General features: G+C 41.8%; 2 protein-coding genes and 1 long non-coding RNA gene across 6 annotated transcripts; all 3 read left to right on the top strand.

Moving 5' to 3' along the window:
- The first annotated feature begins 3,603 nt into the window (after positions 1-3,603).
- Positions 3,604-7,864, top strand: ABRACL (ABRA C-terminal like). Its single transcript, XM_064649324.1, has 3 exons — positions 3,604-3,740; positions 6,003-6,069; positions 7,306-7,864. Exons 2-3 carry the CDS (start codon positions 6,009-6,011, stop codon positions 7,488-7,490), a joined length of 246 nt encoding a protein of 81 aa, XP_064505394.1. The 5' UTR covers positions 3,604-3,740; positions 6,003-6,008; the 3' UTR covers positions 7,491-7,864.
- Positions 7,865-15,022: 7,158 nt separating this feature from the next.
- LOC135411580 (uncharacterized) lies at positions 15,023-20,990 on the top strand. The gene is made up of 3 exons (XR_010429217.1): positions 15,023-16,539; positions 17,993-18,172; positions 19,669-20,990. It is a non-coding gene; the product is annotated as an uncharacterized LOC135411580 (long non-coding RNA).
- A 10,577-nt stretch (positions 20,991-31,567) lies between these two features.
- HECA (hdc homolog, cell cycle regulator) lies at positions 31,568-57,488 on the top strand. 4 transcript variants are annotated; one of them, XM_064649322.1, is made up of 5 exons: positions 31,570-31,976; positions 46,306-47,346; positions 50,390-50,544; positions 53,141-53,153; positions 57,246-57,488. In XM_064649322.1, the coding sequence occupies exons 1-5, from the start codon at positions 31,748-31,750 to the stop codon at positions 57,377-57,379; spliced, it is 1,572 nt and encodes a 523-aa protein (XP_064505392.1). In that variant the 5' UTR covers positions 31,570-31,747; the 3' UTR covers positions 57,380-57,488. The 4 variants fall into 4 exon arrangements, with proteins under 4 accessions (XP_064505393.1, XP_064505392.1, XP_064505391.1 ...); XM_064649321.1 differs by having other exon boundaries at positions 31,646-31,976; positions 53,141-53,339; positions 57,246-57,419; XM_064649323.1 differs by lacking the exons at positions 53,141-53,153; positions 57,246-57,488 and adding an exon at positions 50,651-50,816 and having other exon boundaries at positions 31,568-31,976.
- Positions 57,489-71,217: the final 13,729 nt, after the last annotated feature.

Raw genomic sequence — 71,217 nt, 5'->3', positions numbered from 1 at the left:
GCCCATTCACAAGCACATATAATGTAACAAAAATTCAAGAGAACAGTATACAAAACAAGAACAGCATAGGTTACCAACATATGCTAGTAAAATGAGAATATTTAGTTAATATGTGCTAGAAAACATTAAAAATGGCCATTACCTAGCAAATGACCTTGTGACTTTCTCCTACTTTTTTCGGTCTTGGCCATGTGCTGTTACACACCTGTCTCTGGAGAAACCTGTTACAATAAGATGTTTACAGCATGTTTACTGTAAACATTAAATATTTTTACAAAACTAATTTCTCATGGGGTAAGAAGACAGGCTCCATTCAGAATCAATAAACATCTGAAAGGTAGGAGGAGTCAAAAAGGTAGAGCTGATGGTCAACTGAGGGTCATGAGGGAGAAAAGTTACTAGTGCACTCTTAGTACCATTTCTGTTTGGACCTGTGCTGTTCAAAGCTGTCATTGAAGACATGGGAAAAGAGGTGACAAAGTTTGGGTGATCCTACTTTAAATCACACAGTGAAACAGCTGATGATACTGAAAAATGCGAAGTAGTATACTGTGGGGAAATAATTCCACTTATCTGTAAAAGAAAAATTAATTACTACCACTTTGGAAATAGTTTTTGACATCACTGTGAGTAGTGCTTAGCACTTTTCAAAAACGCAAGTAAAATGTTGGGAATTATTAGGAGTGAGAACAAAACAGAAAACACCCTTATGTCTTTGTATATACTATACATGTGCTGAGTAATGCTACTGAGTTCTACTAATGCAATCCCAGAGAATAACACAGAATTATTTGAAAAATTATAAAGAGAAACAAGAGGGATCAGCAACACGGAAAGGCATTGAATGTGATGGAGAAAGTAGAAGATGTAATAACTACTTGCTCCAATAAAAGCCAGGAAAGAAGAGATTTCATTGATTTTACTGTTTTCCATATGCCTGCTTGGTCACTGCTGGAGGCAAAGTGTCCAGTTAATTGATGTTTTGATCAGATGTCTACTGTGGTGTTCTCAAGATACATCTTGTCTAATTCCTCTGTTTGTCTGCCTTCACGTAAAACTGTGCATCTGGGGGGACAGCAGCGATGAAGTGAGCTGTCACATTAGAATAGTCTGTTTTAAGGCTGAATCTCTTTTAGTAAATGCAGAGCACTTTTAGTAAATGCAGCTAAAATGCATAATGAATTATGAGTCTGATGATGACCTTCACCAATGATATGAAATATATATGAGCAATATTTCCATGTCTGTCCTGAGAGCTTGTAAAAGACAATTTTGTATTTCTTTCTTTTATAAAAAAGTATAATTTTTTGTAAGTAGAATGACTGAAAATCACCCTCTCCATAATTTTCACATTTCCTGCTCACTGCTGCTGCCCCTGGAATGACATAATCAGTCACTTAGTTCTGATGCTGGGTAGCTAATTTTCATACTTTGGCAGCATCACTTTTCCCTTAATTTTCATGGTAACAGATGTTTTTTATTTCTTATTTACTTAAAAGTACTTTAACATTAAATTACTAGGAAGGGCCATGAAACAAACAGTAAGGAAAACATCCTGTGTTTTGATAATCTCCTCTGTACCTGGGGACCAATACTTGTGTATAACACTTTCTTTCAAAAGACAGAATTAAAAAAAATTATTGCACTTCCTAAAAAAAAAGAGTTAAAAGAATAAGATAAGGAATTGAAGATGTTTGTTCATCTTTCTCAGATGTGTAGTTGATCTGCTTCTTATACATTAGCAGCTATGATTCAAAACTGAAAAGAATTTTTAACATAGATTTCATCAACAGCATAATGATAATACTTTTGGTCTGAAAAGTCCCAAACTATTACCCATAAGAACAACCACATTACGCAAAGCAAAGGCCTACATTATTTGTGCAAATATAATGGTGTTTTGAGGATTAAGAAATCTAGAGTATGTACAACTGAAAGCATGTTGTTAACAATAAAACCAGAAGATAAGCACTTTTATTCTATACTGCTAAATAACCGAAATCTTCACCATATTTGCTAACATACTAATTAGATTACCTTTTAAAAGGTTTATCTGAGATTTATCTTTAAAACCACCCTTTTTTTACTGTAGTATTTAGCATTGTGTTGGCCAACGAAATGAAGACCTTCAGAAAAACAATATGCGTATATGGCATCACATCCACAGAGCATCTGGGCTCTTTAGATACTACATTTTCCTGGGAATTTTTACTGTCTTTTGATTCAATTCAGATCTAAATGTCATTTACTTCATTATCAACTTAGGAATGTAGCCCTTTTAATCTTAACCTGTTTTCTGAACCATCAGGGTTTGTTTTTTGAAAAGAGCACTCCTTACTCATGTAAAATACAGCTAATCTGTTCCAGAAAATGTTTTGATATGCTATCACTTGCCGAATATATAGCTCCTTGAGCAGAAAGCAGCATGGGGTTTCTTTTGACTAACCAAATATTCTGTTACTAATAAATAGTGATTATTCTAAGGAAAAGCTAATCTTTTCCTGAAAACACCATCAAAAAATCCCGGGAAAAAGCAATGGGCTTGGACTACAGTGGAGTGATTTTATCCTGGAGTGATAAAAATGTGATCTTCTTAGCATCATTTCCACTGTGCAAATCAATTTATCTAGTTGCAGCTTCAAGCCCTAGCAGAGATAGCTTCAGTGGTTTAAGGTGCTGTTAGGTATTTATTCATGCCTACACCGTGGATGAGAGAATATAATAAGGGACCAGCCCTAACTGGAGCAGCTCACAGTCTGAGAAAGTATCTCAGCCTCACCTTTAGAATCTAGTGCAGATAAATGTGAAGTGCAAGGGCTGGAAATAGTTTCTCATATAAACTCTGCTTTTAGGGCAGTCGTGCCTGATAAGGAGGTGGGAGAAACAGCTGGGAACAGCAACGCTTTCGGCAGTGCCAGTGTGAATTTTCTGGAGAGGTTTGGTGCGAACCTTGACTATGACTAGGGAGTTGGCAGCAGCTTCGTTGCTTTGTAGAAGTTAATGCAACTCAGCTTTAATGCCCGAGTCCTTGAGGGAAGATGTAAATATTTCTGTCAAGAGGAAGCAAGAGAGACGAAAGCAGTTGTGAATGCCGTGATACAAGACAGAAAAAAGTAAACTGCATTCTTTCTGCAGTGCAGAGTGCAAAGGTATGGGTGCTGAATGAAAAAAACAGATAAACTGCAACATAACTTTATCGAAGTTAAATAGTATTAACCCAGCTCCTTCATTTTCTTTGGAAAAAGAACTGTTTTTCTAGAAGAAAATAAATGTGGGGGGCATAGGAAGAGAACGGGGCACAATGTCACCCGGGGAAGCCAGCAGAGATGGTGAGCATGGGACATGATACGGTGACAGAAAAGTGACTGAAGGAATACAGTGCATTATTGAAACCTGACTCTCTGGAAGAGAGGGAGCTTCTGGCCTTGGAAGGCGTTTTTCCTAAAAAAACTTACTAACGCCGTTGTCACGGGAAGAATTTAGCCCTGGCATAACCCGTGGAGAGAGAGGAGAGCACGGACACTCCTACTGCCTCCGCCGCCGGCAGAGCCCAGGATGCCCAGGAGCGCCGCCCCGGGGCGGTGGGAGCCCAGCCCGGGAGGCGGCCCGGCCCCGGCGGAGGCAGGGCTACGGCCGCCCGCCCCCTCGCCCTGCCCCCGCCCCCCGCCCGACACCCCCGCGCTGCCTGACACGGCTCCGCCGGCGGCGGCCCCGAGCGGCGACAGCGGCACCGGCACCGGGTGAGTGGCGGCGGGCGGGAGCGGGTCGGGGGCGCCGCCCCGGCGGCTGCCGTGCTCCCACCCCTCCACGCCGGGGGCAGGGAGGTGTTGCCCGGGCAGTGGGTGCGGCTGCCGCTGGCCCGGGCGAGGCCCCTTCCCGGTGCTTCCTGCGCGGGCGGCGGCGGGAGTCGGATCCCGGTGGGGTGTGGGAAGGGGACCGCGCTCTGCTCCCGGCGCGGCCCCGCCGAGGAGCCATCGGTGTCTGCGAGGGGAGAGTCGGCGCGGTGGGTGACAGATGTGTGAGCGTTCGCAGCGGTTCGGCGCCCTCCTACCAAATAAGGAGAAGTTTAGTTTTCATACCACGTAGTGAAAAACCGCGCTGGCTTCCGGCGGTGTATTGGCGTCAGAAATATTACAGTCTAATAGTTGTCATGCACTTTTGATAGGTGGTGTGTTGAGTCGTTGACAGTATAAAATAAAGATTTAAGTATTGCGATACTTCTCTACTTCCTTACTCCTTGCGTAGCCACACTTCTCTCAGAAGTTTTGCCCAAATAATATAGAATTATTTTTTTTTCATTCTAAATACTGCTATTTAAATTGATGGTATACGTGCATGAGGGAAAATAATATTAAATTAATGTGAACTTAAAACAGCTAAAAGTAAAAAAGAGCCTTTAAAATGAAAAGGACATCTTTAAAGAGAAGCTAATTATGCTACTGTGATGACCAATACTAAAATTGGCAGTCTGACAAATTAATAATGAGTGTAAGCTTTTTAATACATGGGTCGTATTTCCTTGGTGATGTGCCACAATCTCTTTAGGGCTGAATTAAACAAAATCTAGGAGTTCACCTAAGGCAATTGGAGCTCTGGATAGTTGCTGTTACCACGTGTTAGGGATGAAACAGTAGTTTGAAAGGGGCTTTGCCCAAAACCCGTGCTGATAGTTAAGCTTGCTCAGTTTCGCACGTTAAAAAGACAGATTTTTTGCAAGTGAATTTGAGATCTAAAAATCAGGCTCTGTTGCAAAGGGGTTTTTTGCTCTTTGGATAAATTGTAAGGGGTTATTGTAAGAGGTGGAAATATGTCACTTTTACCTATTTTAACTCAATAAAAAAAGAAAGGAGGGGAAGCTCTTATGAAGAGTTTGTGATGCATCCAGTTGTCAATTTTTTAACTCCACTTACGTACCAGTGCAGAACACTGGCTTCTTGAACAATAGAGTGGGTCTCCGTGCACAATGAGCACCTTTTAGACAGGGCTCAGCTCCAGAAGCTCTCAATGGTTTTTGTTCCAGGCTGCATTGTTGGCATTTGATGCTTTGCTTTGTCTGTGAGGCCCAGTTTCTTGTGCTAACCTCAATGGCAAAGCTTTTGCTTAAGGAGTTCAACATCTAAAGGTTTCATTGTGTTGGTGCTGCTTTGCACAGCTTAGATCACAAAACACCTTTCAGGTGTCTGCAGTTTTTAACCTTGGACACTTTGTAGCCAAATAGCGTTTTGTATGACTGTGGTGTTGCTGGGTGCTGAGCTGTGTATGGCTAAACTGTTGCAAGGCATCAGTGTACACTGGTGAAAATTGCTGTGTTTCACAGCCAAGAGGTGTCCAGGAAATATTTGGCAGTTCCTTGGGATCACTATGAATGAAAATAAATGTTTGATTAATCTAAATGTTAGATTACTTGCATAGTTTGGATCAGTTCTGCTCTTAGTAGCACATATGCAGGAACTGCTGTCCTTTCAGACGCTGTGTGTGTAGACCTGCTGTAACTGGCTGGATGTCTGCAGTATCTTGCCAGCATATGTGGAAAGCTGTGGTATGATTTAAAAAACCAAATCTACCACATATCCCAGAGAGGAATTTAAAGGCAAATGTTCCATTTTAATTGAGGCTGTTGGTGGAAAGTTGCAAACCCCTGAAGACCTGTGGCGTTAAAGAGTTGCTCTGATTCTGTGGCAGTTTAAGCTCATTCTTCATAACAAGCAAGGCTCCTCTTCCTTGACCTTCCCACATCTTTCATGTTTTGAGATACATTCTAAACACAAATGTAAGGAGCGCACCAAGATTGTAGTTTCTGTTCACTTTCCCTCAAATGTGGAGGTGCAGAGGTTCTTTATCTGTTCAAGACTAAAATCTTATATTGTCCTGTAGTCATGTGTTTCCAGGCTACTCAGATTTATGAAGTGTGACATTCCTAAAGAACAGAGAACAGGCCAGAACAGTGCAAAGGATATTTACAGGATTCCTAATAACTTCCTAAAAATTTATTTTACTTGTAGGCCACAATGAACGTGGAACATGAAATTAGCCTCTTAGTGGAGGAGATTCGGCGGCTGGGAACCAAAAGTAAGTATTGTAACATCTCTGACTGTACAGATGTAGTCATGTCATAGATGCATGTATGTATATGACATATTTCATACAGATGTAGTCATGTTATATCAACCTATGAACCTGGCAAATTTAATTAAGGAGGCTCAGGTAAACTGAAAACTTGCATATGCACTTAATGTTGGACTGTCTGGTACTGCCTGTGTCCCATCCTTTAAAGTAGTTCTGTTATGAAGTTAAACATTTAAGCCTCTGCAGCAGGGAGGATGTAGGCCTGAAATCCTGCTCCCACTAAAATCACCAGGAGTATTGGTTTTCAATACTCACTATAGCGATCACAGAAGAAAGTTGCACCTTTTCCTTCCACCTCCTTCCTTGGTAACTTCTGTACTTCAAAATTCATACACTTCAATTCTGTTCATGATTGTATTATTTGGAAGAAATTGATCTGTATGCCTAAAACTAATCCAGGAGTTATAGGTGTAGTCTTAACCTTCCTTAATCTTGCTTAGAAGGTAGCCTTTTCTCTTAAGATTGTTTTTTATTGCTAAAACTCCTCCTTCCTTACAATTATTTATGCAGTTTGTGGATGCGTTATCTGCTCATATATGGCAGTTCTAATGTCATTTGTTCAGTTCCAGTTGTTTTTCAAAACCTAAAGGGATATATATGTCATGTTTTGTATGACTGCATCTGCTTTTTAGGAGTAACCTCACTAACCTTAACATATATTTTAAAATTCTTGCTTTGCGTGAGAAATGAGTTCACACTGCAGCCTTTTCAATGTGAACCTCAAATACTAATGAGTGAAATAAAAATGTGAAAAAATATTTAATGTTTGGTTTAGATTTAGGTAGAAGCAGCAGGGAATTGGACTTGATACTTATGGGTCTCTTTCAAATTGAGATAATCTAGGATTCTAGGGTTTTAATTATTTAAAACTAATTTCCTCCTTGTGCTTTGAAGAGGTTCAGTAGCCTGTGCTTGTCATACATTTCAGAAAGCCATCAGTAAAAGTAAACATAGCAGATATGTGGTCCTTGATATGAGTCTTTGGAAGAAAATGGAAAGTTATACCAGGCAAGAGTTCTGCCTACCGTTTATCATCAGCATTTATAATATGTTCCCCAATAAATTGGGAGACACAATGGGATTTACTTTCAAAGTTCTGACTGTGTCACCTTGTTTCCCCAGCAATCTCCTAACTAAAAGGAAATCTGCATGTGTTTTCACATTACATCTTTGATTTAGATGCTGATGGACAAGTGAGTGTGAAATTTGGTGTGCTGTTTGCTGATGAAAAGTGTGCCAACCTCTTTGAAGCCCTGGTGGGAACTCTTAAGGCTGCAAAACGACGGAAGATTGTCACTTATCAAGGAGAGCTACTTTTACAAGGTGTTCATGACAACGTGGATATCATGCTGCTGCAGGACTGATGCAGTGTTTCAGCTATGCATTAATGGAATTGTTTGAAATGGTGACTTTCCATATCCTCTGAATAAGGCTGATCATTCTATGGTGTTTTGATGTATTTTATATATCTTTATAGCCAAAAGAAAACTGTCCTATTTTGGAAAACATTCCCTTTTGTAAGTCTTCCTAAAATGGTACTGTATGCGAGTAAGGTAAAAGGTGCCAGATCTTTTTCTCTCTTTTTTTTTTTTTTTTTTATTTTTATTTTTTTTAAATCTCAGGTAATTCTCTCAAATGTCTAGTGGTTATTTTCAACATAAGAAGAATGGAACTGGTAATTTAATGTTTACAGATCAAAATGTGCCATGAAAGTATAAAATAAAAGCACATACTTAAATTTGTGTAATTCTTATTGCTTTGGTTTCTCTTCTTATTTGTAATCTGAAATGAAAGCAAACTGAATTCCTGCAAGGAACATATTTAGGCAACTGTACAGAAAGCATGGCATTGAGATAGAAATAATTTTGCATCATGATTCAATAGAAGAATGACCATCCTTTAGAGTGACCAGATTGTGCACAAAAAGGCATAAATGTTAGATGTACCTCATTCATCTCTGGCAGCGTCATATGCTTTCATTTTCTTATCCTCTAGACTTTTCAAGGAAGTGGGTGAGGAGCTCCCTGAATGCTTTCATGTGGTATTAACCAGAAGTTAGTACAGCAGCTTCAGATTGTGATTACTTTCCTCAAAGAAATCATACTTTCTCTAAATCACTGCAGGCAGAAAGTGAGAGGGGAAAGGAAAAAGCTCTTTCAATTGTTTTCTAGCTTACTGCTAATTCTTCTTAGCAGGTAAAAATGCTCTCTCCAATAGGGAGAAAGAGTTGTTGCATGAGGAAAGCAGCAGTGGGTGAGTAAACTGCTTACTGCTCTTTGCTTACACTCTACAGCTGCAGCATTATGCAAGCGCAAAATGCTTGAAAAGTGTGTCCTTTTTTCCAGATACAGGAAAAGCATGCACAGTTATGGAATTCCTACAAAGCTGTGTCATTCCAGCTGCCATCCCTTTCATCTTTGTTTGTTCTGCTTCACACAACAGGAAGACAACTTAGATCCTGTATGCAAACAGATCTGGTCTGCCTCTGCCTGTGCTGGCCCTGGGATCTGGAGAGCAGGGAAGTGATACACAGAGAAACTTGAGCTGTCTGGATCTAAGCCAGCTGAAGTGGAGAAGTAGAGCAGGAGCTCAGCACAGCTTACTGGCTCTAGTGCTCTGTCACTCCGATGCAGCAATGCTGCTTCCAGATCTGAGCTGGCAAGTGCCTGCACCCCTGCACTCCAAAGGCAGAAAGAAAGGGGACAGACACCCAGGCCTTCAGCTGGAGGGGTGAGACCAGACAGCTCTGCATTACCAGATAACCACAGTCTTCTGCTTCTGTTTTGTCGAAAGCCTGAGTCATTGTCTGGGTTCATAGGGTAGCCTGAGAATGCTGACTGATTTTTTTGTGATTGTCTGACATGCCAGTTTTGGTACAGAGGGCACCAACCTGCCCCAATCAGGATGTAGCTCTCTGTACAGGCTCGTGACAGTTCTTAAAACACTGAAGGTGGCTCAGCCTTGAAAATTTAGTGAAAACAAAACAACCAAATGAGTAAGTGTAAGGCTCAGTGCTGAGTTGGAGTTGAGATGGGACTATGAAGAGACCTTTATGTATCTCATTTAAGATTTATCTTAGCAATACTAATAAAAGTGCTCAGGGCTTCTGGGAGCATAGAAAGAGACAGAGTAACTTGGCATTAAAACAAATCTGTAACAATCAGAGAAGAATGTGACTTGTGTACTGCCTGAGGGAGTTCAGATTCATTTTTCCTCTGCTTCTGAAAGCAGAAGAAGAACAAAATTAACAAGGATGTATATCCAAGAATTGTCCTCAGCACAAAGTTTAATGTATCTTCTGGCTCCAGAATTGTGTAGGGTTCTTCACTTCAGGTTAATATACAGGCACTGTTGATTTATTTTCTAAGTTTTTTTTCCGAGAAAATCAAATACTAACGTTTCTTCACGTGGATGGGATCACACATCTTTTAAGGAAATAATTACCACAGCAAATGGCCTGGACATGAGATGCAGTTCCTGGAGCACTTGACACAATAGTAGAAGGGCTGACTATAGGGAAAGCATTACCTATTTCTGTAAACAGTAGTACAATCAGCAGTCCCCTGTGATGGGTTCATGACCTTGCCAGCCATGGGTCTGAAGGAGATTTGTAGGTCAGTCAGGAGCACCAGTGATTCCAAAATAGAAGGTAATTCTCCTGACTGTGAGGAAGTAGGAGGAATCAGAGATCTTTTGTAACAGCGTAAGAGGTGTCAGTAGAGCTGTTACCTGCATGTGATAATGCTGGGAAATTAGCAAAAGTATAGCTTAGTTTATTCAGACTCTATAAGATCCGAGAGCATGGTGGAACCTTGAAGAGAGGTTAGATGAGCTCCAGGCAAATCTAGCTGGTACAATGTAAGATGCTATCAGTGCGTATCTTCAGCTGGGACTGTTAAAAGTAACTGATTGAGTGGAGTGTGTGCACTTACCTCAACTGTTTCCGTGCAAAATGCAGTGACTGGAGATAAACATGCTTTTCAAAGCAGTTTTGACTAAGCTGTGAAGGTGCTGAGGTGCAGGTCATCATAACCGCTTGTGAGAGGTGGTGACATCTTAAACTTTGCAGCTATTTCTCCTGTGAGCATAGTTCTTTTGCTGGGAGCATGAGCAAAGCAAGGGTTGAAACGTATACGACACTATCTTTTACATGCGTCTCTCATGTTGGAATGAAGTTTGAAAATGAATATTGTGTTTTGCTTGTTTCTCATCTCTCGTCCAAAGATTTGCTGGAGGTATTCTTTCTGCTTCAAGGGATTTCTCTTGGTGACCGCAATGTCACTTTTGCCATTCATAGCTGTGTAAAGCTGATTATCTTTGCCACAAAAAAACACTTGAAGGAAAGAACAAGAGTAAGAGGAGCAGGAAATTCTTACATGCTGAAAACTTATTATATTGCCACTGATATTAGAGGTTTTATTTAAAGTTAGTTGGATGTTTTAGGAACAAGCTGAGATTCTCCTCTACTCCAGCAGCACAAAATGCTAAGTATGTTTAAACAGTTGCAGAGCATTTGCCAAGGAGACACAACATGAACCAATAATTGTCACAGTACTGGCCTTAGGGCTCCATATTAAAACGTTAACCCTTAATGTTATCTTTGTATCACCTCCACCTAATATAAAAACAAGTCCTAAACATTTGTTCCATACTCTGCAGCATAATTGATGTTCAGCATTACTTGAAAATTCTGTCTGATAACTGTATTATGGGAATCATGCTTTCAAGGACTTAAAAAAAAACCAAGGTGTTTTTTTTGGAAGCTGGCAAAGTCAGTAATTTTGCAAAATTCATGTTCTTGTTCATGTCCTTCTTGAGAAAGTATGGGATGTTTGGTCTGTTACGGATCTTTTTGTCTGATGTGTAAGAAAATGATTCATTCCAAAGTCAGCCACAAAAGGTAGAACTAAATATGAACAAAGCAACTTGAAGGAAAATGAGCTCCTAGACCAAAAAAAGGTGTTTGAGTTCTCTGACAGTTGTTTGGAGCAGGTGATATGACTAGATTGAAGAATAGGAGTTTGGTGGCCCAGAGTCATATTTAAGCCTGGATATCTTTAAGGACCAAAGTCAGTGTGACATACTTTGTTTTGAAACCCAAGAGATGATGATATATGCCAGAATACTGGGGGGTGGGGAGGGGGGCATTCTGCTTTCCTACAGATCAGTTAATTTTTTACTTTGTAAACTGTCTATTAAGCTTATGCAAAAGGCCCAAACTGTTCCCTTCAGTGCATTTATTATGTACTGGAGTAAAAGACAAGGACAAAAGTACCGATTAGTACTCTCCAATACACGCAGGCAGGATCCTAGTCAAGGCTGTTGATGTTACAGGTGATGTTAAGAAACAGTGATCTACCTTTGCTCTAAGAGCCAGCACCTGTATCAATTTAGATCTCCTAAGGATTTGATTTTCAAGGAAAGATCTCTTCAGCATTTTGATCTGAAATGGCATTCTCAAAAAAATCAAGAGCAGGTTAAAGAACTGCTCCAGTCCAATGATTTCCAGGAATTTCTATGGGCAAAATTTCCAGGTACTTCTGTTTTAAAAATAAGTTGAATGGGTTAGTTGAGGATAAGTGCTTGATAGTGTTTCTAGAAAGCAGTGTTTTTAGGATCTAGTTACATAAACTGCTCTAATGAGAAATTATTCCAATAAAGTTTTCCTGAGGGTAGCAGTTCAGTTTAGTTCTGCCATTCTGTGTACAGCTTTAGCCAGAAATGCACTGTAGATGCACATTTAAGCAGCTGAAGCTAGTCTGCTGGCAGGTATTTTGAATAATGCACCAGAAGCAGCATTATCTTGTGGTGTAGCCTAGATGTCATTGCAGATTATGCTTATCTCTGCCAGACCACCTGGGCGACTTGGTGAGGTTAAATAGCAGTGTGGTAACCTAGAGAGGGAGTAGTGCAACCTACAAACACTCTCCGAAGTCTTGTCAAATCAAATCCAGATGAAATGCCCTTTCAGAGAAATGCTTAGAGTTATACATGAGCATTTTCTAGTACAGCATTTTCACAAATACAGCAGCATTATGTCCATCATCTTGCTCCTTTTTGGAGCTTATTCCTGCACAACCACCGTAAGCTGAGTGACACTAAGAGTTTTGCTGCCACCTTGTCATGCTTAAAGCTGTTCTCCAGAGAGAAAAATTGTATGTACCATGTAATTGTATATGCATAATATGTGTATGTATTGGTATAACAGGTACTTAAAACCTATTTTTTTCTGAGTGGGGAAACACTCAGTAAAATGACAATTATGTTTGCATGGGAATATAGTGATCTGCATTTTCTGGTCTTTGCTAAGTCTGCTAAGTGCCACAGAATATCATGTTAGAATAATTAATATCTGTATCTTGCAGAATTAGGTCTTTTGTGAAGCTTTGGTAATAGAAGATATATTACTGCCAGGTCTTTATGAATGAAAAGGCCTTGCTCTGTCTCTGCAGCTAATGTTCAAAAATGCTTCCTTTATAAACTTGTGTTTTGGAGCACAGTATGATTTTCTTGGATATCTGTTTTCAGTTTTCTTAGAGAAAAAAAAAGATAGTCAACAGCAATTGAAGACACCACCATTCATCAGGACTTCAGCACTATGTAGCAGTTCACACAGAAGTCAAGATACAACCATGGAAATAATTGCATTGCAGGTACCTTCTGTGGCACTGGAATACTTAAATTCAAGTATGTGATGTTTGCAAGGTACTCTGGTAGATCCAAGTCCACCTAAGTCAAACCTAAGGTTTGACTGGAAAAATTTACTGGAAACCTAAAATCAGGTGGGCCTCTGTCATGGTTTGAGAACCCCAAAATCCAATTCCCTAGTCCAAGCCCCCTCCCACATCTCAACCCAGTGTGAGATGGTTTTCCAGACACCACACAAGACTCAAAATGGGGGAAAGGGAATATATATTACAATGACTGTACAAAATAAATACTACAATACATTATATACAATCTTAGCTATCTCTACCATGACATAAAAGTATTTACAATGGATCAAATCTCTTCTCCCCTCCAAATAAAGGTCCAAGAGGGAAGTAGGAAAAGATCCTTTTCCACTCTCAGAGCAGCAATGTCTCATAGGGAGCAGGTTGTCCTATGGAGCAGCTGTAGCTGGATCTCTGCCAGTACACACGAGGGGGGTATCCAAGCCCCTTGGCAACTTGTCTTCAAGCAAGGATCTTATCTTCCATGGGCTGCGTTCACCCAGACAATGGTTGCGTCACCACGTCATACCACAAAGCACGGGGTCTTTGTGACGGTCTGTATCTTCAGGGGATTCAAGTCCCCTCTGCAGAGCTCTGTGCTCTGTCTCAAGCAGTGGGGGGGGGGGGGGGGCAATGTCACCCTCTCCGCATTCCTTCTCTGAGCTTTTCAGCTCCTTCTTACAGTGCATGTTGTACTTCACCCCTCCCTTCTAGGAAGTGAGGGGTCTCCAAGGAGTTTGGGGTCCTTTGGTTCAGTTCTTACTCTCAAAAACTCTGTCTGTAGAGCTTAGGTCTGCTCTCTCTGCTGCTGGCTCTCTTTCTCTTGGACAGCTCTGTGTCTTCCTTGGCTGCATGTTTGTTGCTGCTTCTTCAGTTATCTCTTGACTCTTAGCCACAATCTCTGGACGCTGCTGCTGCTCTGTCTCTGCTCACTCACGGTGGAGAAAACTTCTTTAGCTTTCAGCTACAGGTACTTAGCCCAGCCTTACACTGTTCCAAGTCCCTACAGCCCCCCCCAGCCAGGGGCTGGGGGGCCAGAGCCCCCCAGGGGGCTCCTGCCCTCACTCCTCGTGGCCTTACACCATGGCTACTCCTTCAACAACAACTACAACTACCTTCTCTTCCGTTCTGCTTGTGATATGTTTATATTTTGCAGAAGCACTCGTTGGGTAAAACCTCAAGGGTCACCACCCCCTGGGGTTTTACCATTTTATAACTTCAGGGGGAAAACTGTTTCCCCCCACCGCAGCCTCCATGCACCCAGAGGCACTGTCACCTTCTCTGTGCTGAACACCAAAGTGCCTGTCTCAGACATATGTCCATAGGGGATCAGCACACATGTCTTAAGTCCACCAGGATCTTGTGCTGGGAAGCAGGGACACTGAGTAGTGCTCAGCTTTATACAAAAATATCTGATTTTCTCCTTAAGCATCCACTAAGAGACTTTTTATGATCTTGGTGAATGGTTCTGGCTTGAAGAGAGTGGGAGCATCAGCAGCAGGTGGGTGCAGGTTGCTGCCAGACCCCTGCATGGCACATGGTGTGCCAAAAAACATGTCAGCAGGTGAGGAGAGATCACTACATAAAAAACTGTGCCTCAGACTCCTTGGGAAGCTGGTTTGCACTTTTGTGTCAAGCAACATCAAGGCTGAATGGTTTGCTCAGAGCTAAGAGTGGGATTCCCTAACCTGCATCTTTGTGGTGTGGAATACAATGCCGCTCTGTGTGCTTACATTTATATTGTGTTACATTTAAGCAAGCCCAGCCAGCTGGCCTGATAGTGGGGAAGTGTCATAATGGGACTTCTCAGAATTGTTCTCTTCTCTATAAACACTTCTGGCAGTTTATAGAATCACAGAATATTTCTAGTTGGAAGGCACCTGTAAGTTTGAAGCACACATCAGCTTGGTTTCCTCTCAAACACCTTGTATAGTGAGAAAAATAGCTCCCAATCATGCTTGGGACCCCATTCAGAGGTGTGCACCCTAGTAAGGGTCTTGACAGCTTTGTTGACATTACTGAACACATCTTGTCTTAGAAGTATAACAATATGTGGCCCAGAAACCGAAGGGTTAAAAAATGGCAATACTGCAGTCCCACTGCCATTACTAAGTTTAGGCCTGTATGCAACGTGCTTCCCTTACATTTTTAAAGCAGCCAAAGACAGCAGGGTTTGCACCTTCCCCTCTGCAATCTGCAGCCTGCGCACCAGCAGGATGTTGTGGTGGGTGACAGCCAGGGGTGAAACGCTTCTGCAGAAAAGGAAACAAAACCAATTCGTGTCAGCAGAAGCAAGAGGGAGTAAACGGTATAAACAGTGCAAACTAAATGATACTGGAAATTTTTGCTTTATGGCAATCCAGACTGCTAGTGATCATGCAAGACATATTTTAAATTGCTATGTTGATAATCTCTATTTTAAACAAAAAAAGAAACATCACTGAAACAGTCTAGAAAACTCCTAATTTGAGCCGTACCTTGCAAGCTGTGTTACTGTCAAGTCTCATGTAAATCTCATTTACTCTCCTGTAAATGTAAGAAACAAAACTAATAATCTTTGCATTATTAGTTAAAGATGATGGCAATGATCTTGGCCAGCTAGTGATGTCTTGAGAGTATGCAGACAGTTGGCACTTTATCTATTTATAATTTTTAAAATGGCAGTGCCATCCCTTCACTCCCACTCCACTTCTCCCACATACACTCAGCATTTTATGAGTCAGGCTGCAAAAATATCAAGAGGCCGATGCAAAAATTAGATTTTGGAAAGTTCTTTTTTAAAGAAGGCTTGAGGTGCTTTTTCTTTGCTTTCCTTATTTTCTGGCTGTGAATGGGTCATATTTCCAAGCCTTGTACTGTCTGCAGTACAAGGACAATGTTTTCATTAAATCTAAAATCTGAGAGTATTGTATGGTTAAGGCGAGGCCACAAAAGAAATAAATATTTTTACACCAGATTTCTAAGAATGCTTTTGTATTTCGTAGAATCTTTATTTTTGCAAACATCTATAAATCAATGGGATGGTTCACATGAGATCAAGCCATGTATTAGGCTGTGGCTATAGAAGCAAGAGGGCAGTCATGAAAATCATGAGTCTTATCACTGCGTTCAGTACTTATGCATGTTTCCATCCTCAGCACAGGTAGTACACATCAGGCCATTCAGGCATAACATCATGATCCTGTGGCTTCCTAACTACAGTAGTTAGGGATACCATACCATTAACTAGACGATACCAAGGCCACAGCTTGGACATACAATCATACTCTAGACACATATGTCTCACGAGAGAGGTTTATATTACTGTCTTCACCCATTAGCATTATGTTTTGAAAGAATATGGCATGAAATGTGTTTCAGGTTTAAAGGTTCACTGGGGTGGTAGAGATGTGAAGGCTGCTGAGTGACCTGGTCTCCTGGTTGCTGGAAGGCAGCAATCCTGGGGGACAAGTCCAGAATAAAACTCCTGAGTAAACCTGACGTTCCGCTGGGTGCTCAGCCCAGTCCTGCCCATGACTGTGAGAAGGGGCTCTGCTCTGGGGACACTGTTGTCTCTACTGTGGGTACAGCCACGTAGCTCCTCCTCACTTAGAGGCCCATAGGGTGAGGGGTGGGCATGAGGCCTCCACCTTCTGCCTCTGAGATGTGCCTTTTGGGGTGACTATCCAACAGAGTGATATCTCTGAGCTTGTTGGAGAAGGTAAAGTGTGAGTTTGTGTCTCTGTAACACCAGTAGTCCATTTTACAGGTATCTATATTTTTTGTTTTACTTTGTGGCTCTAGGGTATGCCCAAGCAGCATAACCCTACTTGTTGTACTGCAAAACATCTCCATCTTTGCATAATGGGCAGACAAAATAGCCTTTTGAATTCTTAGCCCATAAATCCCAGAAAAATCTCTCATAAAGGCATCTGATCACAGAGCCCATCCCTGTGGCTTTCCAGGTAGCACCAGGGTTTTTTGGTGGAAACTCTCCAGTGTAAGTATTGTACTTTGAATTTGTGCAGTTACGTGTGGGGCACAGCACAGGCTGAAGGCCATGCTGGATGGGCAGCATGGCACAGCACAGGCCCAAGACTGCTCAGGTTAGCTGTGGAGTGGATGACTGAATCCTTGATGCACAGCAGTCACAACACAGGTGAACTTTAGTTGATTCCTTAACGCTACTCCTTGGCTCACTTCTGAAATGAAGTCATTTAATGTACCAGAGAAAATGGGAAGAAAAATTGGGGAAGTACTTTCTGTTGTTTTCAAATAGAGTAACTTGTCTTTGTGGGAACTTGGGTATGTCATGTATTGGAGTGGATTTTACCTTAAAAACTGTCCCAAGGGGAATTTTGCCAAATACACATTTTCTATTAAGTAAGAACTGTATTGTATCACATAGGATATTAACAGGTACTTAATCCTACTGGGTGTCATGTTCTGTTTCTGTGCCTTCCTCTTCTTACAAAGTGTTGGTCTTTTCTGATTTCCAGAGCTGCCAGACACTCTAATGTTGACCCATGTTATACTGACCCACGCATTTTCTTTTCTGCCCTGTTGTGTCTGAACTGCCGATTCACTGTCCAGGGAGCAGACTGTGGGAGCTGTGGTTACAATCAGGGAGGAAGTGTGTAGCAGTGGCAGAGACATGACTGAGTTTCGTTTTGTAATGTTCACTTGCTTTATTCCAAAAGACATGCTCTCTCCTGTAGTCTCTTGCCTTTCCTTTTTGCAGAAGTTTCATTTCCTACATGGTGGAGCAAATGAAGCAAGGAGCCTCATTAATTCCCAATCTTGCTTCTTTTTCTTATTGCTGTTCTCACTATATGACAAGATCCCTGTGAGAAAATAAAAGGAATAACATTTAATTAAAGGTTATCTTTCATTGTACATACACTAGGATCCAAATTAAGGTGCCATGGAAGGTATAATTTATAATTCTAGAATGTTTAAACTCAGTCTAGAACATATTATATAAATGCTGTACGATGAACATATATACTTATTGATAAGCATTATCTCCATGTTGATAAGCATTTTTACATACGAGTCTTCCATGAGGAAGATGGATAAGCAGGGTCTCACTCTGGATCCCTGTAGGAGTTGTTCTTGGTAGCATACTCTATCCTCCCTCTTCACAAAGGGCTCATGCTCTGTTATTCTGGCAGGATATTGGTGGGGCAAATGCAGACGGCAGAAGGACTGAAGCAACCTGAAAAATACTGTTTGTCATCCAAGCTTGAATGGAACTCCACGGAAGGCAGGCAGCAAACTTATCACCACTCTTCCCTCCAGACTTGCAAGGGCTTGCTATGAGGCAGAGGTAGCACTGAGCTCCTCCAGAAAAGGTCAGATATCTTTTGCAATAGCAAAGACTAATCAAGGTAAATATGTAACTCCTCACAACCTGCACATAGAAGTTCAGTTTGTTCTCTCCTATCATTCTTACTGCTAATCTAAGTCATGGCAAAAGGCAGGGAAACTTTTTCAGAAGAATGATTTTGGCATGCTTAGAAATTTGGTAAACTTAGAAATGTGTTTAATTCTTTTTTTGTGGGTACACAATGGCTTTTAGAAGCAAGTGTAATGTTTAAACACATGCCATTCGATCCCATGTCACTAATTACATCTTACCGAGCATCACCAATTGACAGCTGTTTGTTCCTAAATCCCTTTTTTTAGAGATTTCCTTTCTTAACATTTCCTATTAGCACAGTACTAGGTCTCAGTGGAAGTCTTGCATAAATAATATAGAAACTGAATGAAAGCTGTGTTTTCCCTTTGGTCCTCAAGAATGCCTATGAGCAAGGTTAGAGGATGATAGTATTTTCCTACTCTCCAGCTGATGTTGCCCGTAGGAATGAAGCTGGTGTTCTTCCAGTCTTTTTTCACTTTCATTTTATGTAACTTCCACAATTTTGTGCGTGTCCTTCATCTTTTTATCTTTTTTCCTGCTTATTATAGCAAGGCAATCTCATGGAAGCAAGAAAATTTTATCTCCAGCTTCTTTCTCCTTGCAGAAGAGAGCATTTGTTCATTGTGCCTTTTCATAATGATGGCAAAATGACGTACAATTATTACTAGATTAGAAAAGGTGTTTGTGCTCAGTTTGCACAACAGCAGGTGATTACATCAAGTGTAAACTGCTGTATGATTAGGCCCAGTGTTTCTAAATATATGCAGAGCTACAAAGGGTAAGTTATATTGGAAGTTTTCCAGCAGAAAGTATTTGATCTTACAGCTGGTACTTTGATGTTTGTTGAATATGTTTCAATCAGAGCTGTAAGATTGGGCTTAACATATTCAAAGCAGTTTGAATCTTTCAAGATCATGTCTTTTTTCCATTTCCAAACCCAATGGCTTCAAATCATCACATTCCACCACAGCTGAAGTGATTTATAAGTCTTAGTGCTGCAAACTGCAGTCTTCCAATCTGGAACTCTCTCCACAAAATATTAATGTTCCCCAATGATTTCAAATCACTTTGCACACTGTAAAAAGAGCTAGGCAATTTAACACCCTTAAAAACTCCCTATGTTTGGCAGAGATTTGTATTTGAATCCTAGGCATGTAGAAAACCAGGCTGATACAAACCACAAGATGTATTATTTTGTACCTTTGAACGTGAAAGGTATTTCCCAAGTTTTTTTGCTCTGTTAGTCAGCTAAACGTGTCAGAGTCTGTAAAATTACTCTCTGCCTCTTAAACTTCAGCAAGTTCTTGTAAAACAAGCCAAGAAAACTGGTGGGATTTTTTTGGCATAAAATGCAAACTTATATTATGCTTTCCTAAACTACATACTGTTTCTCACTACTGTTTCTTCTGTCCTTTATCTTCTCCATAGACTATACAGAACCTCCTGTTCAGCGTGGGGCATTGTTTATATAGACAAGAGGGTGGCTCTGAGACCATACAAAGAAGATCCAAAGCTGCATTCAAGGATTAGAGTAAATCTGTTGGATTTCTTCCTCCTCTTCCCTTTCTATGATCTGGTAAAATGAGGGGACTTAGAGTAACAGCATGTGAGGTGGGATCAGTGGGTGCTTATGTGTTGGTTGGAAGCAGATGGGCCTTCCAGATTAGTTGCCAGTGGATACAAAAGTATTTGCACAGGTAGAGTAAGAACAGTCCAGTGTGGGAATTCTTTTTTTTTTAATGCAGAACAGTCTATCCTTCTACTTTCTGGAAAGAAAAGGCCAGGGCTTACTGCCTTCCCTAACAAGTTGCAAGCACAAAATCTGTCCCCTCTACCCTTATGCACATAAATACTACCTTCACTCATGCTGGTTTTGTCTGGAGATGAACTGCTTCACCTGGTTCAAATTCTTTTCTCTTCCTCATGTTCCTTTTGCTCTGCACTTTTGTTTCCCCATACAGCTGGAGTCCCTGCTGGTATTTTGGATAACTAGAATTTTGTCACTGACCCGGTAATGTCCACAGAGACCTAACCTTTGTTATTAGCCCTCCTGAATGTAAGTGCCAAAATCTATGTGTTTGCCTTATCAAACTGGAACCAAATTCTGGTGTCAGCACATTGCTGCCACATCACTCAGTCAGTCCCCTTCAAGGCTATAATGAAGGGCAATAGCAGCCATGGACAATACTTGTGGTGCAAAGTGCAAAGGTTCTTTGATAAAAGGATTCCTTCCTGAGTATGTGACTAGGGGATTTCAGCAAAAACCCTGAGAGCAAACAAGCTGAACCACATAGTTCTTTTATAGCACAGAGAATTACTGATGTGTTAGTAGGATAAATCAGATGTCAGCTCTCCCAGAGCACCAGGTTTGGCCAAGCATCTTATTTTCTCTGCTAAGTTTGATTTTGTGTTTTTAAAATTTATTTACTTATTTATTACATTTTCTTTCTATGTCCTGTAGTGAGAGGAAAGGTCTGCAAACTGAACCATACCTGCATGCTTATATCAATCTCATGGTCCTACAAGCAGAGAGTCTGTAAGATGAACTGAGCCTTAACTACAGGAGCAAGAAATTTGTATTGGTTTGCCTTCGAAAGGAACAGTCAGCTATGGGACCTGTGAAGCACTTACTGTTATGCCTCTGAGTTTAAGGAAAGTCCAGGCTGTTGGTTTTATCTTTTAGGGAGAATCTTTCTGTATTTGTATGCACACATAAGAAATGTTGAAAATTAAATGAAAATGAAACATTAGCTGTTCTTCAAAGTTTGTCAGTGTTATTCGTTGTGCCTGCTATTTTGCTACTATAGCGGCAACCAGAATCCTCTAGAAATACTGTATAGGGCTCCTTGAGACCTCAATTCATCTCAACAAAGAAAGAACAAGTTACAAGAAGCCAAAAGTTAAGAAGTCCAATGTCCTCCTCATAAAGAGGGAGCACACTGGATACCATGACAGGTTGACTACCACCTTCCTCTGTTCCAGAGGAGCTAACTTGAGTCTGACTCTGGAAGAGAGCAGTTGTGTTGCCTGAGGGGGGCAGGATGAAAGCTAGCATACTAGAAAGTTTGGATAGCTGTTTCCCAGTCCTGGCACTGGCCCCAGCTCTTTCCGTGACTTGTTTTTCCTGTATATAAGGTAAGGGTTTCAGTATTTACTTACTTGGCAAGGTGAAATGATGATTAATTTGTCTTGGTTTTTGCAGTCTGATGTACAGAGTGCAATTAGTTGCAATGTGTGCACATATCATCCCCCCGGGCAGGCCGCCTTCAGGCTGTTCTGGCCAGCACGAGCATGAACCCCAGCAGGAGCAGCTGCTTTCAACTCCTCCTGAACCAGGGAGGGAGGTGCCTGGATTTTCCCTTCCTCAGTCCCACACGAAGATCATTGTTTGTCTTTCACCTGAAGGTTTAGTGCAGGTGTGGGCGTTAACCATTCCCCAGCTTCTGGGCTGGCCCTGTGTGTGGTGATGAAGATCCAGTGTATGTGAGCTGGCAGTCATAGGTGGCCAATTGCATTATAGATTGCCCAGAAATATCGCCCTTATCCTTCAGTCAGGACAATGCCTCCCATGAAGACAAATTTCAATCTAATTGTAACAATATTCTTTGAGTATTATGAGACATAATACAAAAAGATTGTGATGACAACAATATAAATCAGCACAGCAGTTAATGGGAACACCCCACAGGCCATTCACGCATACGCTTCCATTAACTGGTCTTAATTCTGTGACTTCATTTTTTTTCCTGTTTCACTCTAAAGGATTTGCAGGTCTGGATATTAAATCTATCTGAGTTTTGTAACAGAGAAGTGAACAACACTGCAATCTAAATTTAAACTCAATAACTGACAGCCTACTCTTTCTGATTAGAGAAAAAAAAAGGTCATCTCTTCCAAGAAACTTCATCTCTTCTCAGTGTTTCCAAAGACTGAATATCACCTTCACTCTCTCTGCCCTTTTCATCATGTGCCTGGGGCTGTACTCTATAAATTCTCTATGGATTCACTAGCATTGCTAGAGCTTGTGGCATTGCTACAGGTTCCAATGCCAGCTTCTCTTTTCTGTAATGCAGAGGTCTATAGTACAGAAAAGAGGGAAAGAGCTTTAATGATCTACCCCAGAGCCCCCAGTCCTACTTGGAGATATCAAGGAATGGTGGTAAATTAGATAATGAAAAAGACCTCAATTTTTTTTCTTCTTCCTGGCTCATAGAAGATTTTTTTCTGCTAGAAATTACATATATACTACAATTTCGTTATTATAATTTACACTGAGTTCATGCATTTTTCCTGGTGTGAAGCTCTGTGATACTCAACCCACTTTTATTTTGAGAGTTGAAAAAGACTTCTTACAGCAAGAAGAGACCTTTCAATCTGTGACAGGAATGGCACTGAGGTTAAGTCTGGTAGCAACGGCTGTGACAAGTAGAGATGCTGTTGGCATTTCTGTACCACTTTTGTGTACTTTATCACCTTTACCTATCCCCATTCTGCCCACATCATCCCAACTATTACTTGTGGCAGAAGTGTACTGAGTTGTTACCTAATGGAGTCTGCTCCTGAAAATCACAGATCTCAGACGTTCATAGCAGCAGCCAGACCCAGAGTAACAAGTGCCCTCACATTAAGGGTATTTTTCTGTGGTGAAGCAAGTACATTGGGTGTTCTCTTATCTTCTCCTTTCTGAGTTTTCAGATTGCCCTGAAAGCTTTTTTTCAACTTTTCACTGAAATTATCTGAGGCCCATGTTAATTTGATGCTGTAGCCAGCAGTGGGGACTTTGAGAGACCTCAGGTTGCAATACCCACTGCCTGGATTGTGTCTCCATACAAGCAGCCCAGGAGGACCCAAGAGGGAGTAGGTAAAGCCAAGCATACATTAGGGTGTGAATAAGCACAGGGAAGATGGTGCTGGGAATATCTCCTGGGATCTTGCTGTTCGGAGCGCTGGCAGTTGGCCATGCCAGACCCCCTTCTGAGCAGCTGTCTCCAGCTTGCTGGTTTCTGCCTTGTTCAAGGAAGCAAAGTCTTGTACATTGTAAACAACTGGAGCTGTGTCAAAGACACCCGCCTCTCTTATCATTACTCTTCCTAACAGAAAATTACTACAGAACCTTGAATTTTGGCTAAGCATTAAGGTTAAAACACAAAAAGAAGAGAAACGCTAAAATACACAAAGTATGCCTGGTTCTCTTCAGGCATCCTGCAAGATTAATTTTCTATTCCTCTTTACCCCCCGCCTGAGGCACCACATTGTCTATAATGCAGGATTCGCTTGGGAATGTACTTTGTCTTGGAAGTGATCCTTCGTATTTCTGATTATTTTTTTTTCCCCTGGGAACTTGTCATTTGCGGGAAATATTAATGATTTCTGAGCTTGACATGATATGGGCCAAAGCTGAAAATGAAAATAGAAAACAAAGATATTGTCCTTGAGCTGGGATTATGGCCTTTTCAGACAGCTTCATCTAACTAGAACACTCCTGAAAAACTGTATGCATTTTTGTATCATTTCAAGATAGCACTATGAGGTTCTTAGAAGTTGCTTTGTAAATGCATAATGCCAATAATTTTTCAGTGTAAGGCTTGCTTTTATACATGGATTTCAAGGCATTTTACAAGGGACAGCCATATCATGATCCCATCATTCTAATGAACATGAGATTTTAAACTAGAGAGAATGATTTGCTCAATATCATACCATAAGTGTGTGGAATTGCTAGGAAGAGAAGAAAGATCTCCTGGAAGAAAAGTCAATATTCACAAAAAATAGGCAGCAGTCCCTATCCCTGTATCTCAGCATGAACTGAAGGTTTCATTGGCTATGTACACAATTTTGAGTCACTAATACAGTCTATTGGAATTGAAGCTATTTCTGAGTGACCTCTCTCAAAGCTTGCAGTTTCATTTATTCATGGGGTTTAGTACTGTATTTACAGCATCCCATTTGTCTTGTTTTGTTGGCCTGTAGAACAAAATGGACTATTCTGCAGACCTGAGTCTGTGCAAAGAATGATACACTATTGGCAGATAAAACTGGGAAAATATGAAAAAACTAAGCTCCCTTTGGCATCTACTGACTCAAGTTGGATTAGTACAGAGCGAAAGGTCAAAGTACTGGCAAATTCCTTCTCTCAGCTGGGGGGAAGTGAGCAGAAATCTCAGAGGCAGAAAGTACATTCCTCAATGGGGAATTTTGATGGATAATATAAATGAGCTGAGAAAGAGAGGGAGGAAGATCCCATTGATTTAAGTTAAATGTAACAGCCATAGCTATGAGGAGGTTTTGTCTCCATTTCTTAATAACGAAAAAGTATTGAAAGTAAAACAATTAGTAGAAAATTATTAATTTAAAAACAATTAGTTGAAATAGATCTGTGAATGACATCATCAAGGCTCAGAAAATATTTTCTGAGTTTCTCTTTTTTTTGCATTGTTTTCATACAGCTGCAAATTACATCTCTTCCTTTCTTACAACATGTCTTGTTCAAAGCAATTTTTAAAAACCTCACAATTAATGTTTTGGTGAACAGTCAAACTTGAAACCAGATCCAGAATTTCCCTGAAAACCCAGATATTCTTATTTGCTTTTTAAATGGGAAATGATGGATTTCATGCTTCTGAGAGCAAATGACTGGGACCTGGATCCTCAGTCCAGACTCCTGAGGCCTTGTGACATTTAACAACTTTTCTCTTCTTTCCTATGCCATCAGTTCATTATGAACTCTTTGTCAGCAGCATCCCCTTCCCTCCCCTTTCCTTACATTTGGGAGTCCATGTAGTAAAAAAGAAGCAGTGTTGTCCTAAGACCTCTAAGCTGCATAATGCAGACCAAGTCCTTTGGTCACAAGCAGACCCAAGGGAATGGACTCTCTGCTGGCTCTGGGATCTTCATGGGGCTGAAATATACTTCAGGCTCTTCTTTGTCATCCACACATGTTTTTTGTCAGGCACTGGACTTGTGACTGCTATCTCTGGTGACTTAGGTCACGATTTGACCCATATGCTGGAACACAGAGTTCAGTGGACATCAATAGCAGGTGAGCAATTCCCTACCTGACATTATCTAACTGTACTAATCAACATCTCCCATGAATCTGGGGGAAAAATCTAAAAGCTCACACAGACCTATAAGCTATTCTACAACAGATTTAAAGCCTGGAATATGTCTTTCTGTAAAATGTACTTACCCCTCGCTATACTTAGGCATGTTCTCAGAACGATCAGTCTGGATTAGCTCTTAAAATAAAATTAAAGTTGCAGCAGCAGCCATAACAGGGTTGTCACCAGCAGGACCCAGACTTGGTGCATGCTGAGGGGAACAGCTGGTTCATTTCAGAGAAATGAATAGCCAGCTATTGTCCTTGCACCTGGCCGGTACCGGCTCCCACAGCTGGAGATGATAAACAGGGCGACCACGAAATGACTGGTGTATTTTTCTGGAGAGGAATGAATTAAGTAATAAATGTGGCAGAAGTGTATGATGTGTAGGAATTACATACAAAGCAGGTGTCATGAACATGATCTTCCACTTTCCCCCATCAACAAAAGCTTTTTAGCTCTCTTGTCTTAGGGACAGAAAAACACTGGGGAGAGGGTCTTTTCACAACATGGAAAAAAGGGGAATCACCAGACCAGGGAATGCAAATGAGCCTTCCAGACCACTGGACAAGACTCTAATCCTCATTATTCTTTGCAGATGCAGTGGAGATTTTGATTGTTGCTTTTGTTAGCTAAATGCAACTGAGATATGATTTGTACAGGAAGCCCATCTGTTTGTAAGAACGAGGATGATTGGAGAACAGCAAGGTTGAGCTCAGCCTCCCCTGCTGCTTACAGCAGAGGGTGTACGCAATTGTTCCAAACATCGGCAATGTCTTCAGGGATGGAATATGGAATAACTGACTATTATCACCACAAAGGGCTTAACCTGGTGACTGGGAAGGGGCAGGTAGGCCTGCTGTACTGGCTGTGCTCAGGAGGCTGAATAAACAAACCTTGTCCCTGTGCCTGCAGCAGCCACAGCTGCCCTGGTTCCATAACAAGGCAATAAGGTCTGGGGCAGTGGGCCTGGGTTTCAGCACAAGGTGAACATCATGCTCATGCTTTGCTCTGGAGTCAGGGCCTTAACCTTTGATCATTAGTGCTCAAACTTCCTTGAGCACAAGGGACTTCATACAGCACCACTTTCCTTAATTTCACATACAGCTCTGCAGTGCTTTGCAGCTTCCCTACCACAGATGTCTAAACCAATCTTCCCATTCATTTGAGTAATAGCAATTAGTAATAGCGGAACCCATCTCCTGAGATCTCATTATAAATCCCCAAACCCAGGCGTTTACACATAATTAGTGATAACAGAAGAGACCAATCCCCTGCCTGTCACTCATCCCAGGGATGGCAAGCATATCCCCCCTTACATTTTTGGAAGCTCAATCTAGTTTTTCAAAAGTAAACACTGCAACAGTGAAATAAAGATCGCTCCATCCCTTCTCCTTCAACAACTGTTGCTATACCACCTTTCTACAGATGCAGAGAAAACTTGCCTGTGTGTGGCTTGGAGCCTTTGCAGAAAATAGCATCCATTATTCAAAGGATGAGTAACAGCTCACACATTACATGTTGTGTTTCCTTTTTTTTTTGTTAAGAAATGCCTGAAAGAAAGGCTAGCAACTTCTTTGCAGTGAACACCCATGGAGAACTAGAAAAATTCCCAGGTTATGGATAATTTTGTGTTTTGCAGCTTTCCAAAACTCAGGTATTTTTCACAGACACATGATATTCTCTTGGAAAATCTGTGCCCTGCCTGTCATCTCAGCAATAACTATGTGAAATTGATATAATTTTCTTTAACTTCATCATCTACCAACTTCTGAATAGCAGCAGTGAAGGTAAAAAGTGCCACCAATTTTCCCTCAGTAGTTGCAAAAGCTGTGAATGTGCTGCTCTGACACCAAAGGTCCCAAGACTTGAAAAATACTTGGCGCTTTGCAAGAGTCTGCATTCAGCCAGTTGTCGCAAATAATTTCTGAGAAGCTCACATTTTCTGATTAAACCACTTTTCCTTGGCAAACTTCACTGGCCAACTGCAACGGTAACAGCCTGTCTGCCGTTATTTCATATTAGGGACAGAGAAAGATGCTTCAGGAAACGCAGCTTTTATTGTCTTAAAAGCTGGAAGGATTCACATAACACTACTCAGGAAAAATTATAAGCGACTTCTAGGACAAAGACTCCTTACAGACAGTGGGTTGAAGAACAGAAGTCACTTCATCTTTTGCTTTCAGAGTTTCAGCCGAAGCCATTGAAGAGAGGGAAGCTGCAATACAGATGTTCCCAGGCACTCAGCTGGGGGCTTTACTAACAGAGGATAGGAGGTGAAAGACCACTGTGGCATCAGCGGAAAGTGCAGATGGGAGCCACAGAGAGAGAGGATGAGAGACTCATCTCTCTTCAGAGCGGGTATTTTTGAAAGACAACTAACCGGAGCCCAGATGTGAGTTTTCAGTTGTCTTAAGAAGCTGGGTGAGGCATAACCTGTTATCTGAAGAGGTGATGGTAATAGCTAGCAATAAAATAAACCAGTCAAAGTACTCCATTTTGTCTCCCACAAAGGATGTTTTATTTTTATTTCTTGGTTATGGGTAGTTCTGTTTGATCAGCTTGAATCTGGACTTGAATGAAGGTTTTACAGCTGTGGAGAACTGCAGAGGTTTGAGTTTGAGTTTTCACTATTTTAATCTAATTCTTTCTTTTTAACCTTAGGCTTACATAAAAGCACCTACATAGAAAGTTCATAATACAGGTTATTTGTATTAAATATTTCTGACAGGAACATCCCAAAATGATTCACAACATCTTCCCACTAGCTTTCTCTCACACTTTTTGACAGCCATGGAGTGAAATATGTCTCTCTCTGTCAGTAATTTAAGTAAAATGGCACTATTTTATCTACTCCCATCTCTAGTCAATTGAGTCTCTTTTCAGAGTATGTCCCTGATTTCAAGTGTCTAGTCTGTACCTACTAAGAAAGTCTTGTTGGTTCCTATACCATTGTGCTGATCAGGTGCAGTAATTTTTTTCTGTTATTGACATTTTCAAGCTCATTTTTTAACCTCAAAGAAGATTACACCAAGAATGAAATACTGGCCAATACCTGTAAACCCAAAATATATTGCTTAGGGGAATTTTTCTTCTCTGTAGAAAACAGACTTAGTACATTTTCTCAAAATCTCTTGATCCTTTCTATGTGCAGCTCTTTTGAAGTACACAAACGTGATGCTGTTTACGTTACTACAGATGGGTGTTAAGGTGCCTTTTATGTTCTAAATCAAAATTCAGTGAGATTTAACAATTTGTGAACAGCTGCAAATCAAGTATGTAAGGTCGGCTTTCTGACTCTGTTGCTAGCTCTTTGTAAAGGGAAAGAAATAAAAAATAAAAAATACAAACAAATAAGAATAAAAGGCAGTGAAAGGTGATGTGTTTTGCTAACATCTTCCTTGTTTGTTTAAGGATTTATCTATTCTGCTAAAGGAACTCCTAAGAAAGTACGATAAATGGAAAAGATCTAAGTGTGAACAGAAATCTGGTTCAGTTTTCCAAAATTTGTGTGAATGATGTAACTACTTACCCGACTTCTAAAATAACTAATTTCAGAGTGAAATGGTCACAACTGATCTGTGTAGTATATATAGAAAGAAAAAGAGATACTTACTTTTGAGTTATGAAAGCTTCTGCAAAGGATTGGATTGTGAAGAGAGAATTTGCAGGACCAGTTGGTGTGAACTTGCTGCACTTGTCAGAAAGATATATCTCCAGGACAAGTCCTGGCTGATGATGTGCAGTAAGGACTTGCTTCTATGGGACAGGGAATGGGAAAGCCTTTGTGGAGAGGCTGGTGGAGACCCCTCATGTTTAGGGATCCTCATTACCCCACAACCAACCATGGGTCTAAGTAGGACATGTACAAGGGGACTGTGCCAGTCTCGTTCCCCTGTCAGACCAGGCCAGGGAAATCAGGCAGCATATATGGTAGCATTGGTACTTGCCACACTTGTGGAAGACTTTTTTCACGCACAGAACATTACAGCAGATCTCCAAGACTGCTGAAATTGTCACAAATTACTTGATCTCTGCACTTGATTTCTATGATCTCATCCTGAGAAGGCCTTGCTCACACATGGCACAACCCTTGTAAGAGTGTAAAAACTGAGTGGACATCACTAAGATTTGACCTTCCAAAGCAGGAAGCTTACATTTTGCAAAACTGATGTTTGAGATGTTACACTCCTTTACCCAGCCATGAAAGTTACTCCTCCAGCTCTTCTGATTCATAGTAAGGAGCTGCTGTCTTGGCTCAAACTGACACATTTAGTCAATTTAGTGTCAAATTTAGTCTGATACACCGCACGTACTCTGGACATGAGAATCAGGCCTCTATTTTACATCCATGGGGTTTTCACTGTTTTACAAGAACTTGAAGACTTGAAAAGTTTTCCTTGGAGGTCTGATGCTGTTACTGCAGGCAAACACCTTTACTTGCCAGTGAATGAGATAGTGGAAGGGATCCTTTTTTTTTTTCTCCTGTGTAAACTTAGAGAAGGGTAAAATCTGCTCTTGTCAAAACAAATAGAAGGTTTATAACTGAGGTGGCTGGAATCAAGGTTTGCCTAAACTTGTGGCCTCAGAAATTGGCTACACTTTCTCCATTCCTCTGGTTTCTAAACAGAAGTGCAATTTAGAAGGTTCAAAATTGTGAATCTAAGATAGGCAGGACATTTAGCTATGGCAATGCAAGATACTGAAAAGCACATATTTTCAGAAGGTTTCCACGAACACAAGAAACTGCTTTAAAATCTCTCTAAAATGTTGATTTCTGCAAGGAAAGAGACTAGGCTATGTGACTCAAAACTTCTTGTGATAGCTGCTTCAAGACTATTTCAAAATATGGTGGCTAATTTTCTTGCAAAACTAAGGCTCTGGCTTAGGTAGGCCCAGGTACAAGATGATCCGGGATGTATGTGCAGTGTCTCCTAGGAAAAGATTTGGAAACTGTTCCAGTCCATTTGCCCAGTCACTGCAGATAAAACTGTGACTTACAAAATACAGCACCTTCCCATCAGACAGACCTCACTTATTGCACGTTTTGACCCATCCACTTTGACTTGACCTCTAGAGCCCAGACAGCTCAGGCATACTCTTGTCCTCCCAGCCTGGATCACTCACAGAGCACTAACCATAACTCCTCAATTTCTTGCATGCCTGTGTACTTCTTCTGTGAAGAAATCATGGAAGACTAATCTGCAAGACTTGGAAGAGAAGGAAAAAAAGTTAATCTTTGTGCAAGGAAAAGCTTGCCAAGCTCAGAATAACAGCTCATTCTGGGAGCTGGTCTAATGTTCTTATAATAGGTTGTAATTTTTTATTCCCGAGTTGGATAAGCTGGTAGGTAGCAATGTGAGCACACTGCCAGATGGTACTTGTGAGCTGATGCTGCTTGTCAGCCAGGCAAAGGCATGTCACGAGTGCTGCTGTTTTGCAGCTGACAGGCAGCATCTCACATCCCTGGGTGCAGGAATCCCCTGAATATTAGTTACCAATTTTCTGCAGGGCCTCCCCCACTGAGAACTCCTGGACTCCTGCAGAAAATGAGGCTGATGCCCCTCCACGAAACTTCTGTAGAGGCTCGGTGCTTCCAGCTCTGCTCCAGGCGTGTGCAGCAGTTTGAATGTCTTCATCCAACTCATATCCTAAAGGTTCGTCCCATTATCCGTCACCCACGGATCTACCCCTACCAGGAACCACAGAAGACGAGAAATCCAAAGTCAGGGCTGTACTGTTGTAAGGCTTTGTGCTCCTTGAGCCACCCCCCAACATGAGACCGCATTGTTTTGGTTTCCTCCCATCCTCCCCCCCCTCTTTATTCCTGCACACTCAGGTGACATTTTCCAACTGTTCCTCGCTGTTTGGACATTCACACCGCCTGGGATGCCGCGGTGGGACCCAACCCTCACCGCGCACGGGCCAAGACCGGCGTGAGAAGCCCGCAGGGAGACCCCCTGGCCCCCGCCTCGCCCGGCCTGCGGGGGCACCGGCTACAGCCCCGATCCCCGCTCTGACTCCCAGCAGCGGGGCGCGATCCGTCCCTTCCCGGGAGGCGCTGCGATCCCACCGCCCGTGCCGGCGGGAGCGGGGCTTTCCCTTTCCCGATAAGCCCCTCCCGCTGCCCGCGCCTGGCTCAGCCCCAGCCCCCCCCCCGCACACGCCGCTTCCCGCCGCCGCCCGCGCCTGCTCCGGGAGGAAGAGGGGCGGCGGTGGCGGGCGGCCGAGCGGGACACGCCTTTCGCCCTCCCCGGCCCGGCCCCCCGGGCCCCGCCGCCCACCGCGGGCGCGGCGCAGCGCAGCGCGGCCGCCGCGGCCCCGCCATGAGCCGGAGGTAGCGGCGGCGGCGCCTTCTGCAGCCGCCGCCGCCCGCCCGCCCCGCCGCGGCGGCGGCCGGGCCCGCGATGCCGAACCAGAAGGGCGGCAAGGGCAAGAAGAACAAGCGCGCCAACAGCAGCGGCGACGAGCAGGAGAACGGGGCGGCGACGGGCGGCGGAGCCGCGGCGGCGGCGGGCGGCGGTGCCGCAGGTGGCGGAGCCGGAGCGGCGGCCGCGGGCGGCGGCGGCGGAGGGTGCGGCGGGGCAGGCGGATCGGCGGCCGCGGGCGGCGCGGCGCCCGGAGACGTCAAGAGCGGTGAGCGGCAGGGCCGGGCCCCGCGGCCTCCCGCGGTGGCGCAGGCGGCGGCGGGGACCCGGGGTGCGGCGCGGGGGGACCCGCGGGGCGGGGGCGCGCCCGGCGGGAGGGGATGTGCGGGCGGGTGCCCGGGGCGGAGGGCGGGTGTCGCCCGCGGCCCTGCGCGGCTGCTGCCGGCGGGATCTCCCCGGAGCGCGCGGCGGGGCGGGGGCTGCGCGCCGGGGTGTCCCCGCCCGGTGTCCCTCCCGGCGGCCGTACCGAAAGCGGCCCCGCTGCACCGTGGGCCGTAGCCTTGGGCGGCGGGGGCCGCCGGCCCGGGAGCGCGGTCCGCGGGCAGAGCGCATCCCCGGCGGGCGGGAGACGCAGCGGCCGCGGCTCGTCGGATTCGGTGCTCAGTTGAAAAATCCCCGCTTTATTTCATCGCGATTGAAAATGGAGTCCTGCCTTTCGGTCCGTTTCGTTTGCCGTTGTACAGCAGTTGGGTTTGTCAGGGTAACGTACTCACTTTTTCATCAACCATTTTATGGCGCTTTCGGTCGGTGGGTTGAGTTTTGGTTCGGAGCAATTTTGGTAAGGTGTTTTCTTGCGGAAACTTGCGTTGCTATTCGTGTTTGTTTTACTGTAAAAGGATACGTCAGGCTAAAACTAAAGGCAGGCAAGGATTTTATTACACTTTTTGCTGAGCCAAAAAAACTCCACCTCTTAGGTCTGCTGCTAGGTTTACAAACTGTGGCATGGAGTCCCTACTCTTGACTTTTTTCCTTTCCCAAGTTGGATGTCAGCTTCTTACTCTTGATGCTTTACAAAAAGTGAGAGGGTAGCTACAATTGGTTCTATGCTTTGTGGTGGTAGTTTTGCCTTGGCTGCTTTTAGCCACAAAGGCAGTTTCAAGAGCCATAGTTTGGTTTTCAAGATGTCTGATTCCCGTGTATTATTTAATGGAAACTTTTCCTTGGAAATAGTAGCAATTAATTACGAATCACTTCAGCTTACAGTTTGCCAGACTGCTTTTGTAAGAGTATTACTTACTCCAGAGAATCATGGAGAATGCTTAGAATTTCCTTTTTCGGTTTGTTTTGGTCTTTTTCTTTACTATTTGCTTTAAGTGAGTGAACAACAGGGAAAAAAAAGAAAAAGAAAGGTTACCAGGAGTTAGAGAATTTCTAGAGCATTTTTATCATAACTTCAGTATGGTGTCCAACGTTCACTTTGCAGGTGATGTCTCATACATGGCACTGTTGGCTTTCATTTAGGTGGGGAAAAGCAGTGTTTGGAAATTTTTTTGCTCAAGGACAAGTGACAGCAGAGGTGCATTTCTGGTGTGGCTCTTTGCCTGTGGATAATGAGGTGGTGTTCCATCTGCAGATGCCCCAGAAGGTGATACCACTGAACACTGGGTGGTGGTCCACCTCTCTAGCTGGACAGGTTGTTAGTCTTCTTCAGCTGTGAGACTGTGTGTGCCAGATGCCTGACGTATCCTTCCTCTGTGCTGGCCAGCTTCCTTGGAAGTTGAGACTTGCCTGTTCGAGAGCTAACCTGAGGTGCTCCTTTATTCTCTCTCCCTGCTTCTGTATGACTTCGGTGTTCAGAAACATCCTTGACTATTTTGCCAAGTCCCTCCCCGTTTTTCCCCCCTCACAACAGATGTACAACATCAGCTTTGACATTTGCTGTAAGTGCCTGGTCAGCACACCTGATCCTTGCCTTGACAGGATCATTGCATCTAGTTGTACCTTTCTTTTCAGATAATCATAAAGGCTGGAGGAGTAGATGTGGTTGCTAGCTTTATTTTACACTGGGTACTGCCCATCAGATAATCCTGAGCTGTAAGTTTCGTGAATTGTATTCTCACTGGTAAGTCCAAAGCTTTCAACAGTTTTGGTTCAGGAGATGAAAGGAGAAACTGTTCCTGACATGGTATAGAATTAGGAATCTGGCTCTCATATGCGAGGAAAAGATTAGATGATGATAATGGATTCCCTGAAGTCTTCAAAACCGATGAATCTGAAATGAAACTCTGTACTGTAGCCATGGCCTTGGAGACAACTAGCCCATTACTACACTCAAGACATTTGTAAGAGGCTGTTCACTTTAGGGTAGCTTGATCACTAAGCAGTTTATGGAGGATGTGGCCTGCTGCAGTGAGTGGTGAGGTTAATAGAGTTCTGTACACAATCAAGCCTCACTTATTCATGGGAGACTATCTGGGTTGCGGATTAAGTGTGCTGGGTGCAGGGAAGCTCTTCATCGTGCTGCTTTTGGATTGTGCAGCTTCATGCTGTGACTCCTGCTACCCAGGTTCACTGGTGCTGTGGATCCCCAGGCTCATTCTTCTCTCCTGCATTGTCACCATATGCTGTTCTACAGTAATTTGCATATGCCTGGTCTCATCGGTCTCCTACTCTATCTTTACCCTGGAAAAGCAAGGGATGGTCATAATAACATAACCTGTTTTCTTTCATTAATGTGACAAGACAGAAGTATGCAGAGATGAAAGCATCAGATTTAATAATTGAAAATGTTTGTGCGAACCTTGGCTTTGCATCATGGTGTCAGTATGACAGTCTAATTATGCAGTCACATCAGGACTCTGCTTCACTCACGAAGAAATAGTGATTTGGGTATGGGTTTTTTTAAGTTTTCAGAGTTCAAACTATGTTCCATGTATTATTTCTGCCCCCACCCATGTGCCATAATGAAACAGAATTTTCTAATTTCCTCTGGGCTTATCCGTGCAGCTCTGACTAGTGGTGCTATGTAGTAGAGAACTGCTGTTACAGCACCCCTTTACGGTGGAAAGTTGTTCCCTTTTACTTTTTGATAAATTTTGCTTCAATCCCTGGACAATTTTCCCTCAAACTATCATTCAGTTTTTGGCATGATATCTGAGAAATACCAGCTTTTCCCTTGCCCCAAGAGGGCTTCTGTTTATGCTTTTTTGTTGTTGTTGTTGTGATGTTTTAATTTTTATGTGTTCAGAAATCAAATTGTGCTCGAAGGGTTCTACAGTCGTACGTGGGAATCAGGAAGACAGAGAGCATAACCACTGACAGATGTGATGGCTTTTTTCCATCTTGCACTGTGATTTCTTAGCAGGTATTGGGATTATGCCTAGAAAGAGGATTCACATTCTGTGGCTGTGCCTTTCATTCCTCTCTCTTCAGTTAGACCAAGCAGGAAATCTGTATATAATAGAGTAATCTTTCTTGATGAAAGGAGTGGTCATTTTCTGCATTGAATGAGGCACAGGTTGTGGGAGAGAGAAGTGTGGGGTGTGGGTAGACTAGTTTAACAGTATCATAGTGTACAGGGAGACTGAGATGTGGTGTCACAGAAAGCCTCATTTCTTAGATTCCTTGTCTTTAGAGTGATTGAATAGTGTTTCTAAAATGTTTTTAGTTTTCTTGATGGTTTTCTGGGTTACTTTTCATAACAAAACTGAAAAATCTGAGTGGTTATCATGTAACGTTATGCCAACAGCTGCATAGGATTGTGCAACCTCATTGACACCAGCATTCCTGATGGCAGTAGTTGGTTCCCTTCATCTGTAGACATAAAGAAGTGTAACATTTTGTGGATACTTTGCCCTGATCAGCAGAAGAGGACAATGATCGATGGGGTTTACTTTCAGGTCTGAGGCTCTGAGTAGCAAATTCCTGTTCTGTTCCTGCCACGCTGAGGCTGGGCACTTCTACACCATCAGCTCCAGCTGTTTTATCCCTTTGTCCTCTGAACTTCTGGCTTTAGTCTCCACATGCTATTGTTTCTGACCCTAAAATTCTTTATTCTGTCCATTTTCTTTGACTGGTTTCCATTCTTGGTGTCATTGTCCAGTAGACCCAGGTCCTCTTCCTCCACTTAGTGGTTGCTATCTTAGCATCTTGCTGCTTCATCTCCTTGTCCTTGTCACTCTGGTCTCTCCAACACTGCTGCTGTGAAGAGATGAGAGAAAGAAAGAAGCTGGCTCTCCCTACCTGTATTTTCCCCTTTAACATGGGGTTAAATAAAGCCAGCTTAATTAAATTCAATGAAAAAGCTGTTCCTGAATTGTTGTTTTAACAGTATACTGGCCACCTGTTTTAAGACCATAATTTTCCCCTTCTGGTATAGGTCAGCCCTTAAACTGCACGAGTGTCAGAGCTGGAAACTTGGTGGGCTGTCAGGTGGAGCAGCCAATGGTCAGATTTGTGTCAGATTTGAACACTCTTTACCTAAGTTTCACAAATTTTTAAGACTTATGTACTTTCAAATAAAAATGGTAACGTAGAACAAGTGTATGAAGAAGAAAATCAGCACAAGAGTAACTAATGTGTTGAAAACTGTGATTGGCCAGCAATTATGATTTACTAAAAAACAGAAATTATATCCTGGAGGTGGGATAGTTAAAGAGGGCCAGAAAATTTGTCAGTGCAATGTTTAATTTAAAAACGTATTTTCAGAGCATGAATTGTAGTAATATTTAAGCCTGGATTAATATTTGCTGTCAAATGTTCCCTGCTGCATATAACATTCAGTTCCAGTTTGGCACTCTAATGATATTCAGTATTGGCACCTTCTGATTATTTAGCCTGAGGGAGTCCCATTGATATCAGTGAGGCCACCTGGAAAATTAAGTTTCTATTCTGTTGCAGTGACTACAGAATTTAATACCTATTAATTTACTAAAGGGAAATAATTTTACTTCATAATTCCATTGCATTCGTCTAACTGCAGAAATCAATTGAATGCAAATTTTGCTGTCTCAATGCAAATCAGGCTTGAAAGGACTTTCATGTTAGTTTTAGAATTTTTAAAACTATGCAATTACATGCTTTGGTAGCAAATACAGTTCATGTTCTGCAAATCTTTGCAAATGGAATCATGTCTGTGGTATTAATGAATTAAAACAAATACTGTTCTTTCATGCAAGCACGTACACACCCATTTAAGGTTTTTTTTTAAAGTTATTTGCTATCAAAATGGTTATCAGTGACCTGACAGCATTCTCTGTTCATGTGATTAGTCATTGCTCAAGTGTAGCGCTTTCATGAGTAAGGGTTAGGCTTGATGTTTGTTCTGTTTCATACAAGGAAGTACAGTTTTTGAACTGATTCCTTTCTTTGTCTGTACTCATCCCATATCTTACTCCCAGTGATCTAACAAGTAGTGACAAAACGATTTCTAGTCCTTGGAGTAATTTGTAAGTTTTCTTCAGCCTCGCTTACAGCCTTGCATATTGAGACATCCTTTGAGATTAAAGTACTTTCATGACTGGCAGGCATCCATCCTTCTCTGCTTTTTTTCCTGCAGCGTGTGTGAGCGAAAAAAATGGAGGTAAACCTTGCATCCAGCTCAGAGTAAAATATTCTGCCAGGGGAGGTTTAGGTTGAATATTAGGAAAAAATTTTTACAGAGAGAGTAATCAGACATTGGAATGGGCTGCCCAGGGAGGTGGTGGATTCACCGTCCCTGGAGGTTTTTAAGATGAGACTGGATGTGGCACTGAGTGCCATAGTCTAGTAACTGTGGTGGTGTTGGATCAAGGGTTGGACTTGATGATCTTGGAGGTCTTTTCCAACCTGGTTGATTCTATGATTCTGTGATTACAGCTAATCTTCAAGGTGTCTAAATTATAACAGCATTAGTAGGGCATGAGCTTTCTTTAACAGTTTTGGTAGAAATTCAGATAATTTCAAAGAGGCCTCTCGAAGCAGTAATCTAGTCACTGGAGTGGGTAATTCCATTTTGAAAGCTTGTGGGATCTTGAGTGGAGCACTGGCATTTCTTGGTAGATTTTAGTGACATTTATCTTGAGAGCATTCACTTCAACCTTCATATCTTTGTCTCTGAATCTGTCAGTCCTCCTTCCCAGGCTTGAGGGGGATGTTGCCGGTGTTCCTGTCTTGAATGCCTGCTGGGAGAGGAGGTAGCTTCTCTTAGAGCCTGGCTGTTTGAGTATGTCTGGCACTCTCAACCTCCACTTCTGTGCTACTGATACCCGTTTTGGGAGCAGTGTGCAGTTGAGGTTTCTGTGTACTGCACAGATGCCAAAGACGGTACATGACAGGGCTGAGAGCCAGCATAGCATCGTGAGGGAGACGTTTATGGGAACCAACAGCTCCTTGCTCAGGAGCTGCTGTCTTTCAGAGATGCTGGGTACTGCATCTCCTGTTTCCCACTGAGTTTCTACCAGCTTCTTTAGGCTTTAGCATGGGAAATAAAGTACAGTCTGTCACACTGAAACTTGGGAAGGATAGCCCAATGACAAAAACATCCCCAGACTTGAAACTATAGGAGGTGCTGATACCACTTGATTCAACCTATTTTCTTTTCTCTTCTGCCTTCTTGTGCTTTTGGACTGGGTCTGGTGGCTAACTGGCTCTCAGTCTGGGTGAGTCCAGCCTGCAGCATTTACATCTGTACTTGGTATTAGGGTATCTACTGCATGCCACAGTTATCTCTTTATTCCCAGCATGAGTTGGAGTTTGCAGCCGAAAACTTACTAGGCAGGTGCATTAGAGTCTTGCTTTACTTATTAAAATGTCTGTTTCCTTAGGCACCAAGGTTAGTTCTCTATAACAGTTCAAGTTATTAAAAGCTCTTGGAAGACTAAAATGAGAGGGTTTAGTGGTGGAAGTGATCTTCTGTGAGGATGATTCATGTGCAGACTAAGTAACAGCCAATGTTCAAAACACATTAAGGCCCACCAGGCTTGAGATAGTCACTAATCTCTGCATTCACCACAGTAGAGGTCACCAGAAAAATCCACCCAATGCTGAGGAGTGCAAGGAGTCTTCCTGGCTAGGGCACGATTGCATATGGGATGTAGAACCAGTTGTTGCCTGACCTCTTTAAACCAACTTGGAGTTCGCATGGGAGTATCAGGAGTGCATTGGCTTTAGTTTTCCTGGTACTGATACAGCTAGAGGCTTAGGTCTGTTCTCTTTGGTATGGTGAATTGGGGATATTTTCAGTTGAATTCAGGGTACTACAGCACAAGCCAGGGCAAGATTTCTCCTATGCAGAGAGGGCCTGCGCATCCTAAGCAAAAGCCAAAGCTGGTGATTGAGTTGTTGTCTGTATTTGGATGAAACATATTAAATGCAAAGAAGCTGGCTAAGTTGGCTAGATGATAACTGTGCAGATTATGGTGACTTGTACAAGACCATGTGAATTCTCATATGATGGATTTCAGCAGTGTAGGCAGTTGGTCCAGCTTGGAGCACAGATGGCTGTGTAAACAAACTGCAAAATTATTGTGCAGATGTAAGTGCCTATCCTCCTTAGTTTGTACAGTTTTGTGCTTGACTTTCTGCCTTACTTCGGTAAGGTGATGGCTTAGCTGGGAGTGGGTGGTTGAATGAGAGCCTCAGATAACTGACTTTGTATCACATGTTAGTTGCTGATTTCATAAACAGCCATTAGGTCAGGCTGTGCTGTAAGTTAGAAGGTGTTAATGTGGCAGGTATGAGTTAAGCCTTCATGATTTCCATGGCATCTTCCTACTGTTGTGTAGTTTCTAGGCTTTTTATTTTTTTATTGTGAAGAGATTCCCTTGGAGGCCTAGTGTGAAATTAGCATAAATGAAGTGCATGGAGATAGTCCTGCCATCTGAATTCCCAGATGAATCAGAGTTTATCAGCTCCAAATTACCTGAAATCCTTTCTAGGGAAAGGTGATCACTTCATGTGACTGCTCACTTAATAGAATTAGTGACATCTTGCACAGGGGGTAAAGCATGTGAAGGAGCTGGGCTGCTTATGGCTTTGTTCTCCTTAAAACCCTTCTGAGCATAAATATTGATTGCAGCTTACCTGGTCCTTGCTGTCTTGTTTTTTCCCTTCCCTCTTGACTGGAAGCTTTAATATTGATCAATTGGTAAAGATTGATTAAGAAGTTTTGAAGACACATCAGTTATCATCAGTGAATGTTACAAATGTAAGCAGTGAGCTGAACTATTCTGAAAGACTTCTCTTACTGTTTGTTAGCTGTTGTTTGCTGTTGCTTCACTGAAGATCCAAGCCTACCTTTTGGATCCACTTGGGAAATATTTTTTCTCACTCTATTCTTCTGCTACATTCAGGCTCTCAAGAAGGTGGTTGATCACTTCTATATTGCCATATAATTTGTACTGTTTAGCCAGTTATGGGTATGGCAATACCATTTTATCACATCTTGATAATCTTTACATATTAGATTGTATTCCAGGGTTCAGTCAAGCAAACAATTAGTTCAAGTTTCTGTTTCTGTCTGTTTTGTTGTTGTTGTGGTGATTTATTTTCTATATTACAGCTGCATTACAGTATTAGCACAGTAGTATTGTGTGACTTCAGTTAAAATAAAGCTATGCTGCTGATGGCAGAGGAAATTCAGAAGAGTCTTGCAGATGGTTGGTAGGGAGTAGCCTTCCACAGGAATGACTCAGCTCTGGTTCACACTGGCAGAGTGAACAATTCCTAGTGTGTAGGGTTGTGAAGAGAGCAGTGTTCATGGGAAAGCAGAGTAGAGGTTAAAGTGCTTGATTTGCAAAGTATGTGTCCCACAGATACCCCTCTGGGCTACGTAATGTGCTGGCAAATAAAGTGTCCTTGGCATAGATGATGAGATGGTAGAGTAACAGTAGACCAAGAGCAAGCCATAGTAAATGTCTTGCAACTGATCTAGTGCCAAGACCTTACCTTTTTTTTTTTTTTTGGATGATTACTTTTTCCAGACTCATAACAACCTCCTGTTGCCTGACAATTGTTTTAAGGTGACAGTAGGGCTGCCTTTTCCAGCAGCCACCGCACTTCCCTCTCCTCTGCTCCCAGCCTCACATGTTTAACACCTCCCTTGAGCTTTACCAGCAATGGCAAGTCTGTGCAGTGAGCTGAAACCTGTGCTGACGAGTATGGGAAATAATTATGTGTTTCTGTCCACTGACTGAAAAACTCTGGTGCTTAACACAATAGATAATGTGGGAGCGTGGCGGGGGAAGAGCCAATTTTGCTTTAGGCATCTACACTGAGGACTTGGAACAAATGAGAGCAGTCACGAAACTGAAGCCATGGAATCATTACATTTGGCTTGCTGGATGCAACTTTGGTTTTATGATGGATGTGTAAACAGAAGTAAACAACATTCTCCTCAATTTACTTCACCGGGGGAAGTTCCTCAGGCAGCCGTTGTTCTGCTGCTTTGATTTGGGTCATGAAATGGGAAGGATGGTCTTCATATACCCCCTCTCTTTTTTATTAAAAGGTAGAAACCAGTTCATGTGGGCGTTTTTTTGTTGAAAGAGGTTTATCTCAGATGTCTGTTTCTGTTCCTGGCTTTTACTGATGTTTATAAACCTGAACAGAAAAGCTGAGAAAAAGCCAAACAACCCATTCCAGCTTCCTTGCAGTCTTCTGTCATGTCCTTGTTTTTGAAAGAAAAGTTAATTTTGTGGTAGTTCTGTCAAACATAAAACACAACCTTGTTTAAACAATGAGCTGTCTTTGCTCAAATGTATGTTTGTGTGGAATATTGTATGTCACATCTGTTTTTGAAGAAATTTATGTACTGCTCCTTGCAACTATTTTCAGAATTACTGTTCCAAATCATTACAGAGGAATATGAGAAAACCTGTTTGTTTTTTTTATGTGGAAACATAACTTCTGGAAAGAAGCAGCATGCGCCTGTAGTTGCAACTTGACAGCCTACATTGAAGCTGTTCCACTACACAAAATTGTACTCTGTCTTGCTTTGTTCTCTTAGGCTGTGAAATGCATCTTGAAACTGAGAGTTAAATAGAAGTTCTTTTATCATTATTTTGGCATTCTTTTAGAAGGGACAGCTGGAATAATGGATGCTGCTCTCATACCAGGTAATCTTTCATTTTTCCTGAAGTTCAGTTTCATAACTTTGGAACCCAGAAACCTGTTGAGCTGCTACTTGGAAGCAAATTATATTTAGGTGACAAACCAGCTTGGGGCTGCAGGTGTAGATGGGCAGTTTGGCCTTGTGAATTTCTATTTACTCCCCATTATCATCTCTCCTGACAGTAGTCATTGCACCACTATCATAAAATGTTAGAATAATGACGACTCTGACTTTTTGAAGAATATCTCAAAATACATTTTTACTTATGGGAAGTACAAGGGCTTGATAACAAGAATTTTGAAAGTTTTGTAGTACTGTAATAAACGTTCTGTCTCATCTGTAAAACGGTGATTAAATAGCCCAGACCACTTTCGAGGATGTGAACTGATGGAAACAGGTCTTCACATTTGCTAAAAAGTGGCTCCCATACTGATCTGAATGCTGTCTCTTTTGCTCTTAAGTCATATCTGTTGCCGTGAACTGGGAAAGTTGCACAAAAAAGCTGTTTTCTGTTTCTCATTTATTCTTCATGCAGGAACATGTGGCGTGGTTATGTTTGGCAGGAGACATGGATGGAGAGAAGTCTGCAAGGGATGTTTGGTCCTGTACAGTCTGTTTTGTACAGATAGACATGCTGGAAATGGAAATGTTAGGCAGAACCAAATGTTGGCTTGAGGCTTCCGTATGCTTTTCAGGTAGTGGAGTTTTCTGCTTTCTTAAATACAGGGATACTACAGAAGTGGTAGAACTTTCTACTGAGACAATTTTAATTAGCCATTCTGGGCTCTTCAGTTTCTCTTGTGGAAATACTGCTGTAGTTTAATCAAGGTCTTCTGCAAACCAGCAGACTTCATAATAGCAAATCTGTATCAGTGAAGGCAGGTGCTTTGACTGGCATGGCGAAAAACCGTGCTGTGGAGCATGGCATCACGGCAGAGAGACCTGTTAAGTTTTCTACTGAGTATTTCTTATGCTGCTAAAGTGACAGTAGTGAAGTGTCAGGGGAGTGCCCAGAAGAGCTGAGTAGAGACCAGCTTCTCCTTTTAGCAACGATGGTTTCCAAAGTGATCTCAGTGCCACAGTTTAACAATTCACTGGTGTCTTTTGCAAGGGGGAAGGCTTTTTCATTCTCTTGCTTTCTTCCAGCTGCTCTAGACCTGCTTTTGCTATGGTGATTAAGTGACCAGCCAATTCACACTGGGTAGATAGAAGATCAGGTGAGGTAATGTCTGAAGACTTAGTAATCATCTAGTTAACTTAAATGTTGAAGAAGACATCACTGTCCAAAACTTGAAGCTTTTTTTTGTTCATAGTTATGCTGTATGGGAAGTTCCTCAGGTAATCTGACATCTGTAAGTTCTCAAGAAGCTGGAAAAGATCTCATTCCGCAGTATACTTCCATTGACCAACTAGGAAAAGGGAAAAAAAATATGTTGAAAGTTGCCCTTACATTAGCCTCTAGACACCCAGTACGTGATAATAATGAATAATTGTGAACGTGTTCTGTGGAAATCATGGGCTGTGGTAATTTTTTTTGTATTTCAGTCACTTATTAATTTCATTTTTTTGCCACATAGTGAAGGGTCTGTAAACTTCTCAGGGGGCTAGAGATCATATGTTTTTGTGTACAAAACAAAAAATATGTTCAAAGGTTAATCAAGAAAACACTTTTTTTTAGTCAGTTAACTATGCCAGTATGAATGAACAAGTGTAGGGTCTTCATTCAGTTCTAGACTTCTCTGTATAGTAACTTTCTCAGCTGTCAGCCATAATTATACCTGCAATTGTTAGAACATTTACTATCTGAAACACGGGGAGAGTACAAGTGGATTTTTGGCATGTTCTTTCTTTCCTGCCTCCTTGTGGTGGTGGTAAGGAACATGTATCAAAATAGATGAATACAGGAAATGCATAAGTGAGAATTGTTCATGTTAGTACCTCTGGTATAGAAGGAACCTCTGAAAAGTCCCTAGGGAAAGCCTCTCTCGTCTATGTTCTCTCCAATTTGGTAATGTGTTTTTAATGACTGAACATATCCATATTTTGAAATGAAATAGGCTTTTTCTGCTTTAAAAAACAGTTTTTGGCAATGTGCTTTGCTTGCAGTTTGTAGGCGAGTCCTTGAAGGAAAAGTGTTGCAGAAAATTCTCTGTGCAATTGGTCCACTTCTGGCATTAGAAAGAGAGGCCAAGAAATGAGGTGAAGGATGTGGCATCTTCCAGTGAGTGGCTCAGGAGAGTTTTTTTTGTGCTATTTGTGCCTGTTTCTTCTGTGTAAATAAATAAGTCTTAAGAGATACAGTAATCTTGAATTTACTGAAGGTAACCTTGAAGATTTTGTTTGTTTATAGCACCTTACAAAAACTTGTTGGGAAGGAGCAAAACACCTAGTGTGGTAAAGATCCCTTGTAAAACATCACGTGTATTGCTGCTGGAGGACAGGTGATGATGGGTAGTGCGTCTGTTACTTAGAGTCTGAGTAGAAGTAAACGTAACAGTGTAAAACCTATTATTCCACTTCAAATTACATTGTATTATTTATGCTAGCAGTGCTAAGAATGGGATTAAAAACAGTGCAACCAAGTGATGTTTTTTTTCCCTGCTTATCAGATAGAAATTTTAGGTCCTAAGGAAAAAAAACCTGGATCATGACAGTCTCTCTCAACAAGGCTCTCTGTACCTCTGCTGTAGATCTTGGAACTCTAGCTGAGGCAGGGAAACAGCAGGGAGCTGTGCTGTGTTGTGTACATGGGGTGAGGCAGCACTTGACCATGGAATACCCTGAAGGAGTCTACTAGTATTTGAATGCAGCCATACAGAGGTTAAAAGGCAGCCTGACAGCCATGTTGGATCAGTATTTTCTTTCTGTCTCTCGATCCAGTGTTTCCTCCAACTGCCAAAGAATTTGTTGAGCTGTGTGGTGCTACCCTGAGTTGGTCTAGTGATTACTTTAATGGTCGGGGCATCTTTGCCTCTATAGGTCGCGGGAGTCAGAAACCACATTTGCAATCTGGCAATATATTCTGTCACACTTGATTCTCCCCAGATCAAACAATTCGTATGCTACCCCAACAGCCTTTGTACCTTATATATGTTTGCTATTGTAGAGTATTATAAATGGATAAATGAATACCAGTTTATGCCACAGTCGGATACGATGGATTCCATTCCCTTATGGCTCCCTGTACTGTCTCAAATTATTTATCTAAATCTGCCCCATCCTCTCTGAAATCAGCTTCTGAAGGTGGTTCAGGGGTGCCTTCAGGAACTAAATTCCAGACAGCCGTAGTGGCTTTTCCTGACGCAGTAGTTGTGGCTAAGAAATCCTGAATCAGGTCAGCAAAGTTACTTGTAATGTCCATGTGTAAGTGATGAGATTACCTTTTCCAAGTATGGATCTAAAGTTTTTTTAGCAAATTGTAATAAATAATAAATTTCTAGAAAGAAATCCGAAATCATGAATATTTGCTAAAGCTTGTTTTACTACGGGATTCATAAGAAGAGGATCATTACAAGTGGAGGAATTAAGAAGACAGAAATACAGAGAAGAAATATTTGTAATACTTGAATAAGCATCTAAAAAGTTCATACAGAAACTCCAATAGAAAATTTCCGGCCCCTTTTGAGCCTCCCAGCTGCAACAGAGCAGCCAGCAATGGGAGTCATATGTAGTCCCGGGTACTTTTGAAGGACCAGAAAACGTCATGAGTCAATAAATGCAGAACATATTTTTGTAGAACATTTTTTGTGTAAAAGCTGACTTTGTTGCCAGGAGATGATTGAAGTAAACTGTTGTTTGCTCAATGGTATAGCAAAAGCTGCTACTTTGATGATAAAAGACCATGTGGCATTTGTTTTTTTTAACCTGTTGGTGCTGCAGAAGTGTTTGGTTTGTGAAATTTAGCTATCCAGGACGTCAGTGGTGATGACATAGTCTGTATTTGCCTAAGCAATGTAATGAAGGCCCTCCTTTCTCTACTAGGAATATAAGCTGTTTGTCTTGCTTTTCAAAGTAGTCTGCTTCCTCCTCTCCCTAGCTGTTGTCCCTTGCTCAGTCCCAAAGAAAAGATCAATTCCTGCCTCTCCCTGTGATTGTGAAGCTGGGCTGTATTGCTTACTTGTTTTTCAAACAGTGTTCTCTCTATGTGGCCTCTCAGGCTTCAAAGCAACCCTCCAGAAACATTCACAAAGCTTTCTGCTTGCTTCTTAAGGTCTTGAAACAGTATCTGCAAACACTTGAGGAGGGCTAATGCTTGTGAGGTGTTTTGGTTTTGAATACTAAACACACTATGATCTTGTTTTGTTTCTTTATTCCTGCATTTCCATATCTCCTTTCACATGCTTAACTCTTTTTGGAAAATACTGCATTTTGCACTGACTCAGAGGTAGTGCTTGTGGCCCCTCAGTAATATGGGCCATAAGAGCTTGTGTGTTTGTCATGGTGTTTAAAAAAGTATTGCAATAAATAGACCATTAAGTTATTAATGTATCTGTTTTATCTTCCACAGAAGCTCCTTGTGCTACTCCACTGATCTGTAGCTTTGGAAGGCCAGTGGACCTGGAGAAGGATGACTACCAGAAGGTTATATGCAACAATGAGCATTGTCCTTACAGCACTTGGATGCACCTTCAGTGCTTCTACGAGTGGGAAAGCAGCATCCTCGTCCAGTTCAATTGCATTGGCAGAGCCAGGAGCTGGAACGAAAAGCAGTGTCGCCAAAACATGTGGACCAAGAAGGGATATGACCTGGCTTTTCGCTTTTGCTCCTGTCGGTGTGGGCAGGGTCATTTAAAGAAGGACACTGACTGGTACCAGGTGAAGCGAATGCAGGATGATAAGAAGAAGAAATCAGTGTTGGAGAAGAGTACGGGAAGGTCCATGGCAGAGTCAACAGAGGAGGCCAAAAAGGGCAGGCCGGCCAACAAGCCTCAGAAAGGCTTGAGCAATGACCTCCAGCGAAGGCACTCGATGGACAGGCAGAACTCCCAAGAGAAGGGTGTGATGGGTGGCAGCTACGCCGTTCGTTCACCTTGTGTCTCTCCTGGCCAGTCCCCGCCCACTGGCTACTCTATTCTTGCCCCCACACACTTCAGTGGGCCTCGTTCCTCGCGATACTTGGGAGAGTTTTTGAAGAACGCCATTCACCTGGAGCCTCATAAGAAGAACATGGCTGGTGGGGGCATGTTCAGGAATGCACATTTTGATTATGGGGCAGCTGGCTTGCAAGCACATAGGTCAGGACACTTCGATGCTCCTGTGCAGTTTTTGAGAAGGCTCGATCTATCTGAGCTGCTCACTCACATCCCCAGGCATAAATTGAATACTTTCCATGTGCGGATGGAAGACGATGCCCAGGTGGGCCAAGGGGAGGACCTTCGGAAGTTCATCCTTGCTGCTCTCAGTGCCAGCCACAGGAACGTTGTAAACTGTGCTCTATGCCACAGGGCGCTGCCAGTGTTTGAACAGTTTCCGCTGGTGGATGGGACCCTATTCCTTAGCCCATCAAGACATGATGAGATTGAATATGATGTTCCCTGTCACCTTCAAGGTACAGGTTGTCTGTCAGTCACGCTAGGTTTCATTAAATGATGTAACTGCCTTCTGTGCCCTGTCCCCCTCCATTATAGATTTTCATCCCTATTCTGCATTTTTAAGGAGTTCAGTAAAGCCTAAAGTAATGTCCAAAGTACTCGCGTGGATCAAATTGAAACACTTAGAAGGAATTACAAAAAGCAAATACTCTGTAGGAACGTCCATGCCTTGTGTTTGTGTTTACAACTAAAAGATTTCTTATCTGATTTCTAGGTAGACCATGGGAATGTTTTCCAGCCAATCTGTTTTGCATGCTCCTTTATCTGTCGTGAACTTTACTCCAAGATACACATCAACCTTTTAATTTTAAAAGTGCAGTGCTGTAGCATGGGTGAAAGTTGTATTTGTACCACTGATGAGGGTGAGATGCCTCTCATTTGCTTTCAGACCAGAGAATATCAGTTTTGTTTTGTAGCAAACTGTTATTTTTTTCATATAGAAATGACTATAGTCTGACCTATGTTAACACTGGCCTGGAGAGGTTGGACATAGTAAAGGTAAGCTTTTAATATGGTGGGTTGAAGCAGCACTGTAGTAGTGAGGGTTTTAGACTTATTTCCAAACTCCCGCCTGTTTGAACTGTGTCCTCATCATGTCCCAGCTCTGAGATGAGACCAAGGCATGTGTTTTTTTTCTCCTAGAGAAACAAATGAATGTGGGCTAGCATGAGCTTCAGCTCTTCCTGAAGGCTTGAACTAAGTGATCAGGTGGTATACAGCTAGACATGCCTGTCCTGCAGCCTACTGGCAGACAGCATGGCTAAAATAAGTCAGAGTATTCATAGTTTGGAGTTCAGAAGCATAGAATTATATGTTGAAAAGTGTGTTGGTAAGTGATTAACGAGAGGTATTTTAACATTGAAGTTTCTCACCTTTTAATAAAATTTTTTATATCCCATGCACTGTCATAATATATGTTACGTAACATTCCTTTGCTCAACAAACTTTGTATTTTATTTTTTTCCTTTCCTTAAATCACTGTGCACTAAATCGCTAAACTGTATTCATGCTGACATTATTGTTTCTGTCTTGCCTAATATAGTTCAAGGAGAAAAAACAATAGGCAAATATACATGCTAAAAAAGTTCCAGGATAAACAGAATATACGTATATGAGATAACAATGCTTATTTGCTTTGGTGGGGAGTCAAGCACAAGGTGCTGGTTTAGTAACAATGTAACTCATCATTTGTTAATGTTTGCCACTAAGAATGAAACTCTGTGAAATTTTACTTTTTGTAATTAATTACTTCTTAACCGTTGGATGATATATCTGAAACACCTGCTCAGACAAGTTGCTGTGAATAATTAATTGTTAAAATTTTTACCTCCTTGTCCTGGGTAAAATGGTTTATTGTCAGAAGTGCACTTTGAAATGAAATTTTTAAGCTGTAAGGTGCTTCCAGACTGTTATTTTCTTTTAAGTACAGCAAATTACTTCTTTTATTTCAGGTGGGTTTAAGATACCAGGTGCCTTGTTTCCTTTATAACAAGGATCCTGAAAATTAAGTGATAGGGAAATGTAGTATCTTAATGTGCAGAAACAGTGCATAACCTCAGATGGGGAAAGTTATGTATCTTCTGGCACAACCCAACTTCTGTGTGTGGAATTATTTGAACATCACCAATGTCAAGTGCTTGCTTTAGGAACAGAGTTTATTATATTTGTGCTTTAGTCTCATTGCATCTTGTTTTCTAAAGCCAGATATGCCAGTGTGGAATAACTCAATTTTTACCAGCTCATACTAGCATGTTTACTTAGTATATATATTTTAAGAAGAGTCTATTTTTTCTTCTTGTTTTTCTAAAATAGTTGGCTTAAAAAACCAAAACAAGCTAAACCCCAAACTATTAATTTCAGAAATGTCTGATATAGACTAATCATAAATTATTAATATTTTGTTCCCATATATCTAGAAGAGATACAGGAAGTGTGTCTGTTAAATTACAGCTTGTGATGTGTTCTGTACTTTGATGCTAAAGAGCACAAATTGCAATCCAAAATGAACACATATTATACACAGTCCTGTTATGTTGCTGACCTGTAACTGCAGTACTGCTTAGTTTTGTATTTTCTAGCAGTGCAAAATATGGTATGTTACAGAATTAGTACTCTATGTCAGCCCACTTCTAATAACCAACTATTAAACGACAAATCAATTTAGTCATTACAAATCAGGCATAATCTGTGTGCCAGATCTTTGTAATTTGTGTAGGGTTTTTTTGTTTTTTGTGAAATTTGATCTCAGATTTTGCATTGGTGATTTTAATCACATGTATGTAGTGAAAATATTTGATTTCCAAGTCTGAAACACTTGATTTTTTGAAAATAAGTATAACTCAGGCTTTGAAAGTCATTGTGCATACAGAGCCTAAAGTCATGATAGAGCTCAATATATTCATAGTTCATGGCATGTTAAACTCTGTATGTGTAATACGTAATGTTTTTAAATATTCTTGATGAACGGTCAGAATACATGAAAAAAATTACTCTTTTAACTGTTGCTTTTTCTATGGGGATTATTAGATCCTTAGTTCCCTCTTTGCTGGAAGATTCTGGCAAGTTGTGAAATGAATCTGTACCAAGTTTGCTAATAAGCTTCAGCACTTCACTTCTTCTGTCAGGTGGGGATGAAGCTAGGGCAAAATCCTGGTTTTGGAAACACAGCAGCTGATCTTACAGCTTAACCTGGCATCTGTTCTTGGAGGTTTAGCAACTCCTTTATAAGATATTTTGCTAAGTTCTACCAGCAAATGATGGAAGTGAGAGTGGGCAGGGTGATGACTAATTCCTGAGTTCTGCATGCATGGAAAATAGCTTTAGTCAAATCCTATGTATTTCCCATAGAGAAGCGTTTTATACTTTTATCATTCATCCTTTATAAAGGAAAAAAAAAAAGGTGTGATTTGTGTCACTAAAGATCAGATAGCACATTGCAGAAAATTTGTCTGTTTTAATCTTCTGATTTGTCTCATGAAGATATGTCTTTCCCGTCCACAGGAAGGCTTATGCACCTCTATGCTGTTTGTGTAGACTGCTTAGAAGGGGTTCACAAAATTATCTGCATCAAGTGCAAGTCCCGATGGGATGGAAGCTGGCATCAGCTGGGAACTATGTATACCTACGATATTCTGGCAGCATCTCCCTGTTGTCAGGTTAGTACTATACATAAATAAGACTCTAAGGTGAAATTGCTGCTGATGATAAAGTCAAGGTTTGTGTATCTCTTCTCCCTTTCCTCCTTCCATCCTTCTTTTGCAGTCTATACCTATGAGTGGAATACAAGAAAGCTGACTGGGTCCCTGTCCCTTTGTCTTAAGAGGTACAACAGCCTATAGCTAGACAAAAGGCATTGCAATGGTCAATGGTTAATACTTTTGTTTTTAAATAAAGCCCCCTTAAATGCATTTGCTATTAAATCCAATGCTGCATCACTAGCATCAGATATAATCCACATTTTCAGCAGCTGTTTCATGTTTTCAGATTTTTTTAGTTCATAAATCATGTTTTATCATAATTGTAGCAAAAAAGCTCCAAGGGAACAGAAAGGTCTAAAGTGTCTTTATTGCTTGGAGATTACTCAGCTCTCCTTAATCTTTGCCGTGACTGACTCTGGTGATGGTGCTTCATCCACCACAACCTGAAGCAACGTAGTTTTTATTAAATGCTCACCTAATCTATACCTTGAGTGAGGAAGATCCAAGGCTTGGGGCTACTCCAGAGTAGACATGTGCCCAAGACAGCAGGTTAGTTAGCATTCAAGAGAATTGTCTTTGTGATGGACAGAGCATTTCTGCTGTGCAGGTAGGGGTAGACAGCTGCAAAAAAAGCATTTGTCTGGGAATGATCTCAGTGGTCCGCTCCAGATGCTCGGACACAGAGGTGGTGTTGGTAGGTTAGGACAGGAGATACATGTGTTCAAACTGTGCTCACTTCATGGTGATGTGCGTACTTAAGAGCAATCTAAAATACCATTTTGTCAATATGAAAAATGGCAATTTATTTTAAATCTAACATATTTACGAAAATGCGTTGCTCTAAAGACAAGTGGTGTTTCTGCTGCTAGTTAAAATGACACTGATAGCAGTTATAACTACAGCCAGATACACTGCCTCCAAATTTAGTGTTTCTTGAAAATGTAACTTTAAAAACTAGGGACTTTTAAAGATAAAGCACTGATGCTGACTTGCTATCTTTGTAAAAAGTAGCAACTTTAAATCTGAATTGCTTCTGTAGAATGTATAATACAAGAATTAAGAGCTCATTAAGACCCTTAATTACATGATTAATGGACAGTGTGACAGTACATGGTATCAGAACTGATTATAAAGTCATTAGCTGCAGTGACTGTAGTTGCCAGATAATACACATTATTGTTTCACCATGATTGTTACAGGTGATTCCATGCATACAGAGGAATGACATTTAAATATGGTATATGATTTAACTCCAAATTGCCTTGCTGATTTTATTTTGAATAATTTCATGCCTTATTTCAAAATACTTAATTCTACACCACAAATTTACATGAAGGATAAAGCCTCTGTCAGGTTACTAACACTTAACTGATGTGCTGGACAGTAGCAAAGGAGAAAACACTTTGGTTAAGAAATTAATAAAAATTCATAATCTAATAGATTGTATTTATTAGAATTTCTGCTTTTCAAGCAGAACAGATGGCTGTGAAGCTGTTGATTAGTTTCTTTTTGAGTCTGGTCTCAACAGGAATAGTACTTTAATAATTTCCTCCTTTCCTCATCCAGGAAAATCCCTTAAATCAAGGTGGCCATAGACAATACTTTTTTGTTCTTTTCAGTGAAGAGCTGAAGCTTTCATTAGCGTATTGGGCTGTGAGGTTAAGCTACAGTACAGCTCAGACCCTTGCTCTTTTGCTACCTTTACTCTTAAACTCCTTTACAATCTCAAATCCCTACTGCTTCTTCTGAAAGACCTGCTGAGCTTTCATGCTGCCTGTTGCTTTCTTTACATCAGATGGGCTGTATTTCTCAGCTAGATTCCTTCTGAAGACTCACTTTTTTGTAACAGCTGAATATTAACGGCTCTGTCTGTCCTCACCTTTGACCTTTAATTTCTCATATCCACCCAGTTAATGTTGCTTTTTTCTCAGTTGATTTTGTAGAATAGTTTGTATGCTTGAAGTGATGTTTAGTTTGTGTATCCTGATAAGTATTACAAATGGTTAAATAGCTACTTAAGGTGACAACAATATCATGTTGTACTGATAAAGTAGATTGAGTTATACATTTGTTAAGCCAAAGGATTAAAATGCTGATATATTTCACGGACAGATGATGTTCAAGTGTCAGCTGAAATGGTTGAATTGCGTGGCACAAATATAAAATTTCTCTCTGTGCTTTGGGGCTTCATTAATAATTTATTGAGACAGCACTTCTTGTGCTGGAGATTGAGGAATTGGTTCAGAGATTAGGCAAAGCAAAACAATCATTTGTGTACATAAACCTTGAAATTCTCTGCCTCTTATCAGTCAGAATGGGACTTGACCTACTCTCCAGAATTTGGTGGTGATATTTAATGTGAAATATATGGTGCATACCTGTGAGTTACCAGTCCAGGTGAGGAATGTCCTTGCTAGCAGATCCCATTACTGCCAATTTCCTGACTGACCCATTCTCCTGCTGGGGAGGGCAAGGGGCTGCCTCTGGCACCTTTGTTTTCCAGAGGTGAGTTTTGTTGTTTAAAAAGTGTTTTTTGTTTGTTTGTTGTTTACAGGCTCGACTGAACTGTAAGCACTGTGGGAAGCCAGTAATAGATGTACGGATTGGCATGCAGTATTTTTCTGAATACAGCAATGTCCAGCAGTGTCCTCACTGTGGAAATCTAGACTACCACTTCGTGAAGCCATTTTCTTCATTTAAAGTTTTGGAGGCTTATTGACGAAAGCTTTGCTTTAGTAATAGCTATTTTATGGGTATTTCAACTTTATTACATATCTTTTTATAGGATTCATTCTGTGATGAAATTTAGTTTCTTTTCTAACTGAAAGAGCAGCTTCTTTGTCAGTGTACATATTAATATGTATATATATATATATATATGTCGTTAAAACCAGAATCCTCCTGACATGATCTCTGTGAAGGTTGGAGGCAAGCCAATTTAATGGCCTTTGAATATACCCCAAGTATGGGGTAAAGATCAGCTAAAAATGATTTGGGTTTATTTTTTTGTATAATTGTAATACAGTTTATAGCAAGGGTATGGGGAGACGTACAGGACAGAGAAATATGTCCAGTTGAAAAATGGGTAGTTGTGTAGGGTCGTTCCTCCAGCTTGGTGAAAATGGGAAATCCTTGGAAAGAAATGGTTCTGTTAGTGCTGAATTCATTCAGCCTTTTAATCGGTCCTCCCAGGCGCCGGAGCTGGCTCTATGCTGCTAGTCCTGCCAGTCCCCTCAGCAGGCTTTCTTTCAGATTTCCCAAAACAGGAGTAAACTAGGGTATCATGACAAGTGAATGTAAATTATGCCAGCAGATGCAATCTTGAATGAGGTTTTTTGTTTTGACATAGCATCTTCCTGCTATGTGTATTTGATGTGCATTGCCCTCATGGCAATAGTGCTGCTTCCAACGGGGCTGTCATGTGCCCAGCTGGGTCATCTGCTCATACCAAAACAAGCTGGAGATCTTAAAATGCTTTATTTAAAGGTATTTCTTCACAGACATTTTAGAGAAGGAACTGGCTGAGCTGAGTGGGTATGTGTTTGTACGTGCCTGCTGGGGCTGAGGCTTTGCTGCCTGCTCTAGACTGGTGTGACTGATGTGGAAGGAGAACCATGAAGTGGGATCTGGGCCCTCAGATCTGTAAGAGCTGAGAGGTACTGAGTACAAAACATGACATCACTTTTTAAAACAATTAATTGCTGCATCTTCATATTTCAGAATTGTGTTCAGTTTAGGATCTAAAAACATGGAGACATTTTAAGAAAGCAAACTTAGCATATTTACTTTCTACATGCCTCTGTGCTGTACATAACAGACTGCATTAGGCAGTGAATTCGTATCAGAGAGTTTGGCCCTGTAGACTCTGCAGTTGTTGTTTCTTGATTCCCATTTCTCCTTTGCTTAAATAAACTTTTTTAAAATAGGTCATTATTCTTTTGCTTGGTTTCTCAAATCAGTTGAGACTTATGGGAGGTTTGGTTTTTTTGCTTTTCTCTGTAGTGTATTTATGGAGTGTTTGTCCACTTGAGAAGTATGGGGGTTGTTTCTGTTTACGAGATGGGATTTTTTTTTTTCTTAAGTTTTTTTGTTTTCCAACTTAGAATCTTTTTAAAGAATGTATCTGTCAAAATCACGGTCTTGAAAATGGCCCTGATACTCTGCCACACTGGGAAAGAAACAAAAAAGTCAGAGGCCAAGAAAGTGTTTTTCCCATATTGGACTGGGAATTATGCTTTCTGCTAAGTAAAGAAATGGACATGCACATAAAACTCAAGCTGAATACCCATATTTCTTTGTGTGTAAAAATGCCAAGTTCAGGGTTTTATTTCCTGGCTATCTTCACTGCAGAATTAGGTTGTTTTAGCATTAGCTACTCTTTGAGTAATACTCAAGTTTCAAGTTGCACAGAGGGTTTACGTGGGCACAAGTGACTTACTGCTAACTTGAGTGATAATGTCCTTAAAAGCCACCCAGCTCATGTGATCCATTGCTAGTCTAAACAGCAGTGTTAGCAGGCTGTGGTAGCCTTCTTCACTGGTGCTCTTCTCCTTCAGTCCTTACTCCTGAGCTTGGTTTTGGGTCTGCAGCACATCCTTGGGTTTTGTTCAGTTGTCCCCTGTTTCGTCTTCAAGGAGAATTATGGGAAGGACTTTGAGAGAGTTCTAACACTGTCCCATGGCTACCACAACGTTACACCAAGCCCAGTTGCAGTGGGACCAGCACTGTAAAAATTGTTCATAGGAGCAGGAGCTGGCCTGGGCATACCTGGGCTGGAAGAAGGTTTCTAGCAGATAAAACCTAATTAGCTGTGCAGTGTAGACTTCCCTTACGGAGGGCAATGAAATTATAATTTGGATTAACTCCTTGGGAAGGATGAGCCCTTCAGCTTTGATGGTGCACTGAGCAGGCTCATGGAGTTAGGGTGGCTAACAAGCTTGGAGTTGCATTTACTGGCAGTACCATGAGAACCACACCAGACAGACAATGGCTAGACTGCCCCAGCAGCCTGAAATCATGCAGCAAAGACAAAGCTCCTGTAATGAGAAACATTAAAGGATACATTTCTTCCTCTAGTGTTCGGTCTTGAGTGCCAGTCACACATGCCAGGAATCTAGGGTGTTACTTCCCACATAGGCTAATGGCATTGTGTGCCCACTTTTTCGTGCACTGATGAGGGGGGGTGTCACTGTACAATGCACATGGTAGGGGAGAAGTGGTATCTGGAGTCCTAGATGCTTGTTCACTTGCTTCCCTTAGAGTAGCTTAATTTATAATTCTGTTCTTTAAGTTCTTAGATGTCTCTCTAAACATGTATGTGTGACAATCGAGAATGAGTAGATGTGGAGGAAAGGGAATTTGGCCAGCTTTAAAAACACAAGTGTATGGGAGATTGTACAGTATATCCAAGTCAAAAGTAGGAATGGGGCAGACTGAGAAAATGGGAAGGGAGAAGCGTATTTAAAGTCTTAGCCATGACAAGGATTTACATACAAATCTACCCAAGAAAACAGTTTAGTTCTCCATCAGCTTTTCCTTTTAATTCTATTGTTAAGTGAGTCTTACCTGCTGCTTGAGGAAATGCCTATTTTCTTGCAAAACACTCTCAACTGGAGGCTAGCAGCACACGTAGCACTGTAAAAATGATCCTTGATGGAAACCATCTGAGCTACAGAAAGATTCCTCTGAACTTTCACTCCAAAGTAAATTGTCCCTAATTTGTAGAGGCTTTCCCTGCTTCTTGCTGGTGCTGAAACCTGTTCTTGGGTTACTGCAAAATGCAGTATTTTTTGTAACTGCAGATTACAGTCAAGGAGTCAGCCCCTGCCTCTGGCCATGAGAGTTTTGCCTAAGTAGAAGGGCAAGTGTAACTTCTTTGGGACATAATGGCTACTTTGGAGGTTAAACTAGACCACAATTGGCTTTGCTTTCTGTCTTCACAAGCATTGGAAGTAGTTATGAGCTTATAAATGTGTCAAAAGGGAAATTACTTCCCTAGCTAGGGAGCTACTTGCTTTGCTTGTTTGGCTAAAGTTTATTCTTCATTACCTTTCATTTTTCTGGTGCTGTGTGGTTTTTTTTAAGCTGGCCCGTGGTCAGATTAAATTTGCCTGAAATATGTTTTGTAAACGAGAATACAGTCCAAACCTCCAAACCTCTGGATTTGGAGGTTCATTCTACTCTCCTTAAGTGCACGTTACTCCTTGTGATAGTAATAGGAGTTGCATGTGCAAATGCTTTTCTTTCCAGTAGTTAACTCTCCTTTCCATAGGAGAGGCTTGCATTTAGATAGATTTCATATTTTGGATGGGTAAAAATGATTTCATCCATTGGTAGGATGTTTCCAAGTAAATTCTGATGACCATAACTAACCAAATGGACATCTTTTACATGCTGATGTGTAATTTGACATCTACCAAGGTGAACAGCCTAAAATTGTTGTTCCATCTAATGCTGCAGAGTCATTAAAACTACAGTGTTCTGTAGCCAGCCCATAGACTATCCTATAGTCTCTTTGCATTAACATCTCCAGTAGTGAGCAGTGTATTCATGAGTTTAATTGGGAAAATAGGGAATATTCCTACAAGGGAGGCATCTAACCCAATTTCTTTCTTTTTTCCCTTTTTTCCCCCCATGTACTCTTCACTTTGCTGTAACAGGTAACCAAGGACAAACATGTTGTAAGGCCACTGGTGAGAAAACCCCTCGAAAATATACTTGTCCAAAAGGTTCCTTGTTGAGACATTCTTGGATTGCACTTTTGCAGATGGAAGAATATGTACATAGCAAATGAATGTTGATGAAATTAAAATAATTGGTTATGATATCAATTACATGTGTTGTTAGAGAATATTTTGTTGTGGCTTCTCTGTATTAAAAAGTAATAAATACCAGACAGCTAATGGTGTTGGTTCTTCTTTCCCTGTTCTTCTCTGGACTAGTTTCTTACACCTGCTCTTTCTAGAATTACTCTAGTTGCCTTAAATTTAAAGGGCACAGTAAAACCAGGTTTTTGGTGTCAGTTAAAGTGAAACTTAATTGTAATAATTTTGGAGACTGCTGTCCTAAAAGGGTGGTGGTGGGTGATGTGATGTGCCACCTTGCCAAACTGAAGTCCTGTTCACTTTGTTGACGTTAGAAGTGCTCCGTGTGTAGCACAGCACGTCCTGCGGGAGCTGTTTCAGGAACGCCCATGTGCTATGCCAGCTGTTGCCAGTGAGGCTGCATAGAGGACAGAGTGCTGAATCCTTCACTTCTGGCTGAGTCTGTTAATGGAAGTATTCCCTCTGGTGCCAGTGAAATATCAGAAGGGCTTCTGGAGGGGAAAACACAATACAATAGCACTACGGTAAAAGGGTTTCCTGTGTTATGACTGTATATGTAATCTCTGAAACCCAGTTGCAATGGAGGGGACCTCAAATCCTTGCTTTCTGTGTAAGTTTTTTCAGCAGTCTGACTAATCATGGAATCATGCATTTTAGCAAACCTTGCAGCATGATTTTTCAGCCTTTGCATATTACCACAGAGAAGTTCAGGAAGGATATAAATGATCATGGCCATCTGGACATACAAAAAGTAAAGCAAATACTGCTGAGTGGGACGGAAGGCCATAGCTCAGGAGAGATGAGGTGTGATTTGGAGATTTGGGAACGCTAAAAGAGCCAGCTCTAGCTGTGCACGTTTAATTTTGGAAGCAGGTGCCATGGCTGATTTGAATAACCTGGCACTGACAACCTGTATGTTAATTGTGAAAAGCACTCTGGATAGCTGCTTTTTAAAATATGAATATTTGCTCATGAGGTGAAAATATAAATAAGCTGCCATCAGCTAATTGCTAGTGAATGCGGTGATTCCATATCGATATTTTACTGAAACAATAATGGGTAATGGTTTAACGCTTAAGCCTATGTGGGAAAACTAAATGATAACTATATTTCAGGGGGACTGTTCCCCTAGCTTAATTACTGCAGTCCTTGGTACTGAGTACTAAACTACAGAACTTGAGGTTTGATCTTCTGTGGTACTTACTGTGTTGCTAAAAGAAACTGAATAGCATTGTGAGAATGTAGAGAAAGGAAAATGTCTCAGAAAAGAAAGCTTTTCAAGCTGTTACATGATATGGTATGTAGGTAAAATAGGGGTGGCACAGGCGGATTGGGTTAGGAGCATGCCTGGGCTCATATTCTGCTGGAGGCATCCCTGATTGTGTCAGAGGAGGGGAATGAACTATTCAGACTGCATATGCGTGTGGGTGTTTGCACCTAAAAATACATGTCCAGGTTTCACACAAATATATTTGTATTTAATTTCTATTCCTACAGTATTCTGTGAAGCAATTTCTGTTCATTGTGATGCTAGTAAAACCTGGCCTTTATAAAACAAAACCGGCTTTCCGAAACATCTGCTGCTGCAGTATTTTGTTATTGACTTGCTACATTAGTATTTTTTGGCCTTAAATACATGCATTAGTCACTGAGTTTCCTGCACATTTGCTTTTCATTCAGTGATGTCCAACCACCATCAATGGGATGTGAAGAGAAGCTAAAGCAGCTGGTATAGCTCCTTAACCCACAGACCACCTGATCCAAAGCTCATGTGAGCCAAGCTTGCAGAGCCTAACCAACTGTGGTAGCATCCAGGAGGAACTCTCAAGTCATGCTTCAAGAAGAAATTTGCTCCTTCCTCCTTTGAAGAAACTACTTTCCATTTTGTAATGTACCTGCTTGAGGTGCTGTATATTCGAGAGTTTGCATTTGGCTCCATTTTATAATGTAGCAGTGGAGGTACTCCCTTTTGTTAAACATGTGCTGCACTTGTTTTCTTGTGAGAAAAACACACATGCAGATCCCATCCATCTTACGGCTTCTGTGTCCCATTTTCCTGGTTACATACTCATTTAACAAGCAGTTGAAAAAAATAAAAAGCTCTGGCAGGATCTTTTCAAAATCAAATTCTCCCTGGTTATCAAGATAGGGTTGGAGAATAACAAATCAATGCGATGCCTGCATGACTTTTATTAATACAAGAATGGTAACTGTGGAATGGGGTCTGTGGAATAGAACGTAATCCAGCCATAAAAATCAAGGGGACTTAAATAAAAATACATATTGCCAATTGCCAAATACTTCAGCCTTTTTTCCCTTATTTTGTGTTTTTTTCAGGATCTGAGCTTTTAAATGAGTCTGGCTCCAACTGAAGTAATACTTTATGTTTGGAATGTGATTAATGTAGGCTCAGTTTAATTGCCTGTGACTTGTTCTAAGAAGCATCCCTGCTAGCTGATTATTTGTATAATGTTTGCAGACTTCCCAATCCCCACGTGACAAACTGATCCTTCCGTTTTTGTGTGTTTAGGAAGCATCATTCAATTGGTACAAGACACAAACACTGGTTGAGGATACTGAGCCAGGCTTTTCCTTTTCCGTGTCTTTTATAAGACCTGTAGGCAGACAGCACCTCAGGTCAGAAACGAGAAAGATTGAGAAACTGAATCAGAAACTAGAATCAATACTTTAAAAACTAGGGAATATTTTCTTTAAAGCTTTGTTTAAGTGATTGCTGTGATTACAAGCTCTGTAACCAGGATATTCCAGTTACACAAATAGTAATTGAATTTAGTATACTTTTAAATTTCAGTCTTCTGCCAAAGAATATATTGAACTGTGTGGGAGTCTTTCCTTGCCATTGGGCAGCCTTTCCATTTGGTGCAGTCAACACTAGATGGGCTGCCGTGTTGATGGCAGAAGGGGAGCAGCTGCAGACCTTGGTGTACGGCAGGGTGGAACATAGGAACCTAATAATCAGGGGGAAAATACCACATAAAGTGTAATTCACTGCTACAGGCAGCACGGCAGCCACATTGGTTTGAGTAGAAGTCAACTGCAGAGTAAGGGACGAAAAGTTTTATGGCAGTTCTTCCTGATGATTTTGTAAGCAGTCCTCACTTAAAAATTGACAATGCTTGTACCTTGTTGAATTTAAATTCCTCTGGCTCTGGCTGGAAGAGTCCCTGTTCCACTTCTTTACCTCTGCCCTCCCACTCATGCTAGAGCTGAAGGGATGCTCACAGCCAGCGAGATGATGGACCTGGCTCCCTCCAGACCCAGTGAACTGGCTCTACACCTTAGTGCTTGCAGGTACAAGATGCCATGTGGAGAGTCTGAAGCCTTGAAGAGAGCCAGCATGGGTATGACTGAACTGAATTATTTTGCCTCTGCATTCTGCCTCATCTGTGGTATGCTTGTGATGTGCTTCTGAGAACTATTTATCTAAAAGGCTTGCATGGAAAAGGAAGGCAAAAGAGGAGCAGGACTTAACTGCCCCCGTTGGTATGTGTCAATGTCATAAGACCTGTTACCCAGGGGAACATAAAGCATCATGAGCTTGCTCAAGTTCCCTGCAGCACACAAGACATTTGGTGAGGGTCCTTGCTTCCTTAAGTTGTGCCCTGGAACAAGATCAGTGGGAGCACACTGTCACTGCCGCGGTGTGACTGCTGAATGTGAAGTGTTGTGCTCGTGGAAGTGGAGCAGCTGTGCAGCAGGTGGAGCAGGATCACCCACCCATCTTTCTGCTTTTGTGGGAAGATCCTAACAGAAGTAGGTCTCAGGAGCTGCGTATTTGTAGCTGGAAAAAATGAGAAACGAGTCAGTTGCAGTAGAATCAGGAAGCCAAGCTGGGATTTTGGCAATGTAGTTGTCCTCTGTCTCCTGAAGTCTGTGGAAATGGGGTTGTGCCTGTTTATACCAGAAAAAGATATGTGCTAGTGCTTTGGATAGCTGATGGATGTCAGAACTTCAGAGTACAGGTATTGCTGAGAACAAGCGCTGTACAAATTAGTCATGTGTTTTGCAGATCCCTCATTAGCAAGGAATTCTTAATAAGAATTATAATATTAATGAGGGTTTATACTCTAAATCCCTTTCAAAGGAAGAAAAGAATCAGAAAATTGATTCATACAGTAAGGTGAGGACATTTGGCTAAAGGCTGAAAGCATGAAAGAGGTGATGGGAGAATTAACATTTCACTTCCTCTCTGGAGAGTGTACAGCAGAAGAGGGCTGGAGGGAGGAATGTTCTGACTCAACAGAAGTCAAGTACAAAAAAGCTTCTTCCACTGGTCTCTGTCTTGTCATGGTCACTATAGCTGATGTGAGTTTCTACCCATAGCACTGGGCACAGCCCAATGCAAGAACACCATGAGAGGGGAGTTTGCGTATTGCAGTCAGCTTTTGCTGAGGATTGTGTCTGCACGCTGGCACTTTCCTTGTGGGGATGGCAGTGTTGTCATGACCTTACTGGAGGTTTGTTATTTGTGTGGATTTTGGTGTGCTTCATGTCTGACCTCTGATGAAAATGTGCTGGCAGAAGAGGAGCACTGGAGGGCCCAGCCCTGCTCTGCTACCGGTTTGAGAGCACAGCTGCCTTCGTGTCCCTTTACCACTCAGCTGCCATGTCTGTGCAAACACACACCTACACCTAAAGCAGCTGGACTTTCCAGGCCAGCTTATTATTGAATCCTCTCTTTCTGCCGTGCTCAGCTGCTGACTAGTGGAAATGCAGTTCTGTGAGCCAAGTCAGAGAGAGTAGGCCAAATTTTAAAGTGGGTGTGTATAATCTTCAGAAAAAATACTGTGTGACTGTGAACTCTATAATTTTCCTCTGATTGTTTTGATGGAGGTCAAGGCATGGTAAACATGCATGTGAAAGCTTGCACTAGTTTAACCATATCAAATTGAAAATGTACAGGCATGAACAAGACCCAGAAATGTCAGTATTACACTTTTGGAAACCTGTAGTGTGGTGGTGAGGACCCCAAAATAAGTCTGACTTTCCTCCATAGCACAGTTGCTCCCTCTGACTGCTATAGGTGCACACTGCATGGGCATAGTGGAAGATATTTCAGACAGGCTTCAGTCCTGGAATTGATAGTGCTAGAGCACAAACCATGTGAACTTCATCATGTTGTCTTAAGCTTGCCCCTGGCTTTTGGAACCAAATGGTTGATGCTTCACAAGTCTTACCAGTTACGTAGTTGATCGTCAGCTGTAACTATGACTCTTAGCTAAAGTCGTTTCAGTAGAAGTTTTCAAAACAAATATACATATCCAACAGACTTCAAAAGGATTATAACACATTTATTGTTCCGACTTTGCTGGTTGGAATTCCCCTGGGAGATGCCCTGTAGGGTACATTTCTGTTCAATGTACTTGATCTGGATGCAGGAGTTGAATGCCCCACTAGCAAGTTTGCTGATAATACTAAACTGCTCATGACTATGAGAGGTTTTGTAGAGGGCTCTAGACAGATTTGAGTACTGGGCAATGATTAAAGGGGTGAAGTTTAACAAGTGCAAATGGCAGATCCTGTACCTTGGATAGAGTAACATCAAGCACAAGTATAAATTGGGAGAAGGTAGTCTGGAGAGCAGCCCTGTGGAAAGGGATCTAGGGGTGTTGGTTGGCAGCTGGCTCAGTGTAAGTCAACAGGGTGTGCCCTTGCTGCCAGGAGGGCAAACTGCATCTTGGAGTGCATCAAACACAGCTGGTCAAAAGAAGTGATTATCCCTCTGTGTTCAGTGTTGGTGTGGCCTCATTTTGAGCACTATGAGCAGATCTGGGGCCCACAATTTAAGGAGGATGTGAAGGTCCTTGAATTCATCCAGAGGAGAGCAACAAAGCTGATGGAAGGGCTGAAGGCTTGTGCTGTGAGGAGTGGAGGAGGACTTTGGGCTTCTCTAGTTTGGAGAAAAGGAGTCTGAATTGTTGCTATCTGTAGCTTCCTGAGGAGGGGATGTAGAAAGGGAGCTGCTGATCTCTTCTCCCTGGAATCCAGTGATAGGACACATGGGAATCGTTCAAAGCTGCACCAGAGGAGATTGAGACTGGATATTAGGAAGCATTATTTTACCAAGAGGGTAGTCAAACACTGACACAGGCTTCCTAGAGAGACAGTTGATGCTCCAAGCCTGTCAGTGCTTAAGAGGCATTTGGACAGTGCCAAAGTGGTCAGGCAGTTCAACTAGATGATCATTGTAGGTCACTTCCAACTGAAATATTCTATTCTATTCTATTCTATGCTATGCTATGCTATGCTATTCTATTCTATTCTATTCTATTCTATTCTATTCTATTCTATTCTATTCTATTCTATTCTATTCGGCTTCTCAATAGGAGGCTGGTGTGACAAGATAAAATGTCTTTATAAGATTGACTTAAGCTTCTTGACCTTTAAGGATTAGAAAAGACTTTTGTTTATTTTGCTTTCTCTGGTTGAATGTAACACACATGGGTGTGCTTTAACCAGGTTCTTCTGGTGCTGCGTTTTTGTTCTTAATCCTTGTAACATTTTGCCTGACAAGCAGGAACAGTACATGTTGAAAGTTCATACACCTGTGTAAATGTTATTGTTAACAATTACTGCTCTGCTGAGGACTCGGAAAGTTTTGCCAAAACCTCAGGTGAAAAACTATCAAGTACAGGAACCTGAGCTTATGGGAGGTAGGTCTCAAGTAGCTGTCGCTGTGTCACACATCCTATTGGAGCTGCAGCTGCAAAGGGGTGAGGCTTTTGCATTCCCAACAGACCTGGATCATCCCACCTGTTTGCCAACAGTTGTTTCTCTGCTCATCTGGCACAGCTGCCTACACAGTCATCCCCTGAGCAAAGCCAGGTCAAAATGATCTGGTTTGCTTGAGCATTTTCATAACTAAATCTAAAGCTGTCTTATGTATTTTCGCCAGGCTGGCTTAGAAAATCATCACACGAGCTGGTACGCTGGCAAAATTGGTGAGGGTTTGACCGGTGATGGAGTTCATGGTGAGGTACTAGGAAGACTGGTGTATGAAGGGGGAGTGGTGGCTGCTTTGCTTGGATAGGAGCAGTTCAAGCAGGCAGGGAAGTCACTGCTGCAGTTAAACACATACGTGGGTTCTCTTGTTATGAAATCAGGATGTCCCATGTCTTCTCAACAGAAGAGCTGGTTTTGTTGAGCCTGGAGAAGGCTCAGAGGGAATCTTAAAGTAATGATGGGAGGCTATAAAGAAGATGGTGATACATAGTGGCAAGCAGAGAGGCCAAGGACATGAGCTACACCAAGGAAGATTAGATAGAAGGAAAAAAATTTTACTCTGAAGAAAATCAAACATGGGAACAAGTACCCAGAAACATGCTGTCTCCATCCTTGGAAATATTCAAAACTGACAGGACCTAAGCACCCTGATGTACCTTCAAAATTGGTCCTGCTTCTTTTAGGAAGCAGGGAGGTGACCTCTAGGGATCTATATCAATATAAAATATTACATGATTGTAATCTTTAATGGCATTTTAAATTAGATGAAAGCAATCTTACTGAGCAGTAAATGCTGTGCTCAGTAACTAACAACCACATTCACCACTCAAATTTTACAAACAAGAATATGAGGCAGAAAGATCATTCATTTCTCTGAGACACAGGGTCCCAAGAGCAGGGATTATAATGCAATAATTGCAGGAGTTCCAGGTGCACCACCTGGTGTCTGCATTCTATGTTTCCCCATGCTATCTACCAGTGCCAATGGGATTCTTCAGGGTGCAGCAGGGACCCAGCTCCTCCCTGTGGGAGAAGGGCACCAGGAAGAGCAGACGTGCAGCTGTGGTGTTACAGAGCTTATACCATTAAAGTGCCTTACTACAGCTCTTCAGGTCTGTATGTTTCACAGCTATAATAGAACATTAATATATAATAAAAATGTTAGTGTGGTATATGTTCATTCACCAACATACTGAGATTTAAAGTACAACTTTTCAAATTCTGTTTTCAGTCCAGGAGATGTCTCTTAAAATAGTCAAGGAAAGGCTACCATTAAGAACAGCATTATACTCCAGAGTTAACATCCAAATGTGTGGATTCCTTTATGAGCAAAGGATGGCTGAGTTATGATGACCAGAATTCAGGTTGTAGTTTCCTGAGATACTGTCACAAAAAAAAAAAAACAGTGGAATTACTGCAATGATCTGAGTTAATATTAGCTCTTCCTGGTGATGGTGGTGGTGTATTTTTAACCTGAATTGCTTGAGTGACCCAGTTCAAGTGCATCTGCACAGCACCATGCTGGTGAGGTGTCTGGGTGGGAGTGATGCCTTGAACGGGTGGACGGGCCAAGAAGCTGTAAGTCATGTTACTGCTAGAGCTGGCATTTTATTTTTAATTCTGTGGAAACTGGTGAAAACACCCAGGAAAAGATAGCTGAGTAGCATGATGGGTAGCACAACTTGACTCTCCTCCTGGGACTCTAGGGTTTTTTTCTGTGTATGATTGGCTGTGACACTGGAGGTGTTCAGCTTGTAACTCTTTTTTTTTTAGAAACTGAACTAGCCGGCAGTTTGTAGGCTGAAGCCTTCCAGTGTTAGCCATAGGGCACCAGGACCACCTAAAATGAGAAAACAGAAATTCCAGAAACCCAGTGAATCTCAGCAAATGCTGATTTTAAAAAGCTTTGTTTTATTTGTTGTTATTGTCTTTAGTAATGCTCTCCAAGGGATGGATTGAAAAGGGATTACCACAGTGCCCAACTGTAATGTTGCTGATAACTGACAAATCATGGAATGAAGCTAGGAGGGACCTTGAAATATTCCCTGTCTGGGTGAGGTCTATTGTGGTCCATGTGCCCAAGTCACACAAGCCAGCTCTCCCAGCCCTCTTATTTTGGTAAGGTTCCCAGCTCTGTGTCCACAGCAGATCTCACTGAGCTGGCACGTGGGGATGGGACCTTAGAATCTCTTCAGTCCCCTGGTGTCTAGACCATAACCTTTTCTTTAAGGGATTCACGGTGTTAAACAGTGTATCTTTTCCCTCTGGGCTGCAAAGTCAGATACTGCCACAGCCTGGCATTTGAGGTAGCTTTTTTTGCCTAGAAAACTGCCCAGCTTTGCAAACTAGAAGTGATGTGAAATAAGACTGTTCTGCCAGAAGGGCTTTTCATGGCCTGAGTGTTACTGATGTGTGAGGACCTATGGACATTCAAAAGCCCTCTGCTCCTCTCAGCTTCTGCAGTGAGTGAAGCGGTAGCACCACAACACCATAATAAGCCATTTTTGAGAACCACAGTAGCAAAAAAAAAAAAAAAAAATTGTTTTCTTTTTCAAGATTGGTTGTTTTCCAGGTTAAACTGTAAATCAGCCCACAACTGGGTCAGGAGGTGCCAACACCCAAACAGGAGAGGAGACTGTGATACCCAGCAGAAGTGGAAGAACCTCTTTTATGGTAGCTAGAGTTTAAGAAATAACAAATACTCTGCTGCTTACAACAGTCATCCATATAGTCCTATATTCTATCTCTGTCTCTGGCTATAGGAGAATCACACTTTGTTTACAACATGCTGTGTTTATGTAGTAAGAGAGCAGGATTTCGGTACACCTGAGCTGACCTCGCAGCTTGCTGCTGCCTGAAGAACTATTCCCACTTTTTTTCCCAGCATTCTTAAAATACTGGAAAATAATCCTTCTTTCCTTAGTTGCATTACTTTTCTGTTGGGCTAGTGAGTTAGATTAGTCCATCAGAGAGCCTGACAAGTGCCAAAGCTGGCACAGAGAAGGGTCTGTGGAGCCATAAGCTTGTGAGAGGAGCAGAACATCTCTCGATGTAGAAACAGAGAGTTGTTGCGGCAGCTCAAACAGTATTGTCAGCCCTGACCTAGATGTCATGTGAAATGAAATCCGAATTTAATCATATTTTGTTCTATTTTTAACAACGACTATCCAGCAAATTGCAGCAAGCAGAACAGGTTTAGACCAGCCATTAGGTGGGAGAAGTGTGAGAAAGAGCGAAGAGCTGCAGGAAGTCAGTGAAGTGGTTAAAGAAATCATAGAATCATACAATGGCTTGTGTTGGAAGGGACCTTAAAGATCATCTGGTTCTGACCTCCCTGCCATGAGCAGGGACGCCTTCCACTTGACCAGGTTGCTCAGAGCTCCATCCAGCCTGGCCTTGAACACTTTCAGGGATGGGGCATCCATAGCTTCCCTGGGCAACCTGTTCAGTGCCTCACCGTCCTCACAGTAAAGAATTTCTTCTTCATATCTTGTCTAAACGTACTCTCTGTCAGTACAAAACTGTTGCCCCTTGTACTAAGAGTACACATCCTTATGAAAAGTCTCTCTCCATCTTTATTATAAGCCCCCTTTATGTACTGGAAGGCTGGTACAAGGTCCCCTGGGAGTCTTCTCTTCTTCAGGCTGAACAACCCCAGCTGTCTCAGCCTGTCTTCATAGGTGAGATGGTAGTCTGCCTTTCATCCTTTTTGAGGAGAGAATGTGAGCTGGAGCACTGCAGCGCTTGGTGTTTGGAAGAGCTGCAACATGGAGGGTGTGGCTCCTTGTGATCAATAAAAATTGCTTTTTTAGCACTTTTTCTAAAAGTAACTTCAATAAATGCAATGTGTTGGCTAAATTCTAATTGAGTAAATCCATTCTGTCTCTATCAGGGCCCTTGAAGTATTTCCTGGGTAAAATGTTTGCTTTACAGGAAGAGAGGACTGGCTAATGGTCCAGTAATTCAGTCCCTTTGGATGGGATTCTTGCTGGAGTCAATGTGTGGAGCTCAGCTGGCTCCAAAGAAGCTCCTCTGATTTACACCTGCAGATAATTGGAACTTAATTTTCTGCTGTGGTAGTACCAGAATTATCAGGGCAAGATACAAAAAAAACCCCACCCCAATTATGGAATAAACTCATAATTGGAAGGTTTCTTTCTGTTACCAGTTTCTGGATGGATTCTCCTCTTACGATTTATACCTAGTGAAAACCTCTGCCCTAACTCTAACTGTCTGTATTTCTGCAGTGTATTGCTGTTGCATCACAGCCCAGAGCAGGTGGCCCTCTGCCCAAAGTGAGGTCATAAGTCATTCCTTAACGCTGAACATCCCTTTTTTCCCCCTTTTTTCTTTTTTCTCCCCCCTTGCAAAAAAAAAAAAAAAAAAAAAAAAAAAGAAAAGAAGAAAGAAAAAAATTATTCTACTATTCTAGTAGTATAGAACTTACTTTCTTGATCCATGAACATATTTTCTTCATCTCTTCTGTGGCTCATGGCCACAAGGTGCAACATCTTAGTACAACCTTAGAATCCTTTTTTTGTGCTAAGCATAGAGTATTTTTCTAAGGCTACTTTTCTCTCAATCTGTATTGCAAGTATTTTATCTGCACCTCATAGCTCAAGCCTACTAACTTTGTCAGAGACAGACTTGCACTAAAGCCTCTACCTTTTTTTTCTTTTAGGCATAAAAATACTTTCAATGGGATAAACAGGGAAAGCAATCTCAAATCAGAGATGCATAAAGAAAAAAAAAACTAGTATCCAAATACAGTGAAATGTAAAGCTTTTTCCAATTTTCAAGACAGGGCTGCAAGTAGTTGTGACAGGGAAGGAGGATGACACGGTTGTTCCCTCTTTATGGTGACATCCTATTCCTATAGGAGCACATGCCTCATGAGGCAACACGAATGGGTGTACATGCATCCCTTTGTGGCATCCTCAGGGTAAATCCAGAACTTCCCTAGCCTGGATACAGGAATTCAGCCGCTCTGTCTGGGCAAGCTTACATCATATGGCTCCCTTGAGTAGGAGCAAAGAGCAAAGAGCATTCCCTTTAGACTCTTGTTCATATATATGTGATGTAGATATAGTAAAGTACATTATTCTGGCCTTATTTCTGAACTATCACCTCTTTTGGCTTTTTGTATGCCCTTTCTTTCAGATTATCTCTAAATATCAGAAGGAATGTGGAAGCTACTTTGCTCACAAATGATGGATGTCCTGGCATCTTTGCCACTCCTCTCTCAAAGTCAGGACCAAAATGTAAGACCCTCCACTGCCCCTCACTATGCCTGTGGAGATGGAGCTGACCTATGGTTTGTGCAGCCATCTGCAGCCCACAAGCAATTACCACTTGACCTGCTGCGTGGGGTCAAGTGTGATAAGCGGCCAGGCTGCAGGGTGGCCTGAGCTGTCAGCCATGTGAAGCTCTGAGCCAGTGGGGGCTTTGCATGTTGACATTTCTGGGTTTCCCTGGGATTTGAGCACTGGCCCAGCACTATCCTCCCACAGCCACGATCATCGTCTCCTCCTGCATCTTTGACAGGGGTGTGATAAGTATTTTCCAAGCAGAAAAAACAGCATTGCACAGCAGTAATGATGTTAGTGCAAAAACTTCAGGGGTAGGGGAGACCACCAGTGCACAAACACCCTTTCTCTGTGTCTGCCCTTCCTGTCCTCCTGACTCTCATCCAGCTGGTGTGTGCTGTGTTGCTGGGCAGGCTGCCTGGAGGGAAGGGTTATCTCTGTCCCTGGTGCTTCCCCCTTGTCTCAGCAAAGGTCATGGGTGGATGTTGGCATGAATGGCAACACAGGGGTAGTGTGTGGGCCCAGATGAAGAACAAGTCCTGCTGCTGTTTCCTGATCAAGTAAGAAGAAAAGTCTAAATTCAATACTGATGAGTGCAATGATGTTCATTGCAAAGAGAGAGGCGGTGTGAATCTGAGCATGAAACTACATATGCAGTTGATTGCAATGTGATTGACAAAGTGAATTTAAAGATGGCATTAATAGTGAAGCTTAGAATGAAAGTTTCACTGTATTTTACCATATGTCCCTGTTCTGGGTCATTTGCAATATTGCTGCAGTTCTGTCATCTGGACTGTATATTCCATGCCTATGTCTACTTCTGTTCAGTTTTGTGGGAAAAGTTAAACTGAAACAGATCATCTCTTTCTTACTAATCTCTCATCAACTGGATTTATCAGTTCTGTAGTCTGCCTCAGGGATCAGAAATGAGGTGAGAGGTCATGTTAATGTCATGAATGTGATTTTAGCAGTCATCAAGAAAATTTTCTCACATATGTAAAAACTCTTGATTATTGAAAGATGTTGTATTTTACATGTTCAGCAGGGGAGCTGTCAGATTTTCGAGGCAACAAAAGGTTAGATATACAGAAAGGGAAAATATTTTTGTTCTTTCCTTGCAACTTTTTCAAATAAGTTGCTGATTTGGAAGCAGTGCAGCAATGGCTGGGTTTAGTAAGGAAGAAATAGCTACCATCATCACCTTTCCTCACCCCCAAATCTGTGCCTGGTGGTATGGGAACAACTATGTGAAATAAAAGCAAGACTGAAGGAGGCAACCACAGAACACACCAGGACTGATGAGACTGGCAGTATCAGTAGGATAATGACGGGTAATGATAGCGGTGAACACTGGGAAGACACGTCTCACTGCTACTTACTGCCTCCAAATGACCACAGAAGTGTCATGGGTTTCTGTGTTTTGAGTGCAGAGTTACCTCAGGGAAGTGCAGCAGAGCTGTTGTGCAGACTGCCATCCCAAAGGCTTTTCACAAGGACACTGCTACTATGCAGAGGCAGTTTTATATTGGGTACCAGTGCAAGAAAAGAGCAAGAGAAGGCTAGGAATTAATTTTGAAGAAGAATGAGAGAAAGTAGGTTAGCACACAGAAACCTGTGATGGTGGTTTAGTCTTCCAGTCTGATGCAATGAACAGGTGCTTGGTTAAATTGTATAGATTTTCCACCTCTACTGAGAGTCTCCAGCCTCTATAGACCAAGAGTTTACACATAAACCATCCCCATAGTTTGACTCTAAAT

Source organism: Pseudopipra pipra, chromosome 3 (genome assembly GCF_036250125.1).
Source record: "Pseudopipra pipra isolate bDixPip1 chromosome 3, bDixPip1.hap1, whole genome shotgun sequence".
In the NCBI taxonomy this organism is placed as follows: Eukaryota; Metazoa; Chordata; class Aves; order Passeriformes; family Pipridae; genus Pseudopipra; species Pseudopipra pipra.
The sequence above is the reverse complement of the archived record's forward strand: the minus strand, read 5'-3'. Positions and strand labels throughout refer to the sequence as shown.

What these genes read in the sequence shown, in the direction of transcription:
- ABRACL (XM_064649324.1), top strand. Translation starts at nt 6,009, where the DNA reads ATGAACGTGGAACATGAAATTAGCCTCTTAGTGGAGGAGATTCGGCGG. An exon ending in TCGGCGGCTGGGAACCAAAA is followed by an intron (nt 6,070 to 7,305) that starts GTAAGTATTGTA and finishes TCTTTGATTTAG; the next exon opens with ATGCTGATGGACAAGTGAGT.
- HECA (XM_064649320.1), top strand. Translation starts at nt 31,748, where the DNA reads ATGCCGAACCAGAAGGGCGGCAAGGGCAAGAAGAACAAGCGCGCCAAC. An exon ending in TGTTCCCTGTCACCTTCAAG is followed by an intron (nt 47,347 to 50,389) that starts GTACAGGTTGTC and finishes TCCCGTCCACAG; the next exon opens with GAAGGCTTATGCACCTCTAT. An exon ending in CAGCATCTCCCTGTTGTCAG is followed by an intron (nt 50,545 to 53,140) that starts GTTAGTACTATA and finishes TGTTGTTTACAG; the next exon opens with GCTCGACTGAACTGTAAGCA.